This window comes from Pan paniscus, chromosome 3 (genome assembly GCF_029289425.2).
Source record: "Pan paniscus chromosome 3, NHGRI_mPanPan1-v2.0_pri, whole genome shotgun sequence".
In the NCBI taxonomy this organism is placed as follows: domain Eukaryota; kingdom Metazoa; phylum Chordata; class Mammalia; order Primates; family Hominidae; genus Pan; species Pan paniscus.
This window is the reverse complement of record NC_073252.2, coordinates 130546243-130618331: the sequence shown is the minus strand read 5'-3', so window position 1 is coordinate 130618331 and position 72089 is coordinate 130546243. Positions and strand designations below refer to the sequence as shown.

General features: G+C 33.3%; 1 long non-coding RNA gene across 1 annotated transcript; it reads left to right on the top strand.

Annotated features, from left to right (window-relative positions):
• Positions 1 to 36277: 36277 nt before the first annotated feature.
• On the top strand, positions 36278 to 68193 carry LOC129397630 (uncharacterized). Its single transcript, XR_008625227.1, has 3 exons — positions 36278 to 36343; positions 38728 to 38871; positions 67809 to 68193. It is a non-coding gene; the product is annotated as an uncharacterized LOC129397630 (long non-coding RNA).
• The last annotated feature ends 3896 nt before the right edge of the window (positions 68194 to 72089 follow it).

Below are 72089 nucleotides of genomic sequence, written 5' to 3'. Positions count from 1 at the left end.
TTGCAATGCAATAAGATATTTACATATGTATCATATCCAAGATATAAATTTTAACTTCAATATGGGCTGTTGAATATATTTGAACTCAAAAAATGTTTATATACTTCAAAATGTTTAGTTCAATGAGGAAAGATATTTTTAGACCTTTCTATTTACATAAAACCAAAATTATCTTAAAATATATATGTAAATAACTAAGAATATTAATAGATAACAATTTTAAGGCATTAAACATTGTTCTAAATGCTCATTTAATTCTGAAAGCCAATCTATGTGATGAGTTATTTTTCTTTGCTTAGTTACAAAAAGGTACTGAACCAGGCCCCACAGCTATCATGTGACAGAGTCAGGATTCATAACTAGAATTGAGGGTCCCAGAGCCCATTTGCTCAATCAATCTACACTGCTAGGCAACATGTTCTCATCTTCATGGTCTTTTATCATGGACTTTATTATCTGTTGAGATCTATAATGACCACAGTAGTAGGTTTCTAAATTATCGACTTCTATTTTATTTATAGTATTAAGGTAAACTATGATGACCATAGAGTGAAATCTCTGTTACTATATTTTCATAAAAGAATGGATGTCACAAATATTTAGATTTTCCTCTAATTCCTTCCATTTGCCTTAGAAATATTCACAAGAATTAATGAATATTTCTCTACCTTTCAAGCCTAATTGACAAAATGCAATTCTAAGCCATTATAGATTATGTAACATATTGCTAATAATTTATTTATTCCACCAGCATGAGTTTATTTTTTATATAATGACTCATAGCAGTTGTCACTGCTAATATTTGAGCAAGGTGTAGTTGGAAACAAAAATTAAAAGGTTGAGTTATAAAAGTTTATTTTAAAAGCAATGCACTAACTCATTTGAAATTTTTTGGAATAGAATGCTAAAAGTATTCTCTAACCACACAGATGATGTCACTGTGTTTTTGTAAAGATAGATTCTTTCCATATATTTTTTATAAATTTATGAGCTGTATTGTCTTTCCAATTAGATGTGTGTGCATATATTTAATAATGTTATTTAATAAATATTTTTAGAACTACATACATTTTATCTAATGTATATACACAAATGTTTTCTACCAGATCCTAAGGTTATAGATTTGGATTTTATATGATTAAAGTCAGAATGTGTATTTAAATCAAACTTTGATTAAGGTGTAAATATATCTCCTTTAAATTATTTTTGCTTCTAATTGGAAAGATACAATGCTAAGCAACTTAGACTTTGTTTTAAACGTTTCAAGGGATGTCACTTGTTTCATCGTCTAATGGCAGCAGAGCTTCACATAAATTAAGCATGATTATAATGTTGTGATTAAGAACACAGGATATTACTACAAACTATGTGAATGACAATAATGGTAATTTATGTAAAGTTATGCCTCAGTTTCTTCATGTCTAAAATGTTGATAATAATACCTACCTAATATGTTTGTTGTAACTATACATAAATTATTTATGCAAAGCACTTAAGGCAGAATCTAGCGTACAAAACTTTAGCTATTAAGATTCTGCCTGAGCTTTTAGATTCTTTGTACTATTGTGGCCTCATTAGGATTATACTTTCACCACATGAGTTGACGCATGAAAATTTGTGCATATTATCTACAATTTTTCATCTCTAGGCCTGGAGAGAATCAAACTGAATAATACAATACATAGGGCAATAATTTTGAAGTCTAAATCTTCATTTTATGAGAAAGAACAGACATTTATTAAAATTAAAAATGTATCTTATTACATAAAAGTATTGTGGAAGTCACATTTTAATTTCTGTTTGTGGTATTTGTAATTTCTAATTACTGAAAAATATTACATGGATATTTCTAGAAATTGCAGAATCAATTGCCTATATTTTCATAATGTGCCTGTGATTTCCCTTCATTAATTTTGTAGACAGGAACTCTGGGATCCTCTTACCATATTTCACCAAGTACATCGACTCTGTCACTTTTGAGATGACTGTGGTGATCCTCACGCCAGTTCAACTTAGGTCTCTCATATGCATCCTTTAGTGTAATGCATCAATGATAGAAAAAAATGATGCAAATTCTGAAAATTAATTTTTTAGCCCTCAAATAAAACAGGCATTAGAATGCCTTAAAGTCGGCTAAAATGGTAAAATTTTGACATATCAAAGTAATATTTATTGATATTGAATTCATAGCAAGAATGTACAGTGATTACATCCTGTTTAAAATTATTTACATTGTTTTAGTTTATGTAGTCATAATTGTTAATATGGTGAAACTTTGTGTTTTCATGTTTTAATTTTTATATTCTGGAATTTTTTTAAAAATTAAGAAAAACTCATTATTCATTATTTAGGTTAATTTATTATATACACTTATGAGTAAAAGTTTTTATCAAGAAATTTTAACAAGCAAGTGATAGGCAAATACATCTTCTGTAAAATTTTTTTTTATTTCTTACACACTTGAAAATATGGAATTGTACTAAACAGTTACCATTTTCAAGTTTAAAGTCAGGTTTTAAGACAAGTTAATTCTCTATATAGAGTGAATAGAAAAAATAACATTTGAAAAAAGCAAATATCAGAAACTGGATAAAAGGATTAAGAATAAATCAGGTTGTATATGAGTTGGAAAATATTATTTTTCTGAAATACATGATGCTATTTTATAATTAAGTCCTCAGGATTTTACTTTTATTGTGTGGTGGAAGTAGTTCTTTAAAAATAAATATACTCAAGGTAGTTTATTAGCTATCTAATTAAATATATTGACTGTCATTGACAGAAATACTCTGGGATTCTTAACCTGCCAGTAGGCATGTAATTTACTAGTATTTCACCATTAAAAAAAACAAAAAACAAAACAAAGAAAAGCCTCACATACCCTATAGTCCAGCTAATACTGTTTGTCTCAATAAAATATTGATAGTTTCTGTAATTTCATCATAGCTGAAGTATTTTTAATGAAAATACCAAATATGTTATGAAAAATAAAAACACTGAGTGACTAGCAATCACAGATAATAAATTCATTATTCATGTATCATTTATTTAACAAAATGCATTATACTATCACCATGAACTTTACTGATTTGGTCAGTGCTTGAAAATATAAAAATAAACCAAACATATCCTCATATCTATATTATGATCAAATAAGTCAGAGTTCTACAAATAATTACATTAAAATAGTAAAAGCTAGAACTTGTATATTGTAAGTGTCCTGGAAGCTCTATTTAACAAATATGAGCGCCAACTGAATGCCATGATATATAAATGGATGTTTATTAATTTATTAAATATCTCCCTGTCTGCTTCTCTAACTCTAGATGTAGGCACAGATATATTAGGTATTGAGTGATAGATTATATAAAATATGGCAGTTTAAAGATATTATGTTCTTTAACATTTTTTCATGTTTTTCTAATTTGATGATGTCCACATTCTTTATCTAGTTAGCTCTCACTTATGTAAATTGAAAAAGACTTATTTTATTCTTTTGTTGCGCTAACAGACTTGCAGCTACAACAACAAAAAAGGAAATGTGCATAAATAGAGATGAACAATAAATGTGTTGCTGGTGAAACTCTCAGAAACTGATATTATATTGGATTTTCTATTAACCTGTTGAAAAAAGGGAAGTAAGCAGGATTGGGCAGTAGAAGCAGCAGAAATAGAAACAGGTTTAAAAAGACATAGGTTTACTTTGAGATTATTAAGAAGAGAGATAGCCAAGAAGAGCCCTTTCATAATCAGAAACAACACTGGGGTTTGAAAAGACTATCTACCTATGTATTTACTCAAGAGCAATCTGAGCAGGATATGGATATACTTAAAAACAGTCCCTTAGCTGCCCACAGATCCATCAACAAAGGATAGAAGACCCACTAGCACTAGGGGTTTAAGCACAACATGACCAAATGGTGAACAGTAAGATACTCTGACCCAGGGGCAACTCCTAGGAAGCCTGACTTAAAAATCGCACACATCCCTGAAGCCTGGAAGCCTGTGTAAATGACGAAGGCTGAATCCTCCCCTGGGGAGTATCAGAGAGGAAATCAGAGAAGACAAATTCACTCTACTGGTCTTGTGATTATTAATTTTAGGTGTCAATTTGTCTGGATTAAGGGATATCTAAATAACATTATTTCTAGGTTTGTCTGTCAGGGTGTTTTCAGAGGAGATTGGCATATGAGAATCTGAGTCAGTGGACTGAGTGGGAAAGACCCACCATCAATGGGGTTAGGGGAGAACTATTTAATTGGTGGGAATAAAAAATAAAGGCAGAGAAAAGGTGAATTTGCACTCTCTCTTGGAACGGGGACATCCTTCTTCTGCCTTTGGCTATTAGAACTCCGAGGTCTCTGGCCTTGGATTCTGAAACTTGTACTAACAGATTGCCATGATTCTCAGGTGTTTGGCCCCATACTGATAATTACAGCATCAGCTTTCCTGGTTCTCAGGCTTTCGGGCTTGTACTGAACCATGCTACAGGCTTCCCTGGGCTTCCATTTTGCCAACAGCCTATCTTGGGATTTCACAATCTACATAATTTTATGAGCCAATTCTCTTAATAAATCTCTTCTAATCTATGTATCTATCGATCCATCCACGTATCTATCCTGTAGGTTTTGTGTCTCTGAAGAGCCTAGAAAAATAAAATTTGCTTGCTAAAAATAAAGAGAAAATAAAATACTTCCTGAACTGCATTGGCAGCCTCCAAACTATCACACATCCAATGGAAAAGGGTCAAAATCTAACTTTTTAAGGGAGCTAAAGCATGACAATCATTGACTAGTAGGTGGTTTATGCTGTTCTAGGGCTAAAACCCCAAAATATAGAAAAGAAATCTAAGAAAGAGCAATGGAGGGTTTATACTGTGGAAGAACTTGATTTTAGAGGGTTTCTTCCGCCAAGTCACTGAACAAATAAAAATGACCAGGCAGTAAAGCCAGCAATATCAACCCTGCAGAAAAGGGGATAAAGGGAATCATTCAGAGTTGTGAAATATGTAAAACATTCAATTTTCAAGAAGAAAATATCAGGCATGTTAACAAAAAAAAGTAAAGTAGGACCTACACATGGGAAAGATGAAGCCCATAGACACTGCTTATTAAGTGGGGCAGATATTGAATTTAGCAGATAAAAACTCCAAAGGCTTAAAGAAATAGAAAGTTGCCCCATGTTCAGGGATCAGAATAGTTAATAATTTTAAGATAGTAATAATCCTCAAATTAACCTATGCATTTAATAAAATCACCATCAAAATCCTGGATGACTTGTATTTTTTTTTTTTTTTACAGAAATGGACAAATTGATTCTAAAACTCTCACAGAAATACAGTTGTCCAGAATAGTCAGGGCAATCTTCCTAATTTCATACCTTAATACAAAGCTACCTTATTCTGTCAGTGTGGTACTGTTATAAGTAGAGGCATATAGACCAATGGAACAGAATCAAGAGGTCAGAAATAAACCCTTACATTTATGATCAATTTATTTTTGACAAAGATGCCAATAAAACTCAATGGGGAAAAATTGAATTTTCAACAAATGATGGTGGCACAACTGAAAAACCAAATGCTAAAGAATAAGGTTTAAACTATCTCACCAAAGTCACAAAATTTAATTTTTTAAAAAAACAATTTAATTCAAAATCTATCACAAAACTAGATGTAATATCTAAGAAACTATACAACTATTGGAAGATAACACGGGAGTAAACTTTTGTGACCTTGAGTTAAATAATGTTTTTTCAGATATGACACCTAAAGAACAGGTAACAAATTCCTTTTTAAAAAGGACTTCATCAAAATCAACAATGTTTTACTATAAATGGTACCAGACAACCCAATTGTCCTTAAGCTGATGACTGTATAAACACAATATATCATATACACACAATGGAATATTATTCCACAGTTAAAAAGGATGAAATACTGATACGTACTACATCATAGATGAATCTTGAAAACATTATGCTAAGGGAAAGAATTCAGTCAGAAAAGGCTGCATTCTTTATAATATAATTTGTGTGAAATTTCCAGAATTAACAAGTTTATAAAGACAGAAAGCAGATTAATAGTTGCCTAGAGCTGGGAGTGAAGAAGAGATAGAAAGCGATGTTATTGGGTTATGGGGCCTCTTTTTCAGGTGATGAAATGCTGTAAATTTAGACTGTGTCCATGGTTACAAAATTATGTGAATATTCTAAAACCATGAAATTGTGCACTTTAAAAAACTGAATTTGTGCTATAGTAATTATATTAATAAAGATATTAAAACAAAAGGAAAATGAGAATGTACTTTTGATTGTCTCCACTATTTGCTCTTCTATCCCTTGGCTAGTAAAACAAGCCCAAGAAGCTTTCTTCACCATATTTTACCTGAAAGGCCTGTACATTTCAGTGAGTTTATTCTTGAGGTCTCCCAGATTTTTAAGGATCTATAGCCTGCTAAAATATAACTTCCCTTAAGGTTCATGAAGCTGGGATTCTATAAGTTAGATATCAGGGCAGTCTCTCTGGGAAGATATTGTGAGCATTGGCTCCTCATATGAAATAAACTATTCTTAAAAGTGGATCATCAGAACTGAGCACATGTCAATCGTTCTAAAAAAAATGACTGACTACACAAATGATTTGTTCTATCATCCTGATAAAAAACGAGACCATTTTCTTATTGAACCTGAAACATAAGGAGACTCAATGATAGTATTTGTTTCTAAAATCTACTTGGTAAGCGAGAATCAGATACCACTTAAAATATTTTTATTTAGTTTACAGAACTAAAGATTGCCAAATTGAGGGTTAGGGATTGCTTAAGAAGAAAATGAAAGGGATTTCTCATATATCCATAAAGATAGAATGTTAAATAACAAGAATGATACTTCAAATGATATCTATGGCAAAAGTTGTAGCTCCTAATTTTTTTCTGTCATGTGTAATGAATACTTATTCTTCTCAATTTTTGTTTAACAGGAAGTGTAATAGTTCAACATCCTGCTTTAACACAGGCTGTCTGCTTCAGAACATGAGTTAATTTCTGGGAAACATGACTTAGTTCACTGGTAAATATGAAGCTTGTTTAAGCAATGTCAGCTTGGAACACAATTGAGATAATGGATAAAAGTACCCAGTATAATACTTTCCATGAAGCTCTGAGATTGTGCTTTTTGAAGACACACATGCTGGCCTGTTGCTTACAGTAGAGTCTTTAGGCAAACATCAGAATAAAATGGAAATTATCTGTAGATGATAAAGACTAAAATCTGTGCTTAATTTATTACAGTGTCCAATAATATCAGAAGGCAGAAGAGTAAAATTCTCTTTCTCTACTGGTACATGTACAGTAGATGACCATTTTCATAAGTTTTCTTTTTTTTTATTTTTGAGGCAGGGTCTCAGTCACTCAGGCTGGAGTACAGTGGTACAATCATGTCTCACTGCAGCCTCTGGAGAACGGTAATGCAATCATGGCTCACTGCAGCTTTGACTTCCCGGGCTCAGGTGACGGCTCCCACCTCATCCTCCAAGTAACTTGGACTACAAGGAGGTTGACCACCATGCCTGGCTAATTTTTTGTATTTTTTTGTGGAGACTGTGTTTCACCATGTTACCCAGGCTGGTCTCAAACTCCTGGGCTCGAGGGATCCGCCCACCTCAGCCTCCCAAAGTGCTGAGATTACAGGTAAGAGATGCTGTGCCAGGCCTTCATAAGGGTTCGATCAGTGTTTCTCTTGAAAATAAAAAAAATATATCATAGATAGCAAGGTCATTAACAAATCACCATATTCAAAATACAAAGTTAAGTTTCTGAAATATTTACATTATTAATATTTTAGTTATGAAAAGTTAATTTCGGGAAGGCCTGTCATCTATTATTGTTTAATGACTCCATGAAGCTTTTGCAATAGTTTTGACATAATTAGGAAACCCCTGAGTGTGTCACAATCACCTATTTCTGGCATCTGTTTTATAAGACAAAAGAACACATCTTTGTGATTTTCCATGGATTTTGGATAAACTTAAAGGTTGTTTTAGATGTAAGAAAAACTCTGATTTTTGTTTTGTTTTGTTTCTTCTGAATTTAGAATCCAATATTAAGAAAACAATATCAAAAAAATTAACAGAGAATGGGTTGCGTGATTAAAATACAACAGTGAGTAGATTTCACACTTGCATGTTTAGTAAAAGTAACAAGAAAATTCTTTAAAACAAATGTCAAAGAAGCTACTGTTAGTATTGTAAGGAACCTTATAGAAAGTAATTAAAAAATTGCTTTGTTTTTATTTTTTTACAGTCAAACGCATAATGAGGTTGTATCAATCAGGGTTCTCCAGAGAAACAGAACCAATAGGACTTATAGAAAAAGATTTATTATAAGGAATTGGCTAATGCAGTATGGAGGCTGAAAAGTCCCAAATTCTATAAGAGTCAATGGTGTACTTCCAGTTTGAGTCCTAAGGCCTGAGAACCAGGAGAGCTGATGCTGTAAATTCCAGTCTGAAAGTTCTTTTTGTGCATTTTGCACAAAAATAAATGATGTCCCACCTCATGCAGTCATCTAGGAAGAATTCCCTCTTAATCTTTTGGTTCTATTCAGGTTTTCAGTGGATTAGATGAGGCCCACCCTTTAGGAGCAATGTGCTTTCTCTCTTAATCCTTTGGTTCTATTCAGGTTTTCAATGGATTGGATGAAGCCCACCTTTAGGAGCAATGTGCTTTACTCAGTCTATCTATTTAAATGTTAATCTAATCCCGAAACACCCTCACAGACACATTCAGAGTATCCTTTGGCCAAGTGTCTGGGTATCTGTGGCCCAGTCAAGTTGACACAAAATGAATCATCACACTGGTCAACTTGAAGAAAACACAATTATTCTATTAAAACACTAGAGTTTACATGGATGGGAAAAAATAACCTTTTATTACTCTTTGTAAAGTGATAACTCTGAAACCAATTTATTATATTAACAGACAAAAAGCCAACTCCAAGTTTTTCATTAATATAATATTTGGCAGAATAACTTTGATGAATTAATTTCATTAAAATAAATAGCTTGTGAGTAAGAAAACTTTGCCAAAATTTTAATATATTAAAAATGTCTTTTAAAATTTAGGTGTTATATACAAAAGCGATAAAATTCCTTTCCCTTAAATGTTCTACAGTTTGCTACACTACCACAAAATTTGTTTTTCACTGTGTTCTTTTATATTCTGGATCTGATTAGCACTTTTTTTCAGGATGAAATTACTATCTTATTTATTTCACAAAAGAAAAACCAAAATAATATTTGTATTTCTCTGTAACTGCTGTTATTAATGTATTCTTAACCATTCATAATACTTAGCAGCAATTATATTCTACATTACTTAATATATATTATATTTTAGAAAAAACTGGAAGGTAGGTCATTCTGAAATGTCTCTCACACACAAACTTTTGTAATACTGGAAGCTTAGGAATACAACTAGTACATAGAGGTATATCATGATTCAACTTTTTAAACTGGCAAAAATGAATACATGTATTATTTAATGATATAGCAATGTGATAACTATAAAATAAAAAAACAAAACTTTATAAACAAATTTATGCAGAACTAAGTAATTTCATGTTTGACGATATTCAAAATTATATTATCTGTCAATTATCTCAATAGGTCTAAAGTTTAAATTGCCTAAAAGTATTGGAAATTACATTTAAGCTGACACGCTATAAAACTGTGTGTCATCTCAGTTTCTGTTGATATAAAAAGTCATAATAATGATTTAATTTAGTTTAACAAACTAACATCATATCAGAATAACATTACCTCATTTAATCAACAAGCCAACATAAAGAATTTAGGCTCTTTAATTTTTTACTGAGAAAACATATATAAATATTGTAAAAAATAAAATCTCTGTAGTGATTAGTAGACTTCTAAGATGGTTCCACTTATTAGTATTTTTTAATTTGTATATATTTATCTGTTACACTGCAATTTTGCTACATTGACATATTGTATTGTGGTGAAGTCAGGGCCTTTAGTGCATCCATCATTGAAGTGTCTTTGTACTCATCAGGAAACCTCCCATCATCCACCTTCCACTCTGCCATCTCTCAGAATCTCCATCATTCCATACTCTGCTTTCATGTGTAGACATTACTTAGCTCCCACTTATAAATGAGAACATGTGATATTTGTCTTTATGTGACTGAGTTGTTTCACTTAATGACCTCTAGTTTGATCCATGTTGCTGCAAAATACATTATTTCATTATTCTGTGGCTGAATAGTATTCTATTTTATACATATACCACATTTTCTCTTTATCCAATCCTCCATTGATAGACATTTGGGTTTATTACTTATCTTTGCTATTGTGAATAGTGCTGTGATAAACATATAGGTACAGATATATTTTGATATAATAATTTATTTTCCTTTGGGTAATGAGATTGCTGAATTTTAGGACAGCTCTATTTTTAGTTCTTTGAGAAATCTCCATTCTGTTTTCCATAGAGATTGTACTAGTTTGCCTTCCCACCAATAGCGTAAAAAGTTCCCTTTAGTCTGCAAACTTTGCAATATCTTATTTTTTGTCTTCTAATAATAGCCATTCTAATTGTTCTAAGATACCTCAATGCTTTTTGGCTATTTGTTTTTCTTCTTTTGCAAAATGTAATTTCATGTCCTTAGCTCAATTTGTAATGAGATTATTAGGGGTATATTTTTGAGTTGTTTGAGTTCTTTGTAAAACCGGGACATTAGTCCCATCAGGTATACAGTTTGCAAATATTTTATTGCATTCCACAGGTTGTCTGTTGATTCTTTTAATTATTTACTTCACTGTGCAAATTCTTATTAAGTTCTTTCGTCCCATTCCACAGGTTGTCTGTTCATTCTGTTAATTATTATTATTTTTTTGCTGTGCAAATGCTTATTATTGTTTTTGTTGCCTGTGTTTTTGGGTCTTATTCATGAGTTATTTGTGTAGATCAATGTTTAGAAGAGTTTTCCATGGGGTTTTCTTCTAGTATTTTTATAGTTCAGATCTTATATTTAAGTCTTGAATCCATCTTGAGTTAAGTTTTTGTGTATGGTGAGAGATCGGAGCCAGTTGCCACTTTCATTCTTCTGCATATGGCAATCCCATTTTCCCAGCACCATTTATTAAATAGGGTGCCCTTTCCTCAGTGTATTTTCTTATCAACTTTACCAAAGATCCATGGACTGTAAGTATGAGACTTAATTTTGGGGTTCTCTATTCTGTTCTAATTACATATTCGTCTATTTTTATATCAGTACCGTGCTGTTTTGTTTGTACAGACTTGTAGTATAATCTGAAGTCAGGCAATGTGGTACCTTCAGCTTTGTTCTTTTTGTTTACAATTGCTTTGGCTAATTGGGCTTGTTTTGGGGTCCATACAAATTTTAAGATTTTATTTCTAGTTCTGTGAAAAATGAGGTTGATATTTTGAGAGCAATGCATCAAATCTGTAGATTGCTTTGGGCAATAGGTTCATTTCAACAATATTAATTCTTCTGATCTATGATCATGGAATATTTTTCCACTTGTTTGTCATCTAAATTATTTTTCCTCAGTGTTTTGTAGTTTTTCTTGTAGAGATCTTTCACCTCTTTGGGTAAATATATTTCTAGTTTTTTTTTAATATAGCTATTGTAAATGGGATTCTCTTCTTGATTTGGTCATTGGCTAAACTATTATTGGTATATAGAAACACTACTGATTTCTGTGTGCTAATTTTATATCTTAATTTTTTACTGAATTCATTTATCTATGAAATCAGTAAATTCAGTAAGAGTTGTCTGTGGAGTCTTTAGCATTTTCTAGATATAAGAGCATATTATCAGCAAACAGGGGTAATTTTACTTCCTCTTTTCAAATCTGGATGCCTTTAATTTTTTTTCTTCCCTGATAATACTAAGTTGAATAAGAGTAGTGAAATTGGGCAACCTTGCCTTATTGTAGTTATTAGAGGGAATGCTTTCAACTTTTCCCTGTAAAATATGATGTTGGCAGTTGGTTTGTCATACATGGCCTTATTATGCTGAAGTATGTTCCTTGTATGCCTAGTTTGTTCAGGACTTTTTAACGAAGGGATGCTGAATTTTATTAAATACTTTTTCTTCATCTATTGGGATGATTATATGGTTTTTGTCCTTAATTCTGTGAATGTAATTTATCACAATTATTGATTTCTGTATGTTGAATATCCTTGCATCCTTGAAATAAATATCACTTGATCATAGTGCATTATCTTATTATCTTTCTTGTTTTTCTTTCTTTTTTTTTTTTTTCTTTGAGATGGAGTCTTGCTTTGTCACCACGCTGGAGTGCAGTGGTGTGATCTCGGCTCACTGCAACTTCTGCCTCCCGGTTTCAAGCAATTCTCCTGCCTCAGCCTCCTGAGTAGCTGGGACTACAGGCATGCACCACCACACCCAGCTAATTTTTGTATTATTAGTAGAGATGGGGTTTCACCATGTTGGCCCAGATGGTCTCGATTTCTTGACCTCGTGATCTGCCCGCCTCAGCCTCCCCAAGTGTTGGGATTACAGGAGTGAGCCACCACACCTGGCCAGTGTATTATCTTTTTGAGCTTCTCTTGGATTCTATTTGCTAACATTCTGTTGAGGATTTTAGCATCTACATTTGTCAGTGATATTGGTCTGTAGTTTCCTTTTTGTGTGTGTGTCCTTGTCTGGTTTTGGTAACAGAATAGTAGTGGCTTTGTAAAAGAAGTTAGGGAGAATTCTTTACTCTTTGATTTTTTTTGGAATAGTTTCAGAAAGAATGATATTAGTTATTCTTTGTATGTTTGGTAGAATTTGGGTGGAAATCCATCTGGTCCTGGGCTTTTTTGTTGTTGTTGGAAGATTCTTAAATTACTCATTCATTCTTGCTACTCCTTATGTTTGAAGTATTTTTGTCTCTGGATATCCGCACTTTTGTGCAATCCTCCACCTTGAGTAAAGTGTCTGTAAATAGTGACTTGTTTCTATCAACTAGAATATGACAAATGTGGTACTATGTCATTTATGAGATTTCATTTTAAAAGGCTGCTACTTCTGTCTTGTTCCCACACTCTTTTATTCTCCATCCCTCTTTCTTTTCGTAAAGAATTCAGCTAAAATGTTGTAAGCTACCTCATGCAGAGACCCAGGGGCAAGGATATGTGGGAAGCCTGTAGCCAATGTACAAGAGGAACTTAATCCTACAAACAGCCATGTGAATGAGCTTGGAAAATGATCCAACACCAGTTGAGCCTTGAGATGGTTTGCCAAGTTTTTCTTTCTTTTTCCTTTGAAATATAGTAAAATATATTTAAGATAATATTCATCATTATACCATTTATAATTGTAAAATTCAGTGGCAGTATATAATATTTTTGTGTAACCATCAACTCAATCTATACCCAACACTTTTTATCATTATGAACATAACACTATACCCATTAAACAATAATTTCCCTTACTCTGGCTCCTAGTAGCCTCTATTCTAGTTATGCTACCATGAGTTTGTCTATTTGAGGTACCTCATGTAAGTGGAATCACACAATATTTGTCCTTCTGTTTCTGGCTTATTTCACAAGGCATAGTATTTTCAATGTCTATCGATACCATAGCATATATCAAAATTTAATTTTTTATGGCTGAATAATGGTCAATTATATGTATGTATCACCTTTTGTTTATCCATTCATTTGTTGATAGACACTTTTGGACTATTTCAAATTATAGCTATTATTGTAAAATATCTGTTAGATTTTCTGTTTTCAATTATTTTGCATATTTATCCAGGAGTAATTCCTGGGTAGTATACTTAACATTTTGGAAAACTGTCCAACTGTTTTCTACCAGGGCTACACTATTTTATATACTACCGCCAGTGGACAGGAGCTCCAGTTTCTTCACACCCTTGCCAACAGTTTTTGTTTTCCATATTATTTTGAATATATTCATCCTAGCATGTGTAAAGTGGTATCTCATTGTGGTTTTGATTTATATTTCCCTAATGATTAGTGATGTTAATCATCTTTTCATGTGCTTATTGGCCATTTTGTATGTCTTTGGAGAAATGTCTATTTAAGTACATCACTCATTTTTTTGTTTGTTTGTTTTTGAAATGAGGTCTCATTGTGTCACCCAAGCTGGAATGCAGTGGTGCAATCATAAGTCACTGCGGTCTCAGATTCCTGGGCTCAAGTGATCCTTTCATATTAGCCTACAGAGTAGCTGGGATTACAGGTATAAGCCACTGCACCTGGCACTTGCCCAGTGTCTAATTGGATTGTTTGTTTTCTATTGTTGAGTTGTAGAGCTTTAAAAATATATACTCTGGATATTAACATCTTATCAAATATATGATGTGCAAATACATTCTCATTCTGAGGATTGGGTTTTTACTCTCTTAGTGTACTTTGGTTAAACAAGTTCTTAATTTTTTAATTTTTTAATTATTTTAAAACATTTTTGTGGATACATAGTGTATATATATATATATATTTACAGGGTACATGAGATGTTTTGATATAGGTGGGGAAAATATTTAAATAGACATTTCTCAAAAGAAGATATACAAATGGCAAAAAGGCATAAGAAAAGATGCTCAACATCGTTGATCATCAGAGAAATGCAAATCAAAACAACAATGAGATACAACTCACACAGGTTAAAATGGTTTATATTAAAAAAATAGGCGATAAAAAATACTGGTGAGGATGTGGAGAAAAAGAAACCCTTGCACACTGTTGGTGGTAATGGAAATTAGTACAATCACATGGAGAAGTTTGGAGGCTTCTCAAATAAACTAAAAATTGAGCTCCTATTTGACCCAGCAATCTCACTGCTTGGTATATACCGAAAAGAAAAGAAATTGCTATAGCAGAGATATCTCCACTCCTGTTTGTTGCAGCACTGTTTACAATAGATAAGATTTCGAAGCAACCTAAGTGGCTGTCAACAGATGAATGGATACAGAAAATGTGGTATATATACCCATTGGAGTACTACTCAGCCATAAAAAAAAATGAGATCCAGTCATTTGCAACAACATGGATGGAACTGGAGATCATTATGTTAAGTGAAAAAAGCCAGGAACAGAAAGACAAACATTGCATGTTCTCACTTATTTGTGGGATCTAAAAATAAAAACAGTTGAACTCATTGACATAGAGAGCAGAAGGAACGGCTGGGCATGGTGGCTCACGCTTGTAATCCCAGCACTTTGGGAGGCCGAGGCAGATGGATCACCTGAGGTCAGCAGTTCAAGACCTGCCTGGCCAACACGGTGAAACCCCATCTCTAGTAAAAATACAAAAAAAAAAAAAAAAAAAAATTAGCAGAGCATGGTACGGCATGCCTGTAACCAGCTACTTGAGAGGCTGAGGCAGGAGAATTGCTTGAACCCCAGAGACGGTGGTTGCAGTGAGCTGAGAAGCTGAGATCACGCCACTGCCCATTGTCTGGGCAACAAGAGCAAAGCTCTGTCTAAAAAAAAAAAAACAGTTACCAGAAGCTGGGAAACATAGTGTGGGGCTGGTGGGATAATGGAGATTGGTAAAGTGAACAGAAAAATAAAAATAAAAACCAGATTATATAAGAAGCTCAAATAATTCTATAGGAAAAAATAGAATAATCTGATTAAAAGTTCTTAATTTTGAAGTCCAATGTATTTATTTATTTTTTGTTGCCTGTTCTTTTCGTGTTATGTCCAAAAAGTCATTGCCAAATCCAATGTCATGAAGATGTTCCCCAATGTTTTTGTCTAAGAGTTTTATAGTTTAGCAATTATGTTTAGATTTTAATCCACTTTGAATTTATTTTTGTATATACTGTAAGTTAACAATCCAACTTCATTCTTTCACATATAGATATACAGTTTTCTTAGCATCATTTCTTGAAATACTGTCCTTTATCCATTTAATGATCTTGACACCTCAATTGAAAATCAGTTGACAATATATATGAGTTTATTGCTGGCCTCTCTTTCCTACTGCATTGGCTTATATGTCGTTCCTTATTTCAGTACCATCCTGTTTTAATTACTGTAACTTTAAAGTAAGGTTTGAAGCCAAGGACAATGAGTTTTCCAATTTTATTCTTTTTTTTTTCAGGATTACTTTAGCAATTAAAGTCCTTTCAGTTTCATATAAATTTGAGGATTGGCTTTTGCATTTCTGCAAAATAATGCTATTGATATTTTGATAGAGATTGTGCAGAATTTGTGTATCACTCAGGTTAGTATTAATATCTTCACAATGTTAGAGCTTCCTATCCATAAACATGAACAACATAGAATATTTTTATATTTATTTATGTCTTCTTTGATTTCATTCTGCAATGTTTTATAGCTTGTAGTTGGCTAGGCTTTCACCTCCCAGATTAGATATATCCTTATGCATTTAATTCTTTCAGAAGCTATTGTAAATGAATTGCTTTCTTAATTTAGTTTTGTATTTTTTATTGCTGATGTATGGAAACACAATTGAGTTTTACATGTTGACCATGTATCCTGCAACTTTACTGAATTTGTTTATTGGCTCTAGGAGTTTTCTTGTGGATTCTTGGGATTTTCCATGTGTGGGTTTATGCCATTACTTGATAGGAATAATTCTACCTCTTCCGTTCCAATTTAGATTTTTTTAAATTTCTTCCTCTTGTTCAATATCCCTGGCAAAAATGTCCATAACAATGTTGAATAGCAGCAGTGAAAACTGACTTCCTCATCTCTTTTTTATCTTAAGGAAGAAACTTTCATTCTTTTGTCATCGATTATAATATAAGCTGTGAGTTTTTTGCGAATACTCTATCATGTTGAACAATAGTCCCTCTATTCTTAGTTTTCTGTGAGGTTTTACCATGAAAAGTTACTCAGTTTTGTCTTCTGTGTCAATTGAAATTATCGCTTTTTCATTTTGTTTTATTAGTGCAATGTATTGGATTGATTGATATTCTTATGTTGAACTACCCTTGCATTCATGGAACAAGTTCCACTTGGTCATTGTGAATAATCCTTTTAATATGCTGTTGGTTTTTATTTGCTACTGCTTTGTTGAGAATTTTTAAATTTATATTCATAAGAGATATTGGTCAGTAATTTTCTTGTAATGTTTTCATCTGTCTTTGGTAACAAGGTAATGCTAATCTTACAGATGTATTAGTGATTGGTGTTCTTCATTTTGTTCATATATCATTTTCTAGTCTATGTCCATAGCTTCTTTTAGTTCTTTGAGTATCATTAAGACAGATGTTTAAACATCTTTGTCTAGTAAGTTTTATGTCATAGCTTCATTAGGGATGGTTTCTGTTGATTTATTTTGTTCTTTTAAATGGTGTGTATGTACTTTCCTGTTTTACAATATGCTTTGGATTTCCGGTTGAAAACTAGCATTTAATTTTATAATGTGGTAGTTCTGGAAACCGGTTTTCCTATTTTACAGAGGGTTTGCTTTTTCTTTAGTTACTTTTTATTATTGAACGTTGTCTTTATGCCTTGTATCATCTTGAGGTGAAAATATAAAAAATCTTAGTTTTTCTCTTGAGATTCTGTCTTCCTCTAGGCATGTGCCATTTGTTTTCTAAGTTCCACCATATATGTAGTTGCTTTTGAATTTCCTAATCCTTAAATATCTAGCTCCCTAAAGAAGAAAAAGAGAGAAAGAGGGAGAAAAAACAAACAAAACAGAAAACAGAGGATGCTCCTTTGTATTTCCTGGAAGCCACACTTTAACCAGTTAAGGATGGAAACAATGGTGGCCAGCCTCTGCACCTGCACTTAGTAATCAAAAGCAGCAGTCATCAGTCAGAACACATAACCCCGATATTTGGATGACAAAATTCTGATTGCCCAATATAGCTCCAGAAGGCCATATCAGGAATGCAGTCATGGCTGCTTGCATTGGACTAGGGGTATGGTGTTGGTAGCAGTTATGGAACTAAAGGCTAAAATTGACAGAAATTAACTGTAATTTGCCAGTCATGGCTTTCCCTGGGAAGCTGCCAGTGTTCTAAAGAATGTGGTGTTCCAAAATAGTTATTCTAGACAGTTTTTGTCAGTACAATTGTCAGTACAAATAGAGAGATGGAATCCTGGTGCTTCATACTGTGCCATCTTCTCTGACATCACTCTCCTTGCCAACATTTTGATTGCAGCCTTTTGTGAGATCTGGAGCCATAAGACCCAGCAAAGCTGTGTCTGGATTTCTGCCCAACAGAAATGATAAAATACTAAATAAAATAAACGTTTGCTGCTTCAAGCATCAAAGTTCTGCATCAATTTGTTACCAAGCAAATAAATAATTTAAACATATGATTCTATATTTGTGTACAATAGCATATAATATACTTCCATGTTTTATTGATATTATAATTTAATATTTACTTGTAACAAATATTATATATTATGGACATATTATAATATAATATTTTATATGTAATGGGTAAATCAGAGAAAATTAATTTAGTGCTTTTTATTTTCTAAAAGTAAAACAAAAATTATCAAACCAATCTGATATATCTAAAGATTCAACTTTAATATGTGAAAATGGATAATTATATTGTATTTAAGAAAACAATTAATGTAAAAAATGTATTTTAAAAGGTCTAGCACATTTAGAGTGTAAGAAATTCACTTTCTATATCTTCACGTTAGGGAATGTTTTATCTATATAGTGCTCATTTACCTCTACAAATCAGTCAGATAATATAATATTATTTATTAATATCCCCTACTGATAGAAAAATTCTTTATACTCACATAACCAGAGGTAAATTGCACACATTTTCTGAAGTACGCATATCAGATACATAGGCATAGGGAGAGCTAATAGCTCCAGTTGTGAAACTTTAGCCATAGTTCAAAAGGAAACACAAAATTTCTCCTGACAATATTTCAAAAAATTGTTGTTCTCAATGAGCATAAAATTCTTCATTAATTTTAATTCACAGGTACACAAATATACAAACAAACTAAAAGCTTAAAAACTGGATGCTCTTGTCATTCACATAGCAGATGCTCATTCTCCACTAGCCAATGAAGAAAACATTAAATTTCCATAAAATCAAATTTCCAATTATTATTAACATTAAAGGAAAATAGCTTAACACGGCCTGTAAGTGAACCAGAAACAGGTGTGCACCCTTGCACAAACACACAATTATTACAAAACAAACAATACAAAATGAGAGAACAGCAAAGCTACAGCTTCATTGCCGTTTGGGATTTGTTTTAAAAGCCAAAAAAATACATTCTTGGATCAAAGCAGCTATGAGCTGTATGTGTACAGTAATAAAAATATATAATAATCATATGTCAAATAAAAACTCCGTATGTAATGATGAAACCAGTAAATGATTAAAACTAGTACAGCATAATAATTGGACTTACACAGATTTATATTATTTACTGGACAAAATTTATATCTATGAACAGTAATCATCTGCATTGTTGTGAACAAAAAATTTTTCATTGCTCTTAGCTTACTAGGAATTAAATTTATAACCCTAGAGGACTGTAAAATAGCTTAGATAATAGTGAACCAACCAAATGTGCAGACCCCTGTGGAATCAGGTAATAGTTGAAGGATGCACCAGAAAATGCCAAGAATTATCCTGGAAAGACACCCAGCAATTCTTTTGCCCATCTCTACATGCTTTTATCAGGTTACACCACGTGATTTAAATAGGTAAAGCCTTGTTGGGGTGAATTTATATATTATTATGGAAACCCCAAGGTGAAGGAAGATAGATACCAAAAGCAAATTGAGCTTGCCAACCATTGATTAACTTTGTACCAGTTAGGAAGCAATTTATTTGTCGATATCAATTAAAAATACTGCCCACACTTTCTCCCTAACAACTTTTTCAAATACATGTTGTCCTATAGGGATGTGCAAGTGTTCTGGTAAGTTCAATTACAAAGGAATAATTTGCTGAGGGCTTACATTGGTGTGAATATATTAAATGTTTTTTGTCTGGGATGCACACTCCTATGGAAGATGAAGGGACTTAAAGCACTAGAGACCATCCTTTCTGGCAGTTCTCCACTACATTAAGCTGGGCATTGCCAGCCATAAGCTGGAATCTCAAAGGTGAAAACTATACCAAATGACTTAAATTTAGTGCAAAGGGGATAGATATAGATCTTGAATTCACTGTGGTTTGCTAAGGTCTTAATTTTTATATAATAACTTCAGTGTAAAAAAAGTTACACATTGGGTACAGTGTATACTGCTTGGGTGATGGTGCACCAAAATCTCAGAAATCACCACTAAAGAACTTATTCATGTAAGCAAACACTACTTATTCCCCAAAACCTATTGAATTGTTTTTAAAAGTAAATTAAAAGTAAATAAATAAAAGGAAAACAAAGTTAATGTCATAAAAATATTAATGAAATAACAGTACAGCAGGTAATAAGACATGATAAAAAATTATGTAAGGGAATTGTGATGCCCAAAACCAGCAAAATATCCTGTTAAATGAAGTTTCCCTCAGAGAGAAGTAGTGAATCCTATGAATCCATGTATGTGCAGACCAAAAAAAAAAACAGTTTCTAAATTGAATAACTTACATAGAAAAGGATATCTGTTAACTCTACTATTCTAATTAATATGAGAATATTAATAAATTAAAATATATTATATTCCTCTATGACTTAGAAAAGTTGACCACATAAATATGAATCCATATCTAGAATTATTTCTTTATTCTTTTTTCTTTTTTTTTGAGACAGAGTTTCATTCTTGTTGCCCAGGCTATAGTGCAATGGCACGATCTTGGCTCACTGCAAACTCTGCCTCCCAAGTTTAAGCGATTCTCCTGCCTCAGCCTATCAGGTAGCTGGGATTACAGGCATGCACCACCACTCCTGGCTAACTTTTTGTATTTAGTATAGACAGAGTTTCACCATCTTAGTCAGGCTGATCTCAAACTCCTGACCTCAGGTGATCCACCCACCTTGGCCTCCTAAAGTGCTGGGATTACAGGCGTGTGCCACTGCACCCAGCCTATTTCTTTATTGTTTAAGGTACTAGTTAAATACTTTATTTTAAACCTAATGACCCATGCTTATAAATAAATGCTTTATTTAATGTTTACATTAAATAATTAATATTTAAATGATTCTTTTCTGTATTTGAAGAATGATATATTCTGTAAACTGAATCAAAATAAATAATTTAATTCTGATGGTTTTTAATAGGGCCATCAATTTTCAAAAGTGGGATACTGCGATTAAATTTTCTGAAATGTAGCTTGAAAATATCTAGGAAACAAGAAACAAATTAGATGCAAATGCTGTCAGTAGAGGCTGCACAATGGTGGCAAGCAGTCTGAATTCAGCCCCTCAAAGAGATTTGGTTTGTACAGATTAATAATCTGTTGGTTTTTAGTTTTAATTATTTTAGATAATGGCACATATTTCAACATTCTAGTTTGAATCATGCTTTATTTTCTTAATTCTAATTCACCAATTCTAATAAGCTTCGCTCATTTGCATTTACTTCTTGAACCCTGTATTCATTTGCATTTGGTACTCCTGCCTGAAACCTCTCTTTTCTGGAAGTAAATAATTACTAGTAGATTTGCAAAAGCAGAGTGTCATAGAGAAAAAAATCCACCCTATCCGCTGCCCTGGGGGTTACATATATTTCTGAATTAGGAAAGCTGGTACGCCCTTTCACTTCCTTCCAGGTCAAAGAATAATAATAGCAATAATAACATCTAGTACATGCATATTCTCTACCAATCCTCATTAATGGCTTTATTATTAGGGTCAATTTATAAATAAGGAAACTGAGACACCAATTACTTTTTTAAGATACTAAGTGATAGAGCCATGATTCTAACATGGATGGCTGGACACCACAGACCATGCTCTCCACTGCTTCTCTATTTGACCACTGTTGATGCACTGATAAATCATCTAATGGCTCAAAGGCAACCTTAAAAATAATTGTACATATGTAGCATTTTACTCAGTAGTCTACAAATATTAATTCACTTAATTGTCTTCAGTATCTGTGAAATATGTACTTTTATTATTGCTGTTTTACTGATGAGAAAACTAAGACACAGAAAAGTCAATGGCTAGTTCAAGATCAAATAGCAGAACAGGGCCATAGTCAAAATTTAATTCACCCAGTCTAGCTCCAGAACCTGTTCTGAGAGTCTTCTTTATATTTATCTTAAGTTATTGCAAATAAGTTATGAAGCAGGAATATGCAATCACAGGAATATGTCCTACAGTTAATTACTTATTCTAATCTCTGAAGTTAATCACGTGCTAAAGTAACAAGTTTTCTTACCCAAATAATTCTCTATTAGTGGCATATTTTGGCCTCTGGTTTAAAGGGCTCTCCGTATTAGTATGGTTCCCATTGTGGTCATTCTTTTTATACAAATAGAAACTTGCTTAAAAAGATTCAGAGGCATTACTGAATTTATCATCCAAGTGGGGAATAGATATCGAATGGGGTAGAGAAACAACACAGTTCTGTCTTAATCATGCAATACAGTAAAGCTTCAATAGCTAGAGTCCCAGGGCAGTGTAGAGAAGAGAGAATATCAATAGAGACTATCAGTTTACCATTTGTGTGTCTGTTTTATTAATGACAATGACAGTCTCTACAAGAACAGGAAGGTGGTAATATGGATCAGCTGTATGTCCCCACCCAAATCTCATGTCAAATTTAATCCCCACCTCTTGAAGGAGGGGCCCGGTGGGAGGTGACTGGATCATGGGGGCGATTTCCCCCTTGCTGTTCTCATGATGAGTTTTCACAAGATCTGGTTGTTTAAAAATGTGTAGCACTTCCACCCTCACTCTCTCTCTCCTGCTCTGTCATGGTAAGATGTGCTGGCTTCCCCTTTGCCTTACACCATGATTGTAACTTTCCTGAGGCCTCCCAGCCATTTTTCCTGCAGAGCCTGCAGAACTGTGAGTTAACCAAACCTCTTTTCTTCATAAATTACCCAGTCTCAAGTAGTTAGTTCTTTATCGCAGCGTGAGAACAGACTAATACAGGTGGCCTCGCTCATGCTTTCATTATTTGTCTGGTGCAAGTGAATACAAATAAGCAAAAGGGGTACTGGGATAACCAGCTCATCCCAGTTTGCCAAAGATGTCATTTATTTTAATACTGTATGTTCCGAGTCCCTTTAGTCCTGAGCAAAATCAGGATGATTGTTCATCATAAATTGGACTTTTCTAAATGCAGATAAGAATAGCGGTGAAGTTTACCACTTTCCTGCCTAATGTCATGTTTTTTCTGAAGGACAGTGTTTATAACTATGAGCAAACACCTGTCAGAAATCAGGCAAATGTGTAATAACTATGTGGTTAGATGCAATGGAAATTAAAATAGGAATGTTCCTCTTCAGAGCACCTATCAACTTGCTTTATTATAGAATAGTCTCCATATGGTCTAATCAAATGTTCTAACATTTCAATGAGATTCCCTGGCCAGGATAATTTGCTCACTAAGATGATGAGTTAAGTAACTGCTGACTCCATTTTAAAATTGTTGCTACCTTTATTTTTATGTAATAGTCTTATTGTAAAGATATAGAGGAGAATTAAAACCATTAAAATGTCTCATAATTAGCACTCAAGGAAAGCATATATTATGCTTTGTACCCTTGGAAATGCAAGATTAACTGTTCTTAACATAGCATAGCATTATCATAACATTAACATTCTAGGCCCATATACAGTATTTTGCTCATTTGCTCTCTCAATTTGAATTCATTGTTAGTTCTCTTTAATGACTTTATGTCCCTAGTAAATAAGCACTTTTAATGGGGATGTTGCATAGGTCTCCATTTAACATACAGCTACCTAAAAGGACAGTTATTCACTGACTCATGACTGGCTGATTATTTTGCAGCTAATAACCTGCTCCTCTAAAGAATAAACCTGTACTTTGAACCATGATAACACTTAAATCAAAAGTAGCAAAACCTGTAAAAACTGACATTTACGGTTGAAAATATTGATTTATGTATACCAGAACTTTGTGTCAGGTGTTATTACATTTCACATGTATGAAATAAGAAAATGAGTTTCCATCAGTGGAACCTATTATTTGGAATGAATTGGACTTGTGGAATTAAAAGAAGATAGTCAACTTATCTTACACCTATGCTGTAAAATCCAATCTTAGGTTACCTTTTTAAAATGAACCTGTAAGAGGTAATTTTCTTCAAATAATGATATCACGCTCTATAAATAATATCTTCAAATGTAGCATTGAAAGCTATGCACTATTGATTATTTTATGTCATATTTTATTTAATGAATTTCAGCTATTCCACGTAAATATTGATAGCTGTCATTCAACACACCTGGTTCTTTATGAGTTTATTGTTTTGTTTTGTTTTTGGACTAGGCATGACTGAAACACCTAAACACATAGCTGCTAGGGGCCAAAGGGCCAAGACCTCTGCCTAAGGCATCACAAATTGGACACTGGCAACTCTAGAGGCACCATTCACACAACTGAACATGGGCCCTGTTCTAGGCACACTATCAACAAAGAAACTATCTCATTAGAGACAATTGAAATGTTTCAGGATATGAAGTCAACTATCAACTATATTTAAGATTAATCATTAATCTTAGTGAGGATGGCATGCAGAGTTAAAATAAATGAGAATTCTTCTTACAAAAAAGGGGTGTGATTTTGTGCAAGTTAGCTTAACTCATTCAGTATCAGTTACCTCACATGTAAAGGAACATTGATCTATTCTTCAAGAGTTTATTATGAGACTTAAGTAAGATAATTTATTACAGCACCAGTCCTATGGTTTAGCTCAGAATATTCCTGTCTTCTGATATAATTTCTATCAACTGATTTATCCCCACTTTTCATTAAAAGATACTAGCTATTTGAGGTTTTCAAGTCAGATATTAAGTATTTCAATGGTGCATAGTTGTAATTTTTAAAATATATTTTTATCATAATGTTCAAAATACATTTATAGTTATAACAATCTTATTAAAGATTTAAAAAGTTAATGTAATGAGGAATGCCAGCAAAATTGTTACTTCACTTTTATACAATATAAATGAGTAAAGATGTTGATAAATTTAAAATAAACTGTGAATTATAGTTTATAAATATTCTTATAATCTAAGAAGAAAATGAAGAAAGTAGACCTGCACCCATCTATCATGCTGTACTTTACTTGTAAGTTATCAAGTGTTGGTTTTTTAATTTGTTATAGATGCAAGACTGTAGTCTAACTGATATATCTGTAACTGAGAAGCTGTTTGAGAAAGCTTCTAATGCCACTGTCAGAATGGATCATGCTTCATCATCTTACATGAGGAAAGGTGGTCAATTCCCGCATATGGATATATCAGTTGCCATGCTTGTGGTCTTATCTGTATTCATTGACTTGACTAAGTTCTAAGAATCACAACTCCAGCATCTTCAATAAATCTTTAATTTTCAGTTTTTTATTTCTTTATCATTTCTCGTATTATTTTTATTATTTATTATTTATAAAATAAGTTTTATAAATAAAAATCCCCAAGGACCTAATTTATTTTTATAGCATCAACTGCTATTTGCACTTCATGATAATATGTGCTTAGATTATACTTTCTCTCATTTTTCATCTATACCTATCAAAATAATATATTGGTAGAAACATCCTCCAAGCAGAAAATTGAAATATAATGAATAACTTGATGCTATGTGGGTTTTTTTATTTAAAATCCATGTGTATCAGTAATTGTTCTATTATGTATGAAATAGATAATGAAAAAGGAAACTACAAATAAGACAAACTGAAGCGTGGAAAAGCAAAGAGCATATTTTACTACAATGTCTTTATGTGCAGGACAAAAGAAGTTATGTAAACTGAAAATACCTAAAAGTGTGCATTTATGAAAGTCATAAAGTATAAATACACATTATTTTCAGTGCATAGACTATGTAATATTTCAGGTAAATGGTGTCATTGCATGTAAAATAAATATTTCTGCCATATTAATTATATATTTATATTAATACATTAAGATTTTAAAATAATATTTTTTAAATAATCCTTTTATCTCTCATATATATGTATGCAATATGTATAACCTTAAATGTCTTGTAGAAGCACAGTAGCTTCAGAATTATTTATTGGTTTTGCTTTATCATCTATTCGAGGCTTTGTTATTAGATAATTAGATAAATTATTTCATTGGATATTGTTTATGAATAAGCACTTTATCATTATGAAGTGCCCCACTGGTAATATCTCTTGTTCTGAAGTCTAGTTTCTCTGATATTAATAAATTCATTTCAGGATTCTTGAGTTGGTATTTGCCTGCTATATTCTTCTCCATTTATCAGTTTTATTCTATCTAAAATTCTATATTTTTAATCACTTTTTGTAAATAGCTCACAGTTTTGTCTTTAAAAAAAATTAATATGACTATGTCTGCTTTTGGATTGGTGTGTTTAAAACTGTACTATTCCACATGATAGCCACTAGCCACATGTGGCTGTTGAGCTTTTTAAAGTGTTGCTAGCCTACATTGGTATCTTAGATAGGTGCTATAAGTATAAAATATACTCCAGCTTTCAATAATTTATAAAAAACGTAATACATGTTATTAATAATTTTTATTTTGATTATATTTTGAAATCTTTAAAATATTTGTTTAGAATATAATAGTGACATCAAATAATCTTTTTTTTCCTAATGCAGGTAATAGAAAATTTAAAATTATATTTGTGACTCAAATAATTTTCATATTGAGAAGTCCTGGTTTAGACAATTTACATCAAGGAAATTGTTGTTTTTTGTTTTTTATTTTTATTTTTTGTGAGACAGGGTCTCAGTCTGTCACCCAGGTTGGAGTGCAGTGGGACAATCACGGTTCACTGTAGCCTTGACCTTCCAGGCTCAGGCGATGCTCCAGCTAAGCCTCCTGAATAGCTGAGACTACAAGCACAGGCTACCATGCTTGACTAATTTCTTGGTATTTTTGTAGAGACTGAGTTTTGCCATGCTGCCCAGTTGGTTTTGAACTCCTGGACTGAAGTGATCTGCCCACCTCGGCCTCCCAAAGTGTTGGGATTACAGGAATGAGCCATTGTGTCTGGCCTTCATTTATTATTTTCTTTTTCTAGAAGAACTTTCGCAAACTTCCTTATAGTACTAGTCAAATGACAAAAAAGTCTCTCCGATCTCCAAAACATCTTTATGTTCACTTTTTAAAAATACTTTTACAGGATACAGAATTCTGGGTATTTTAATTCTTGCCATTCCTCCTCTATCTGTGTTTGTTTTTATTATTATTTTCTGGCTGTTTTAATAGGTTTTCTGTATCAATTATTTTCAGCAATTTGATGCACTTGGTGTGCTTTATTTTATGTTTATTCTCTCTTGTGGCTTATTTTATGTTTATTCTACTTAAACTGACTTTTTACCTTCTTACATCTGGGATTTTTATAATTTACATCATATTTTAAAAAGTTATAGTCATCATTAAAATTTCTTTTTCTTTTTTTCCCCATCTTCATTGTAGAATTTCAACAGTATGCATGTATTCCACAGGTCACTGTAGGTCTATTCCTTTTTTTAAAAAAATTATTCTCAGTCTTGCTTTTTCATTTTGAAAAATGTCTGTTGGTATGTCTTCAGGCTCACTGACATTTTATTCTGCAATATCATATTTTTTGTAATAACCAAACTCCGTTCATTTTTTAAATCTCAAATATTTTATATTTAATATATAGAAATTTCATTCATGCTTTTATATATCTTTCTCATGTTCAAGTTTTCTTTTATGTCATTGAGCATAGTAATAATATTTATGATAGGTATTTTAAAGTTTGCATCTGATTATTCATTTTCTCTATGATTTCTATTAATTTACTTTTTTTCTGTTTTCTCTTCACATTTTCCTGCTTCACATACCTAATATTTGTTTGGATGCTGTAAATCACGGAATTATGTTTTGACTGCTACAATTCAAAGAGTATTGTACTTTGTTTTACATAATTGTACATAAATTACTGCAGATTAGTTTTATCTTTTAGAGATATCTTTTAAGCTTGCTTAAGTGTGTCTATAATACTCTTTACCTTTATGCTAATCTGTCACCAATGATAGGGCATGACCCTTTAGAGGTCTTTCCTTAGTGCCCTGTGTATTATGAGGCGTATTGACTTCCCAGGCATAGGAACTCTGGGAATAATTTCACCGGCTGTTTACTGGTGGTTCTTTCCTGGATATTGGGGATTTCAAGCCCTTATTTCACGCACAGGACAGCATATTCTAGCAAAATACGATTTATCAAAATATGATCCCTCTCTTCATTCAGAGAGACTAAAGCACTGCTTGGGTATCAAGTCCTCTGGCCATTGCCTATGGGTAGTTTCACTTTTCAGAGATCACCGTCCTCGCTTATGTGTGGACCATCATTCTTTTTTTTTTTCTTTTTTCTTTTTTTTTTTTTTTTTTGAGATGGAGTCTGGCTCTGTCGCCCAGGCTGGAGTGCAGCGGCGAGATCTCGGCTTACTGCAAGCTCCGCCTCCCGGGTTCACGCCATTCTCCTGCCTCCGCCTCCCGAGTAGCTGGGACTACAGGTGCCCGCCACCGCGCCCGGCTATTTTTTTTATTTTATTTTTGGTAGAGACGGGTTTTCACCATGTTAGTCAGGATGATCTCGATCTCCTGACCTCGTGATCCACCCGCCTCGGCCTCCCAAAGTGCTGGGATTACAGGCATGAGCCACCGCGCCTGCCCACATGTTGACCATTCTAAAAACACTTGTTTTATATGCTTTTTAGTATTCTATATATTTAAGATAGGAGGAAAATTCCTATTGTAGTTAATCCTTGATTAAAGGGATAGATTTTTAAAACAATTTTCAATCATGAGGATTTTACTGACTATATTGTGAGATAACATCTGAATTTAAAAGAATGTTATGTGTATTTACCATTTTAAGTTTCTTACTAGTAGGACGGTTTTGAAGGTATCTAAGTCAGCACATTTTCAGAGTATACCAAGCGTCTCAAGTTAAATGAGGTTAATATTAATATGTTATAAATTCAGATAGTAATTACATGGTAGTAACATGAATCAGAGCAACAATTATTAAGAAATCTTTTATATTTTTGTTTTACATTAAAAACATCTTTGAATTTTGCATCACATCCATGAGGTATTCTTTCAAATATACTGATAAAAGGTGAGTTTTTTTTTTTATTTTTTTTGAGACGGAGTCTCGCTCTGTTGCCCAGGCTGGAGTGCAGCAGCGAGATCTCGGCTCACTGCAAGCTCCGCCTCCCGGGTTCACGCCTTCCTCCTGCCTCAGCCTCCCGAATAGCTGGGACTACAGGTGCCCACCACCACGCCCAGCTGATTTCTTGTATTTTTAGTACAAACGGGGTTTCACTGTGTTAGCCAGGATGGTCTTGATCTCCTGACTTCGTGATCCGCCTGCCTCGGCCTCCCAAAGTGCTGGGATTACAAGCGTGAGCCACCGCACCTGGCCAAAGGTGAGTATTTTTTGGCAGTCAACTTATTTAATATAATACCTTAGAGGTTCAAGTAAGATTGGCATTCTACCAAGATGTACCATGTTCATTTGTAACTTTGTGAATTGCCTGACACAATTTCCGTCGGGTCCTTCTACATCTACCTAATAGTCTCATTTTTTTTTTCATGTTTCTCAGGTCAGGTAATTTTATTTTATTTTCCAGGGAAAAATATCCTACCAATATTTGCTTTCAAATTTTGTTGTTTTGTTATAAACTCTACATTTCTCTTGTCCTAGCCCTTCCATTTTCGTTTTCAAAAAAACGATTTCGCAAGTCAAATAATCTAACATTGACAAATTCTCTGTATTATCAGTTGATCACTCTACCTCTCTAGATAATACAGATGCCTTTGACTAAATGAAAAATGTAACTTAAATAAATATGAACCCCAAGAAACAAAGATTAATATATTAGAATATGATCTTTCTACAATAAAACCCCATCAGGCATAATTGCTACCATAACTTTTATATTTCTAACAAAATTCAGTTTGTTCAAAATCAAGTGGACAAAATACCCAGAAGAAATAAGTAAATCTATAATTATAGAAAACCACACACACACACACACACACACACACATAATCTCTCTCTTTCCTCCAAAAACTGATAAAGCAAACCCTCCAAAAAATTTACAAATGTACTGAAGACTTGAACAATAAAATCAATATAATTAACACTGTTGATTTAATAATATATTAAGATCTTCCCTATTGAAGACATAGCTATTTGCCTGTATACATCTATTTTATTGTCCATTTCTTATTGTTTTAAGTCACATTTTATTCCAAGTGTCATTGCCTTATTTCTTCCATGTGTTCAGGAAGGGTGTCCATGAGCTAGAAAAAGGAGATAGTGATTCATGTAAGCCAATTGCAATAGAGTGAATATTTGTGACCACCAAATTCATATTTTGAAACCCTAATCTCAATGTAATGATTTTTGGAGGAGGGAGACCTTTAGGAGGCAATTAGGTTACCTTCATAAGGGTAGAGCCCTCATGAAAGGAATTAGTGCTCTTAAAAGAAGAGGCCAGAGAGTTAGCTAGTTCCCTTTGTATCATATGAGCACACAAGACTATGATTGTCTGTAAACTAGGAAGAGGGCCTTCACTAAGAGTCAACCATACTGGCAACTTGTTCTAGACTTTCAGTCTCCAGGACTGTAAGATATATTCACTTGTTGTTTAAAGCACCAGTCTATGGTATTCTGTTATAACATCTAGAACTAAGACATAAATGAGTACCAAAAGGGAAGTGCTGCTGTAACAATTATCTAAAGCCGTGAAAGCAGTTTTGGAACTGGATAATGAGTATTGGAGAAGAATTTTGAAGTACATGCTAGAAGAAACTGAGATTGTCATAAAGGGATTTTTAAAAGCAATACTGGTGAGGGCTCAGAAAGAAAAGGGAGCTTAGAGAAAACTTGCATCTTCTTACAGAATAGATAAATAATCATGTACCCAATGTTGATATAATTATGGGCAGTAAAGGCAATTCTGATGAAGTCTCAGATGAGAATGAGTAACATATTATTGGATAATGAAAAAAAGATTATCCTTGTTACAAAGTAGCAAAGAAATTGCCTGAATTGCATTTGTGTTTTAATGTTTTGTGGACAGTAGAACTTGTAAGTGATGAAACTGGATATTTAGTTGAGGACGTTTCTAAGCCAAGTGTTAAAGGAGTAGCTTGGTTCTTCTTGACTGCTTGCAGTAAAATGCAAGAAGAGAAATAACTTGAAACGAGTATTTTTAAGCAAAAGGGAACTTAAACTTAAAGATTTAAAATATTCTCAGTTAATCCCTATTGCAAATAATAAGTATGGCCAAGGAACAGTTTGATAAGGAGATTAACATGGGTGTAAATCACTAACTTAATCAGCCAATTCAGCAGAAAACATACAAGTCTGAACTGAAGGGGAAGGAGATAGAAGAAATAGAGAAAGACTCTCTGACTTCCTCTATTTCACAGGATGGGAGATAGAGCTATTTGGCTGCAAATGCACATTTCATAATAATGCTATATAATAGGCTATACAATATGTTTTACATAACATACATTATAAATAATATATACATAATATGTATAATATATTTGATGTAATAAAGTTGATTTTTTCTTTCTTGAGTTTTGTAATCTTCGCAATTAACTGTTTCTATCTAAAGAGATGTTCCATTCTTTTCTCATAGTGACTCCCTTAAATGCTCTATGATCTGTGTATTAAAATGCATTATATAACCAGTAACCAATTCTATATTAAGTGAGAAAAACAAAAATATCAGTTCTTAGTACCCGGACAGAAGAATATGAAAATGGTCTTTGAATACAAAATTAATTAAAAACTGTTAGCCCAACAAGCAATAATTTCAAAGACTTTAGATTTCTAATATTAGAAAATGCTCTAGAGAATAGTCTCTACGAAGGAGTAGGGAAGCAGGAGGAGTTGGGAAGCAGGAAGAGTTGGGTGGCCTCAACACAGGCCTTGTCGATCTCATGGACAGTTAGGAACCTGGGAAGACGTTAACATATTTCTCAAATTAAAGCAAGGAGATGAGCTTTTGTATCCCTTCATCTATCATTTACAAGATACAGGCATACCTCAGGTATCAATCTTAGCCTTGGGAAAAGAAATGAGTACCTTGGGACTAGAGGAGGAATGGTGTGGTAAACCTCAGCACCCGCTGGCTTCATGTAATGTTTATCTCATCTCGGAATAGCTATACCAGGATTCTGACTGGTTCCTTTTTCTAGGAAAACCTCACTGAAGCTGGTCTGAGTTGCAACTAGCATGCAAATCTTTTATCTCTACTGTCTAATCTCAATTTATTTGCCCTTACCTGGTAATGTTTTGGGGGTCTACGTGCCTTACTATGTTTGTTCACCCAGACTTTTATTCCTGAGGGTTTTTTGACCCTGGTCATATCTTTCCCAGTCAGTGGCTGCTTTATTGGTCCATTTTCCATGAAGCCTGAGCAGAATCTTTCGAAAGATCATCCAAAGAATCAATCAAGGTGCCAAGCACATTCTTTTCTGATGGCATTTTTAGCCTCAGTCCTTCCTTCTATTGATAATGAAGGTCAGTTTTCCTGAGCAAAATGGTGTCTACCTTCCTTGCCTCCTGGTCTCTTGGATCAGTTAGTAGTCTTAACTAAAAGTTTAAACTCCTAATATTCAGCTGTGTACAAATTTCCATCTCTGACAACATAGAGTAAATAGTGAATAATTTACAAATTTAGTGTCTGTAGATTTTAAAAGTACCCAGTTAATAGCACCTATCTTCTCTCTCTGAGTTTTAAAGCAGTAAGAAACAGACACAGGAGTCGGGCAGATCGAGATCAAAATATTGTTTTTCTTTTTAACTGATAGAGGCAAGGTTATAACTTAAGCCTGTGGCAACATTGGGCTTCCTCATTCAGGACCACAATTGAGCAGGCTCACTTAGTCAGAAGTTTGTTAGATAACTGCAGGCCTCTTTTTATAGGGTAGTCTTTAATAATTTAAATTTATGAGATGTAAGAACAGAGCAGAACATTTGCTCTTTGAAAGCAAAAGCACCCCAAGAAGAAAAGGAAGGTCTGAGAAAGCAGAACTCGTCCCAATACTTACTTTTATCCAATTTTATAATTCATTTCTCATCTTCTTAGAAAACACGGGTATCTTTAGCATATTTTTATGGAAGAAAAAGCTTAAGTTGAGATGTAAGATAAATAATACAATTATATTGACACTTTCAGGTTAGGCAGGATCTGTGAATATGAGTGTTGACTCTCATTGATAAAATATATATGTATATATATAATTTATAAATCATTTATTAACCTACTTTTTGGAGCATAAAATATTCCCATGTGCATCTAGGGGTTATTCTTAATCTTCCATCTCAATATGCATAGCTATATAGTTTTGTTTTCTGAAATAAATTTGACCAAAGATCATCACAAGAGGATACTCTGACCTCAGCCTACATCTTAGTTTCTCTCCACAATCAGACATAGTAATGAAGTTTCAATGCCTTTTTGTTCCTCACCTAAACTTCTTTTATTATTACCCAGGCATTGTAAAAACAAACAAATCAGTTACACTAAGGGCACTAACTCATCAACTCTACCTTTGCTTTATCTTTGAAATGTTTAGGTCTTTTGGATTTGGCTCAGATCTGAGATTTCCACAGCAATATTTCAGTTCATAATAATCTCTCAATTTCTTGAGGAAATCAACATTTATTTTCAGTACTATTCAATATTTTTTCACAATGAGTACTACCATAAATCTTGTTGCCTCCTTTATATATTAATGAAGTTTGAATAGTGTCTCATTGCTGAATAACTGAATGATGGCTGAATGTGTGACACTTCTTCTGACCTTGAGTTGTTAATTTCAAAGTATATGCTGTGTTTAGGGACATTATTTCTGTAATGAAGAAGGTGAAGGGATTTCTATGTGAATGGTATATTGGAAGGAGCCAAAGGGTTACTGCCTATATTTGAGTATGTAAAAAAAAAAAAGGTAAACAAGAAAATATATTTCATATAGTATGTTTTGATAAGTCCTAGTTCGTCTCAACTGTGGAAACTTGACAAGTTACTTAAACTCTTTGATACACATACTCTCTATTTTCAAAATGGTACAGGTAATAGTAATTAATTCAAAATGCCATTATAAGAATTAGATGTAATTATTTGAGTAAAATATCTGGCAGAATTTACTCATTCAATTCAGTCTCAACTAAATTGTATTATATCCTAAATTATTGTTCTATAAATTATAGAAAATATCTTGATTGCAACCCTTTTTAATTTTGATTCCCCTCCAGAAGTTTTACTCAAAATTTCTGAAGCCCTTTTAATTTTAATTTTGTCTTAAAAAACAATACTCTGAATGGTCAACGTTTTAGCAGTGGTTTTTGAAGTAAAACAATGCTATCATTAATATGAAGAGTGTAAGAAATAGGTAAATTTTCTAAAATGCAACAGAATTTGTGATGATCTTGTTTGAGTTATATTATGCAGAGCTCTTCAACATTAAACAAAAATTATCAATTTGAGACAGTGAATCCCTGTCTCAAATTAATTGGAAATCAAATTTGTAATTAAGACTTAGTTAATTTCTCTGTGGCTGTTGTAAATTTATTTTCACATTTTGAAAGATGTTAATATTTCTGTATTTTCAGATGAGTGAGTTGGCTGAAGCTCACACTCACTTAAGCCTTTGTTTCCTTTTTCTCAATGTTGTTTAGAGATGGCATACATCTTTCATTTCTTCCAAATAACAATGTGCTGCCTTACCATTTAGATTACTATTATTTTGTTCTTGTGAGAGAAAGATATAAATATATGTATAAATGATATGTGATATATATAACAGGCTTATATGTACAAAATTAAAATTTCCAAATTTAACCCAATATCAGAACAATATATTTTTCATTTAATATTATTTTTATTGAATATTGTATTGTTTTTAATATCTTTGATAGGTTTCTTTCTTTTCTGTGTTATGTATTTTCTTCTTAATCTTAGCAGTTAGTAGCTTACAAAAAGTTGTCTCAATTTATAAATGGTCTATATTCACAATCTTTGCAATGTTACTTTGTAGCTGCAACTAATAAAGGGGTGGTGTCTATTCTCTACACTATAAATTGGAGCTGGCTGTGACTTGATTTGAAAAATATAATAGGAGAGAATGGTTGTTCTGCCATTTTTAGCCCAGGTTCAAAAGGTCTTTTTAGTTTCCACTGACTCTGAGAATCCTGCTGTCATGTGTTAACCTGCTTAAAGAAGCCAGCGCTAGCCTGCTGCATTATGAGGCAATGTTGATATGATAGCTATACTAACTGACACCAGCCAAAGAGACAACCAGCTACTACACATGTGATGTAGCTATCTTACAGTAGATATGCCCAGTTGACACATTATATGCATGAGTGACCCCAGCCAAGATGATCTGAGCCTGAAAAAGCTGAACAGAACAACTCAGTTGACCAATAGATTCCCAAGTAATAGTAAATTCTGATTTTTATAACTCTATAAGATTTGTGACTGTTTGTTACAATTGTTATGATTTATCTAGCTACTTTTAGATCAAAATAAACCTTTTTAACAAATTTTGGTTAAATAGGTAATAATATATGATAGAACTGGTACCTTATTTGGTACTCATTTTTTCAAGGCTGCTGTAGGAAATTATTTGTTTCACAAAAAACATTAATTTTATTAATTTTTAAAAAAATTTTACTTTAGAATTGTATTTGGCTCAGGTTCTCAGAGGGAATCTATAATAAACTAAGTTTGTTGGAAACTAAAGATGAAATCCTTCATTCCAATGTGTTCAAAGACTTTGAGTTTTATTCTGTGAAGAATGGAGAGGAGGGATGTATAGAGGCCACAGGAAATATAATAACTGATGTAGGGATAGATACTATGGCAAATATCCTAGTGTTACTTAATTATATTTCAGTCATGCCTGCATTTCTTTCTGTAGGTTATATCTTCACCAGAAAAACATCATAATCAAAGTTCTTATGCTATTACTATGATTAGTGTAAATATTAAAGTATATCCAGTAATATAATTAATACAATTATCAAATTTTAGAAATGGAAAAAGCATATAACTCATCTCCTTTATTTTGCAGATGGTGAATTTTTCTTCAAATGTGAAGTGATTTGTGTTAAGTCCAAGTAGCTATTTGGAGGCAAAGTTATAACTAAGACTAAAGATGCATACTCTTCACCCAATGTTCTCTCTATATACATATAACATGTGTTGAAAGAGTGACTCTAGGTAAAGTAAATCCATGACCAAAAAGTTAAAAATGTATCTTTGGTTAGTTAATTAAACCAAATTCAAATCTGCAAGTAAAGCCTTAATAAAATAAAGCCTCTTTTAATTTTTAAATTTCTCTTATTGGAATGGAATTTACAGTAAGAAAAGGATTCACATTATCCACAATAATTCTGAGATGTGAGAAAAATGTGCTCAGAATTCTTTTATTAAATAGCATACATTACTCTATTTAGACTATTTATATTAGTTGTATGAATTTCCTTTCCTAATAGTTTATTTCTTATCACTCCAATCTTCTTTGCCTGTGCAAACATTGACTTTGATATGCCACAATCTTTCTCAAATTGTCAGGGTTTTTTTTATTTTTGTGATTTATCTGAATTTTCTATATAGTACCCTTATTATAATGTCTACTTATTTATTGGTTTCTCTTTTCCAATAAATTTTTATATCTAAAGAGTTCACTACCTCATTATCTAGCAGAGTCTATAACAGCTGATGTTTGATCAGTATTCACAGATTTAGTAAAGCAATGAATATTGACTGCATACATTGTTTTCACCAGTGATCCAGATTAAATAATGCAATAGTGGTTTCTGTCAATTGAGAACAACCAAAAGATTTTTGCACTTAAATTATCTTTTGTTAAGTACCATGCTAAAGTTGTAAAGCTCCTCTTTGTGGAATGAGACGTCGTATCATAGTTTACGTTGCTTTAATCAGTTCAGCATGCTCACAATATAAACCTCAGTGACCTAAGAATTTGATTAGAGGAGGTAGAAGGAGAACGTAAAGATGAAAAATGAACGTGGAAAGAGGAAATTGGCATTTTGGAACTGATGAAAGTTGAAACTTACGAGAGTAATCCAGTCAGTGTTCAGATGCACAGAAGTCCACCCTTATCCACAAGTGATATATTCTAACACCCCAGTGGATGCCTGAAGCCACAGACAGCACTAAACTCAATGTAGTCCAGGATTTTTTTTCGTCTATATACATACATATGATAAAGTTTATTTTATAAATTTGGTACAATAAAACATTAACAATAACTAATAACAAAATACAACAATTGTACTCAGAATGACATGCAATTTAAAACTTATAAATTGTTTATTTCTGGAATTTTTTATTTAATATATTTTAACTGCAGTTGACTGCAGGTTACTGAAATTACAAAAGCAAAACTTTAGATAATATATTTGTATATTTAGAATATACAAATAGGGTACTCCAGGAGTTTGGAAATTGTGCACCAACTCAAAATTCCCTTCAAGAAATGAAGAGATTTTTTTTTGGAGGTGGCTACATGAGTAAAGGTTTGAAAGGAAAGTAGGAGTTAACCTGAAATGGTATGAGGGATGAAGTGAGATAATATTCCAGGCAGCGTTGCTGTAACAAACTAGGAATTCCATGAGACACCACCAAAAACTCATATTAGGAAATCACTTAACAATTAACCGAGACTCAGTTAAAACACACAGCAACTACCAAGAATGTTTTCAAAAATTCTACATAATGAAACAATGTAGAAGTCCTTTTGTACTATCTAACAAAGGATCTGTGTGTTTGTGTGTTAAATATTGTTCTAAAAGTTTTTATTATTTTACTTCTACCTGCACAAATAAATAACTAAAGAAAATCTACAATATCTTGACAGAACATATCTGTAGAAATTATTTACATTGTTGCTTTCAATTTTGAAGTAGTTTATGAATTTGAAGTTAACAAAATTGATTTTATTACTATCTTTAATGTCTCATGGTATCCTTTATTTCTAAGTATTCCTGAAGCTTAGAGCAATTGCAATTTTTCACATACTTCACATAAGAAGACATGAATTTATTCTCATGGGAACTTGTCTAATGCTTCTACTCATGTCAGTAGAATTGCCTTTAGGCTATGATAAGTACATTTATTTATGGCTTTTGACACTGACAATAGTTATATTAGCCTCCTTCAGTTTTAACAAGGAGTTATTGTGCAGAATTTTGAAAGCAACTGAAATTGCAGAAGTCCATAATTAATTACTGAGACAAATAGATCTTTACTGTTCGAGTAAATTTGTAATTTTAGAATTACAGAAATAAAAACTCCTCAAGCTATACAGCAAAACCACTGCTGTAGTCAGGAGGCAGTAATATCAGTAACAGCAACAGGTAGAAGGTCATCAGTGTGGTAAAGGATCCCTGCTAATATGGTTTGGCTCTGCATCCCTACCCAAATCTCATGTACTGTGGTAATTCCGTGTTGTTGGAGGAGAGGGTGAGGTGATTGAATCATGGGAGAGGACTTCCCCTTGCTGTTGTGATGAGAGCTCTCAGATCTGATTGTTTGAAAATATGTAGCACCTCCCACTTTCCTCTCTCTCTTTCCTGCAGGCCATGTGAAGATTTACCATCTTCCCTTTCACCTTCTGTCGTGATTTTAAGATTCCTGAGGCCTCCCCAGAAGCCAAAGCCTATACAGCCCACAGAACCATGAGCCCATTAAATCTCTTTTCTTTATAAATAACCCAGTCTCAGGTATGCCTTTTTAGTAGTGTTAGAATGAACTAATACACCTGCCATAAAAATGTTGCTTTTTCTCTACCTCTTTTCAATTTATGTTAATATGAAATAAATTTTGAAAATGTATCTGACTGGAAGAGTATGAATAATGTCTGAAATTCTAGCTATAAGGAGCTATGGGAAAATGTTGCTTATAAACACTTCATCTTCTAAATTATTGGAAGGTGTTCTAAGAGGGCTGTAATATCAGTATCAATGAGCCCATATGTCATCTCTCTGGGACTAACTTTATTTATTCAATTTCCATATATATGCCTTCCCTCCATATTTAAGCTTCTTGATGAAAACAGTAACAAAAATAAGCACATCAATACCGTGTTGTTATAGCATCTATAAATGAAAACAGGGCCTCAGATGTTTTATAAGTCATTGTATCCCTTTAAGTGATTTTTCTTATGGTTCAGTCATAATCTTGTTTAGATAATCTATAATCTCACCAGTAAATTCTAATTTTAACAACACCAGCAAATATGATTGAAAAATATCTTAGTGGGGCTGGTTAGATCAAATAATTGAAAATCTTAGTCAATATAAATACATACATAAAAAAGCAAGGAAGAAATTGTTGATACTTATGTCAGTCTTCGATTCTTTCCTTCATCTGCATGTTACTTCCCCCTCAACCAGCATTTTAAGCTTATTATTCAACCCTTGGAGCAAGACAAATCTTTTCTTTTTCAGTATTTGGTGGTCCTGCATGTATTGCATTACCGTTATTCTCTATTAACATCTATCAGGGGACATTGATAACTGAAGTAATTGTAGTCAGTTTCAGGATTGAGTTCCAGGGCTATATTTCCATTTCCATGTTAGCAACTATACCATTCTAATCCCTTGATAATCATGATTAATTTTACAAGCAAACCCCCTTTTTGCCTGTTTCATTATGATCATGTGGTGTCTAAATGGCTACATGACCATATCAACAGCTCCTTTAATGTAACCATTGTTGTATACCCAGTGTGATTGTCTCTCCCTTGGGGGCCAAGTCCTCCAAACAAGCAAGGTCCAAAACAATGGAGATGGAAAACTGAAAAAGTATTCAAATAGCTCATTAGATGTAATAGTGTTAGATATCATCCTCATTTCCTTGGCTTATTATTTGTCCTTGAATTTCCATTTTTAACAAACTATTTTTATTAATAGTCAATCAAAATAAGCTGCAATAGATTCATCAAACTCCACTTTGTGCTTTAAATTTGGCCATGTTCTGAGTTAGGGTGGTATGAAACGTGTGCAGTGAATAGAGTTATCAGTTTACAACATGGCTCAGTCAGTAAGACACCAACAGTAACTCATCCCTCTTTTCCTGATGTTTTAAAAACATAATATATCTAAAGTCCCTCTTTCAAGGACAGCATGCATAATGCGCACAGATAAAATAATGTATACTTGAATATTCAGGGCCAGGGACAGACAACTCCATTTGGTCATGGGTAGCTTTGAGACAATCGGATGTTTTTGCCCCTAATGGTCAAGTAGTATACCAGATATTTGTGATATGATTCATGCCATAACCTGATGGATAAATTAAGACACAAGACAGGTGACCAGTAAGAAAGATGAGAAATCATTAGATGCAAATATGATGCAAAAATGTTTGTGCAACACCACAAAATGTTAGAATAGATGCAAAAATGCTTGTGTGAAATAGAGCCTGAATAGTCCTGCTATCCAACATACAGAGGGTAGTCAATATTTTTATGACATTGGTGTTGCCTTAAATTCTTGTGTGTGTGTGTGTGTGTGTGTGTGTGTGTGTGTGTGTACATATGTTTTCTTTTTTCTTTGGCAAATGCTAGAAGTAGAATGAATCATGTAGTCATCTGTCACCTGTATATCATATTTTCACATGTTGATTTGTCATCCATATATCAGCTATCAATGTAGTTTCTGTTTAAATATTTTCTCCACTTTGCATTGGATTTTTTTGTTTGGGTTTTCCTTTTTATATTGAGTTGTGAGAGTTCCTTTTATATTCTCAATACAAGTTCTTTATTAAATATGTGATTTGCAAATATATTGACTTACATGTGGTGTATTCATTCACACCATAGGGAATGAAAAGGCATTTAAAAGTTTGTGGATGATGACTATTTATTAATGATTTATTTTGTTGATTTTGCTTTTGGTGTCATATCTAAGAAAACGTTGCCTAAATCAAGAGTACAGATATTTTCTCCTCTGGTTACTTCAAGAAGATAATTTTGTAGAAAATTCACATTTCATTAATATTGTGTGTTTCAGCTTTAGGGTAGGGGCTGGTTTGCTAGTTTCTTTTTCTCAATGTTTCTACTCTACTCTTAGCTTTAAGTTTTTTCATGAAAGTTAGTGCCTCAGAGAGTGTCTTTTTCATACTCTTGTTACTTCCTTAGTAAACTGTTCTTGCTTGCACTTGCTGGCTAGCCTGTTGGTGGGTGCAGCACGTTTAGTTAGCTAGTTAGTTTGCATGTTTGTTTTTGAGACAGGGTCTCACTTGTCACCCAGGCTGGAGTGCAGTGGGTCGATCACAGCTCACTGCAGTCTTGACTTCCTGGGATCAAGCCATCCTCCCACCTCAGCCTCCCGAGTAGCTGGAACTACAGGCACATACCACCCTGCTAGCTAATTTTTCTGTTTTTGTTAGAGACAGAGTTTCATGATGTTGCTCAGGCTGGTCTTGAACAGCTGGGCTAAAGTGATTAGCCAACCCAGGCCTCCCAAAGTGCTGGGATTACAGGCATGAGCTACCAGGCCAGTCCAGGAGTTCTTGACTGTCTTGAACAAAGACAGTCAAGATACATGCCTGTTGCCTTTAGACTCTCTCAGTGGATTTTTACCTCCCTAGTTGTTGGGTATCACTTATGATCGGGACTCAGGACTTTTTTTGTATTTCCTCTTAGGCTTTTTTCCCCTTTCCTTTCCTCTGCAGCAACCAGTTTTCACTTGTGTCCTGGAAGCAACAGAGTTTGTTAACTTTCCTCAGAAACTTAATGCCTTAGACACCTGTAATCCCAGCACTTTGGGAAGCCATTGCTGGAGGATCACTTGAGGGCAGAAGTTTGAGACCAGCCTGGTCAACAAGGGGAAACTCTGTCTCTACTAAAAATACAAAAATTAGCTGGGTGTGCTGGCGGGCGCCTGTAATCTCAGCTACTCAGGAAGCTGAGGCAGGAGGATTGCTGGAACCAGGGAGGTGGAGGTTGCAGTGAGCCAAGATCGTGCCATTGCACTCCCAGCCCAGGCAACAACAGTGAGACTCGGTCTCAAAAAAAATAAATAAAAATAAAAAATTAGCTGGGCGTGGTGGCATGCATCTGTAGTCCCAGATACTTGGGAGGCTGAGGCACAAGAATGGCTTAAATCTGGGAGGTGGAGGTTGCAGTCAGCCGAGATCATTGCCACTGCACTCCAGCCTGGGTGACAGAGTGAGACTCGTCTCATGAATAAATAAATAGAAACTTAACACCTGTAAGGTACATGGATGTGCTTTGGTCAAGGAATAGGCTGAGGTGGACATCTGGGCCAGAGTGACTCAGCAGGTTTAGGGCCCAGGTACATACTCTCATTGTTATATAACCTGTTTGTGTAAGCTCATACTTAGCTCCAAGCCACTATTGTTTGAAAAAGGTATAACTGCCCTGCTGACACTGTACAGGCTTGTGGTCTCATGCCCAGGAAGAGAAAGAGACAGAGAGAGAGAGAATAATGCTATTGACCCCTACAATGGAGAGCCTGTCGCCTTGAAGGCAGGCAGAGGGGCACCAGGAACTGGTTTGTGCCCAGAGGGAAAGAGTTAAGCTGCTAATTCTCTAAGGGAGAGTTAGCCTTGTAGGCCAGTCATACAGCTGTGTCTGGGAGGTGGGAGCGGCAGGAGCCACAGAGTTAGAGCCAGAGCAGGCTGCTGAGACAGAGGAGAACAGTGTGAGAGAGCTGCTGATGAGAGAGCTGCTGATGAGAGAGCTGCTGATGAAGAGAGCTGCTACAGCCCCTGTGTGTTCTTTCAAATCCTCACTGCCAATTCACCCACTCTCCTTGGACCATAGCATGGGCTGGAACTTGACACTGGGTCTGACAACACCTTAGTTCTGTAGGGAAGAATCACCATCAAAGTTTCTGCTTTTTTCCACAATGGCAACTGCTCTCTCCTTCCTTGCCTGCTCTAGCTGGGAAAATTTTATAATCTCCTGCCTTGTTCTTAGTCTTTCTCCTGAGTCCCAGTGAAGATGTTTGAAGAGTGTTGAGCTGATTCATCCATCCCCTGGTATTTGTGGGTTTCTGTACTCTAAAGCTAACCAATACCCAAACTTTAGCAATTTGTTAAAAATTTCACTTATTGCTTCTTAATCACTTGCATGGTGGTTCTGGCAAATGGGAGCCGGTGCTTGCAACCTTATTCTTCTTGGAAAGCCTTCCTTTTTTAGATTTCAGAATAACAACTTGCCTTGCAAATCAACTCTCTGTTGGCTTCAAAGAGAGTTATGATTTTGTAGATCTTGTTTATTCTTTTTGTTAAATGCAGTGCTGCTCTTTACAGCTTTCTATATTCTAATTGTTGGCTCCTTCAACAGAACTTAGCAAATAGTTAAATAACACAAATTTTATATCGATTTCTTCAAATAATTCAGGTAAAAAAATCAGTTAATTCCAATAACAGTTTAAATTTTTCATCCAACTTATGGACTCAGAAAAAAGCCCTTGACATGTAATTTTGTCCCACGTGAAATATATGATATTATTGCTGTTGGAAATAGTGTTAAAAGGCTTTACATTAAACATAATGTATTTGGAGTTTTTTGGTTGTAACTTTACAAAAATTGATAAAGTACATTATATGATTATAAAATATGTTGTTTCTAAAGAAGGAACTTACAGACTAAAGAAGCACGTATTAACTTTGGTGAACTTAGAAGTCAATTGCATCAAAAATCATTGAAATTTTTACTTAATCAAAATTGACTTTTAAAGTAACCAAATATTGTAAAATTATGTTTATGTCACACAGATTAATTTAACTGTCATTTTTTAAATGAAGGTGATATTAGGAGCAAAAAGAAATGTTAACATTACAGCATGTTATTTATTTATCTGTTAGCCTTATCAGTTGAATACTGTGAATGCCTGAGATATTGAAGAACTAAATCAGATATCAACAAATGCATCATAAAATTGCGTTACAATTTTAACTAAATAAGTATTTCATTTTTCAAAGGTAGTTGAAAAATCTCTATAAAATTCAATCAAATGAGCACTAAAATGTTAACATCTGAAGTTTTTATCAAATTGCAGTATTTTTTAAAAACTGAAAACAGAAATACGTTGAAACATATTGCTAAAAAAAAAAAAACAAGAGAGTAAACTGAATGAATTAAACCATGAGAGCTGAAAAAGTATAAAAGTTTCTATTTTGAAATTATATAACTACATTTTGAAATATTTAGACTTGTGGAAAGAAAATGTTATGGAACCCCGATTTAGAACTAAATTAATTTATAATTAGCTCCAGAATTTATTGACATTCAATATGCTTATGATTTTGCAGCACCTTGATTTGGTGAATGATTCAAAGAAATCATAGAAACAAATTACTTGTTGAGTTTTGTCCTCTAAAATATTTTTACAAGAAGAAGCAAGTATTTGCTAAAATATCGAAATATAAATTTTTCACATTTTTATGTTAAAAATAATAAAAGTTAGATTATTCTCCACTCTGCAGAATTACTATGAATTTACTTGGTATTTCAGCATGTGTAGACAGAGCATAATGCCAATTAAAAATATTTTGTTGTTTTAAATAATATTAAAATAGAAAAGTCAATAGAGGTTTCAATATTTTGAAATTAACAAAAATTACAATGTTTAAGTCTATTTCAGGCTATTTCCTTAAAATAGTAAACATAGACTATATAAAGGCATTTTCAAATACACAGCAGTAGCAAAATGTCAGAAAAAAACACAATATAAGAATTTCATTTTAACGTGTGAATATGTACTGAGTAATTATTCTTATTTTTAAAGTGTTCAGTTAAATTAGAAAGCTCTGTCTTGTTTTGTTCATAGTATTTTTAATTTTTTTTATTTTAGAAAGCATTTTAATTCTGGAAGTGGTTTTTAGTAGAACAATTCCATATGTTTGCCAAAATAATAAAACCACTTTTGCAGAGTAAATAAAGATTATAGAAATTATGTAACTTAAATTATTTTTAGCTTCTCATTTCCCTCTCAAAATTTCTAGGTTTGAAAAATTAACTTTACAGTGAATCTACTTATAGTATTACTGGATAGAAAGAATTTATTTTATTATATAACGAGGCAAAACTGTTACAGAAGATATGGGAGAACAGGGTAGCTAAGGATGTGAATGGAATAGAAGGCAGATATGTCTCAATTTTCAGTATCTCTAAAATTACAAAGAATGTGACATAGCCATGGAACCTGTCATGTAGCCCAGCAGGAAGTTTTTTTTTGACCAAAAAATGTAGTTAAAAAAATTCACATGGTCACTAGTGAGTGATTTGGGGGTTTATAATTTTCATAATCATAATCTAGATGTCAAATGTATAATATTTTATTTTAGATAGCTATTAAAATTTAATGGACTAGAAAATATTTTGTATATAGCAGATATAGTTTTAAATCAAATTATCCAGTTAGTAGACATGTAATTCTCATATTTTTATATTTTTATTCATCTTTTTTAAAGGTAAGGAAACAAAGGGTCATGATAGTCAAGTAATTTACCGAATTTTAATAGGCTGTGGAACAAAGTTCATATCTCAGCACTCATGACCTCCTGGGTCTTTACCATAGTCTCACACCATCTTTCCATTCATGTGTTTGTTTTCACTCAGGGATTTCAAGGCAAATAATTTTCTAGGACAGAGTTATTTATATAATTTACCTTGGAGAACATTCCATTTATTTATTATATGTTTATGTGTATTTGCACATGTGTAATTTGAAGATTTAGAGGCAACCTATTCTGAATAAACAACAAAACCTGTTCTGATATAATCTAGACCATGATAAAAGGATAAAAATGAGCCAGATTAGGGAAAAGAAATGGCTTTAAAAAAAAAGCCAAAAGAAAGAATTAATTTAAAAGAAATGTCATAAGAATAATTTTGCTAAAATAAGCACTCATTTGTCAGTTGAAAATTAATTTAATTAAAAGTCATCTATAATGTATAAGCAGAGTTAACATAATCAGTGCTTTAAGTATCTTTATGGATGAAAAAGGGAGTAAGAATATAAGGAAAATATAAATTGAATATTGTCTAATGTGTGTAAATTTTTTTGAAAATAACTTTTTTATCAAAAAGCTTTATTCATAACGCACTATTAGGTTGTGATTAAACAGATAATCTGAGAGAGGGTTTATAATCTTAGTAAACAGTATGTAATATGCCTGCATGATTATTAAATTAAAAATCTTTGAAAAAAATAATGAATTATCATATGGATATTTTGTAAGACTATTTAACTGCCCTTTAAATTTAAAATTATTGGTAACGAAAGGAGTGTTATGTTCTTCTTTGATAAGTAACCACTAAAGCAATAAGTAAGGACTTTAATATGTAGGCTATATTCCCAATGACTTTATTGAAAATGAATCATTTTATTTACAAATTCAAACTTGGATCTTAAAAGGCAGATAATCAGATTCAGTGTTGGGCAGACCTATGTGCACCTGTTTTCTACAAAACCACACTATAAAATTTCAACAGTATATTATATCATGGAGTACATTTATTTTTCTCCAAAAATAATCTGCAAAACATCATCTGAAGAATGCAAAATATAACTCTTGCCAAATGAGCCATGCAGCATATACTGTAGGGTTTGTAAAACATAAAACATTAACTGAAAAGCTTTATAATGAGAGATGACTGCATTTATAGCAAACATCAGTCAACAAAAGAGATTTAAGAAATGTGTAGACAGGTGTGATGGCTGACTTGATAAACAGCAGCTGTGATCTGTGTGCAGTTTCTAAGTAGAAGATTAAAGAAAGAATTTTCAGTTGTCACATTTCTAGTTTTTAGTCTATACACTAATTTAAATATAGTGATGATTTAACAATATTGTTGAGTCAGCTATTTCTTGATTAGCCATGATAATTGGCTGTAGAAATCACACTAATAAAAGTCACAGAGAATATCCAAAATAAGCCAAAAGTTTCAACCACCTCCCTTAAGAAAGGTTTGCATTTTGCTATAAGAACCAAGTAAAATAATATGTTAATTATTTGAAACAAAATGCTAATTAATAACAAAGTATACCCAAAAATGAGATCAATAGGGAAAACAAATCTAAAATGTATCAGTCAATAGCTAGCATTTGGGGTGTGTTTATCATATACCAGACACTGAACTAAATGCTTTTGATGGATTACCTCATTTAACTCACAAAACAATACCATGAGGTAAATATTATTACAAACACCAGCAAAGAGACTGAAGCTTAGAATACATGAAAATATACTCAAGGCCATATAAATAATGGCCAAGGTTAATATCTAGGCAGAGTATGATTTCACAATGCTACACTCTTAACCCCTGCTTTCTGTTGTTCTCTTGGGTTTTTAATATGGGAGAGGAGGGGGGACCACACAAATCAGAGATGCAATGATAACTGTGTTTAATAAGAATGCCAGGCTGGGCCCGGTGCGGTGGCTTATGCCTGTAATCCCATCACTTTGGGAGGCTGAGGCGGGTGGATCACAAGGTTAGGAGTTCAAGACTAGCCTGGCCAATATGGTGAAACCCCATCTCTACTAAAAATACAAAAATTAGCCGGGCATGGTAGCAGGTGCCTGTAGTCCCAGCTACTTGGGAGGCTGAGGCAGGAGAATCGATCTCTTGAACCCAGGAGGTGGAGGTTGCACTGAGCCGAGATTGCACTACTGCCCTCCAGCCTGGGCGACAGAGCAAGACTCCATCTCAAAGGAAAAAAAAAAAAAAGAATTCCAGGCTGTACCCATGTCTCATTTAGTTATATTGAGGCCAAATTTATTATTTGATCTCATCACATTCTAGACACAGGGTCTTTCAGAAAAACTCTTCCTCCAAAATGTCTGTCCTATGAAATAAAGAATATGTGCTTACATGACTCTGGAATACATACACATATAATTCAATTAGTAAAAATACTCCTCCAAAGGTGAGGTAAAATTCGATAGTAATGGTGTGGATAGGGTTTGCAGGCAGGAGGAGAAAACTTTTGCTATGAAAATTAAGGTTCACTTTATAAAATGAGGATAATAATAGACTAATTTAGAATTTAAAGAATAAAATGAGCTATTATATATAAACATTACTTATAAATGAGATGATTTTATAATTTTAGACATTTTTAAGTATTGAAGGTTTTTTTTCTACCTCTCAAATATTTCTTTAAAACCTTGACCAAATGAAGCCTTTTTATATTTTATTTTATTTCAGGAAAAATGCAATCATGGTGATCATTTTAACAAGGACTATCTACAAATAAAAGTTGTTCTTAGAAAAGAATGATACACTGCCTTTTAATTTTCACTGAAGTATTATAAGGATAAATAGAATCATAGAAATAATTTCTATAAAAATAATACTTATGCATTCAATGAGATATATTTATTATTATATTTTAATTTACTGTGATATTTAAGACAGTATTTTGGTCTTAAAGTCTTAGAGTTAAGGTCAGTACTATATGCACACTTGTGCTCATAAAGATGATCCCTGAATTGGACTGTCATGATGTATCAGTTCAAAAGCTATACTATACAGATAAAAATCAAGACAGTAGAAGTGACATTCATCTTATTATTAATTTTATGTTTTAAAAGTACATGTGACTACATCTCAAAAAGTCCATTTATATATATCCACTTAATTAAGAAAATTTTATTCTATCATTGAAGCATTGTGACAATCCAAGTTTGGGTAAATTAAAATATTTAAATGTAAAGACACCTTTGTCAATATATTTAAATATGTTTTCTTCAAATGTTTAGAGGTGACATTTAGCTAATACAATCTTAATTGTCAAGAATTCAGTCAAACAAATCAACCAAATCAGAATGAGTTTCTATCTAGAAAGTCACACTTCATTTTTCAATTTAGAAAAACATGCTAATGCGTGCTTATGTGGTAATTCTGTTTTCTGATTTCTAATTCTGATAGAAAGGCGAGGCTAGGACCTTGCCATGGGTTGTTGCCTGAATGTAGTAAAGTGCTGGTGCCATCAGTATTTCTTTCTGTTCTCTTTGCATTCTCTCTTGGGACTGTGATGACACCTGAAAGGTGTAATCATCAGGGGATAGAAGAGATGAGGTTATTAAATAAAAGCTGTTTTGACTTTCACCATGCTTTAAAACATATCTGCGTATAGGAAAAAAATATGCCATTTCATTGCCCTTAATAGTGGTATCTATGAAAGAGAGAGATTAAGGGATATTCCACAATTATGTATGTTTAAAATTATTTAGCAGTTTAGTACATGCACACCCCAGGAATCTATACCATAAAAAATTCCAAATGAGAGACGTGCCTTTTTCTTTCTTTCTTTCTTTTTTTCTAAAGTTGGAATAGTTGAGAAGGCATAGAATGGGAAGGAGATGCTTAGTGAACCTTGTCAACAGTTACAGACAGCCTCAGGAAAGTCAGTTTTAGGAAAAGTCTATATGGAAGTCAAAAGACCTGGAAAGTTATTTCTATGAAACTCTCTGTGCCTTTGTACCACCCTGAAATTTGTCTATTTCTCAGGAGTGTGTGTATCATAATTTAAAGTAGTTTGCATGATCCTGAGGTAGGAAGCAGAACACTAATCTGGAGGTGGGGCTTGGATGCTGGACCAAATTGAGGACTAGTCAAAAACGGTCTAAGGCAGAATCATCTCCCCATAAGACACTCCCATCAGTGTGCTATGTCAATTTACCATTGCCATGGCATCACCCAGAAGTTACTGCTTCTTCCATGGCAATAACTGGACAACCTGGAAGTTAACACCCTCCTTCTAGAAATTTATGCATAAACTGTCCCTTAATTTGCATATAATTAAAAGTGGATATAAAAATGAGTGCAGAACTGCCTCAGAGTTGCTCCTCTGAGCACACTGCCTGCAGGGTAGCCATGTTCTTCATGAAATTGTACTGCTGCTGTACACCAGCTCGCCCTTGAATGTTTTCCTAGGTGAAGACAAGAAGCCTCCTGGGCTGGGCCTCAATTTGGGTGCTTGCCTGCCCTGCATCAATCCTATACTGACCTCTGAATAATGCAAAGTGAAGAATGAAAGTATAAATATACAACTAAGCTCAGTTGATTCACTAGAAGTTTTGTTCTTCAATTCTCTTCAATGTAACTTAGTGCAATGCTGTTCATAATTCAAAAATGGATTATAATGTTGGGCCAAAAAATCAAGTTTTTAAAAACACTCTTCAATATTAACTTAGTGTTTATTTTATTGCTTTCTGAGAATTGTTAATTTGTTTCAAAATAATTAGATTCAAATGGAATATAAGCTGCAGTTTTAATATGAATTCAAATTATACTTGGTTTCAAGAAGCCAAGCTACATCAATGATAATAGAAGTTTTTCTGGAAAAAATGTGCTGTGTCAATATATGAATCTTTGTTTTTTATGAAATCAAAGAAATGAATGTAACTATTTATGTAGAGCTACAAAGAGAGATGTGTCATAATTTATAATTGAAGTAGTGTTCACATATGTATTAAATACCTAGCAAGTAAAAAGTATAAAAAAGTGTTTGAGTGAATAAAAAGGCCTTTGCCTAGTTTATTTTGTGTGTTTTATCTTATTACACCAAGACAAATTTAAGAGCACACATATTGTAGTAACCACCATCTTTTTTTTGGAGCAAATTTTGAATTGTCAAGAAAAATATAACATGTTTGACATCATAACACCAAGGAAAAATGTAAAAGGTATATTCATTATAATTTTCATTTCAACAGAAATCTAGTACAAGCTAACAAAACAATAACAACTACAATAACAGTGAAAACATAAACCCCAAGTGTTTGTTTCTAAATGTAGTGTAGTTTATGTTTACCTGGTTTTAATTTATTTTGATGTTATTTTTCTGGTCACTCATGAAAATATTATGGTAATAACAACATCTAATTTAAAACTGAAATCACATTTAAATTATTCATAAAGCATAATTTTACGTTCTTTTGAAAGATAATCAAGTTTTAATGCCACTTGAAATGGCTTTCTGTCCCTTAAGTAATCTCAGTATCTATTGCAACTGTTTCTGACCAACAATAGAAACAGCAAAATGAATGGTGTAGTGCTGGTTTGATGAAGATGTAGCAGAAAAAAATGGAGATTCTTTCCAACAAGAAAAATATTCATAAACACTATCATGGCTATAGGTATTTAATAGCTCCAATCTGTGAAATTTTTGAAGATTTTTCTCATAAATAGATTCAAATTATTTTTGCCTATGTGAAATCTGTTGTTTATGTTGAAAGCATCATTTTTTTTTTTCAGTGCAGACAGTTTTCCCACAGAGAGGTGCACAAGATGACCTCTGAATTATGTAAAATATTGTTTTCTCTTAATTGATTCTATTTAAAATGTGGTTTTTGTTGGGAATTATTTGAAGACTTTTTAAATAAAATTAGTTCATCTGAGAATTTTGCATGGAAATTGTTAGGACAATGAAAACTATACAATATATAATACAATAAAGCTAATACTGATTATTTGGTAATCCATTTGTCCAAAGAAAGAATATATTATTTTCTCTAACTTTATAATGGATTAAATCCATTTTTATGCTTTCTTACTTTGCAGACATGAGCTAGTGTGTGAAGGTTTATTTTAATTTCAAAAGCAAAATAATATAAATATTTCATAGATTATTTTGATTTTAAACATACTTTACATGGGAAAAAGCTATATCATTTATAGATTCTTTTCAGTTATATTGATTATTATAGTTTTCATTAGCTCCTCTTTCTTGATTTGCTGTCTTCAAATTTTTCAGATAGTTAAGTGACTTTGGTGAATTAAGTTAAGTGAATTTGGCTTCTACTGTAACATAGAAATCTTGCCTGACTTTCTAGCCTGCCTTCCCACTTTCCAAATTTCAGACTCAAGACTAAATCAACTCTTGCCTGGTCAGGGCCCTTCCAAATATCTGACTTGCCAGTACATGTAATCAGGTGAACTAATTCCATAAAATAATATATTTTAAAATAAATTAATATATACTCATATATTATAATATCTGTTTTTCTCAAGACTCCTGATTGATGAAGCTATAAATATGTATATTGGCTATTAAAATTTAATGTTTAATGTATGAATTAGTATGCATTATAATATTTTTTGTTATTAATGTTATTTATAAATTACTATAAATCACAGGGGAAATGTGATGTAGATTCTGTTTTTATACAAAATAGATTCTCCACATTTAAGTCATTCATTACTTTGCACTGCCCCCACTCGCAGCCTGTTCTATTAGTTTAATTAGCTGCTGGTAGAGAGCAGTCAACACAAACAATTTTCTGCTAATAGGATTAAAGTCTCTATGAGCACCTGTTACCTGTCAGGTATGGCTTTCATCTCATTCTTCAGTGCGAGGTGGGAGCCATTGCAAGAAGACATCGTTTACTATTTTTCTGGAATGTAAATTAACACAAATGTAGGTACAGTTTTTTAAACTTGTCCTAAAAACTCTAAATAATCACACACACACACACACACACACACACACACACACACACACACATTTTATTTATAGCTGTAGGAGATCCTGGACTTCTGTTGTTCTAGCTTAAATTCTGAGTTTGTAAATTTTAACAGTTCATACAAATTAGAGTTAATTTGTGAGTTAATCATATAACATTAGATTGAGATCTTATTTTATTTAAGATATTCACATATGCCAAAAAATCTGTAGAAGAGGCATAATTTTTTTTCATTTCTGCTATAATGTAAAGCGTGTACTACACTTGAGAAAAATATCATAAAAAGCATACTTTTACTGTACTGACTAAATCAATGGTAGTGAAATATATTCTTAGACTACTTAGAAGAAGCAAAATCCCAGTGTTATTCTTTAACTATACATGAAGGTAAATTGAATATAAATTGCTTTTGCAATGGATTTGAAAGCTTTTCTGCAACTATCTTGTCAATTTTATTGGCAGAGAAATGTAGTTAAGGCATTTTGTTCAAAATTTCTCTGTGAGAAAACCACTATTAATGGCAAGAATATTGAAACACTATGTTAGGAGATCTCAGTTTATCTTGTTCCCTTGTTCCCCAGTGCTGTGAATCTTTCTTTCTTTGTTGTTTGTTTACTGCTATCAAAGCTTTATCTTTCTATGGTTTAAAATGATTGTGATGTTCTTCTTTTTATAAGCTTTCAGTTTCTTTATATTATAACAATGCTTTCCTGGGTTTCTTCTAGTTATTTCTAATAAAAATCTAGAATTCTTTTAATTTATATAGGCCAGAAGAAAACCAGTGAGTTTGATAAAATATGTACAAGCATTTTAGCCTTTTTCACAATTATTAGAATGAGAAAAAAAGCTGGTTTTTACAAGACTGATTTAAATTGAGACATGTAACAAAAAATGTTAATGGTATATACAAGAAAGAAATGGCAAATCACAACTGCTGTAAAAATATTGGATTAACTTATTTAATCATGAATAATTTCCATAAAATTAAAAGAACATGAGCAGACATTTCACAGAAAAATTAATATAGCCAATAGAAATTTTAAAAATTGAAATATCTTGATTTTAAATAAAATATTTAATAATAAATATTAAATTATACACTCTTTCAGAATGGTAGAACTATATATATATATATGTTAGACCCACAGAGGTTCTTTAAGTAGGGAAAAAGACTCTTAAACATTTCTAATGACAGTGTAAATTGGTTCTATATTCTGATACACTGACAGTAACACAAAGAGATTTGTGCTACTATCAGTAACCTCAATTTTTTTTCTATATAGATTTATTTCAAAATATAATTAAAAATTGACATAAAGATTTAGGTATAAGCATGTGTGATACAGAGTTTATTATCTTTAATTCAGTATATACTGAACATGGGATAAGTACCCATCACTTTGTTAGATGCTATGGACACTGTTACCAAACAAACTAGCATTTTCTCATCCTTGGAGACTAGAGTCAGGGGCGGAAAACTTGCCCCATAAAAAACAATTCTGCTTGGCCACTTTCTTATTGTCTGCTTATCTCCTGAGAAACTTTGGGCAGGTTTTATACCCTCTACATATCCTTCAGCATATAAAATATAGATATAATTGCTCCAAGGGTTTGTGGAATAAAATAAGCTAGTGTGGATAAAGTCCTGGAACAATGACTGGAGTACAGAAAATATTTATAAATATTGTTTGTTATTACTGTGAGTAGTAGTAGTGAGACTCATTGGATGTGTAGAGAAGTAGTAGTGGTAACACTGTGTTCTACTCTCTGTTCATTCATGTTTGAATCACATAGACACTACTAGAAACATGAGGTATGGAGACTCTTTTACCTTAGTTGCCAATGTCAGACCTTTTTCAAAAATAAAAGAAAATGTGGTGTATATACACAATGGAATACTATCTAGTCTCAAAAACAAAGAAAATTCTGTCACTTGGCATTTCTTTCTTGTATATAACATTAACAGTTTTAGTTATATGTCTTCAAATTGGTCTTGTTAAAATCAACTTTTTAATCATTCTAATAATTTTGAAAAACTACAGAAAGACCAATACTGCTTGATCTCACTTATATGTGGAATCTAAAATAGACAAACTCATAGAAGCAGAGGTAGAATGATGGTTACCAGAGCCTGGAGAAATGTTGGTCAAAATGTACAAAGATTCAGTTGGACAGAAAGGATAAGGTTATAAGTTTCTGAGATCTATTGCACAGCATGGTGACTACAGTTAATAATCATATTTTATATATTTCAGAATTTCTAAGAATACATTTCAAAAATAATAAGTATATAAGGTGATAGATATGTTAATTAGCTGATTTAATCATTCCACAATAGGCATACATCAAAATATCATATTGTATCCCATGAACATATGATTGTAAATTAAATATTTAAATAAATAATCAAATTGCCTGCTTGAAAATTCGTCTTTTTTTTCTATTGTCAGTTAAATACTTTCAAAATCCTTGAAATATTATCCCATCATTGGTTCCTGTCTTAAATATAAACACCATCTTCCATGTATCTACGTTGTTGAAACAAAATTTTTACACCTTTATTTTCTTTTTTCATGCTTTTCTCTGTTGTGCATTCATTTGCTAACTCAGTGCCTTACACAGTTGTTGGGGAATACAAAGTGGTTAGAACAATCTTGTCACATACTGAGCACTGTAAGCATATTTTCAGTTATTAGTATATAAAAAACTCGCCACTAGCAGTAATGTGCCATCTGCACTAATTAAAATATAAACTCTAATCCACACTTTTGGTTTTCAGACTGGCATGTAAGGAGCACTTATTAACTGTGGTGAACTCAGAAGTCAATTGCATCCACAATAATTCAAATGTTTACTTAATCAGAATAGACTTTTTAAGTTACCAAATATTTTAAAATTATATAAAATTATGTAAGGAGTTTGGCAGTCTTCACTGCAATCTAACAGTAAGAGAAATTCCCAAAACACTGAAAAACCAACTACTCTTCTAAGAGCCATCAGAGAACGGAGATCAGAGGATGAACTACTGCCTTTAAAATTTGAGAGACAGGCCGGGCGCAGTGGCTCACGCCTGTAATCCCAGCACTTTGTGAGGCCGAGGCGGGAGGATCACGATGTCAGGAGATCAATACCATCCTGGCTAACACGGTGAAATCCCGTCTCTACTAAAAACAATACAAAAAATTAGCCGGGCGTGGTGGCGGGCACCTGTAGTCCCAGCTACTGGGGAGGCTGAGGCAGGAGAATGGCGTGAACCCGGGAGGCGGAGCTTGCAGTGAGCCAAGATCATGTCACTACTCTCCAGCCTGGGAGACAGAGCAAGACTCGGTCTCGGAAAAAAAAAAAAAAAATTATTCAGAGAAAAGATACAATGCACTGAAATGTGTCACCCTAGAATTTATATATTGAAGTCCTATTTCCTGATGTGACTGTGTTTGGAGATGGAGTCCTTAGAAAGTAAATAATTAAGGTTAAATGAGGTCATAAGAATGCTATTCTAATCTAAAGAAGAAGTCTCTCTCTGCAGTGTTCACTCAAAGGAAAGATCATATGAGGACAAAGCAGACATACGCAAGTTAGAAAGAGAGAATTCACCAGGAACTGAAACCATCCAGAATCATAACATTGGATTTTTTAGCCTCAAAAACTGTAAGAAAGTAAATTTTACGTCTGAATTATTTTTTAATGGCAGCTCAAGCCGACTAATTCATAATTTGTTATTGAGAAATCGGATGCTTCTATAAGAAGTCCCTAAGATGTGGAAGTGGCTTTGGAATTGGTTGATGAGTAGAAGCTGGAAGGGTTTTAAGGTGCGTGCTAGACAAAGCCTAAAGACTGTTGGTGGAAAAAATGGATATTAAGGGCAATTCTAGTGGGAGTTCAGGAAGAAAATAGAGAACTATACAGAAAGCCTTGATAGTCTTAGAGAATACATACATCATTAAAAAGAATGTTGATAGAAATATAAATGTTAAAGGCAATTCTAGCGAGGTCTCAAATGATAATGAGGAACACATTGTTAGAAACTGGATTAAAGGCTAGTCTTGTTATAAAGTGGCAAATAACCTGACTGAATTGTGCTCTAGCATTTTGTGGAAGGTGGAACCTGTGCACAATTAAACTGGACATTTAGCTGCAGGGATTTCTAAGCAGATTGTTGAATGTGTGACCTTGCTTCTCCTTTCTGCTTATAGTAAAATGCAAGAGGATAGAGATAAATTGAAAAAATTGTTAAGCAAAAAGGAACCAGAGCTTGAAGATTTGGAAAATTCTTAGCCTATTTATACTGCAAAGAAAAATATGATAAAGCATGTTCTGAAGATAATGCTAAAGGTGTGGCTGAACAACCATTTGATAAGGAGATTAGTACAGGTATGAACCACGGATCTAATCAACCATCTAAGCAGAGGCCACAAATGGACATGCAATTATAGCAGCAGAGATATAGCCAGTTTGTTTCAAAGGATACAAAGACAAGATGAGACAAGGTAAAGAAAGGCTTTGGGGATGAAATTAAGGAAGGCTTAATATACTTCTAATATTACACAGAAAAGGAAAATAGAGTTATTTGGCTCTAATGGGGCACCATTATTCAAGAGAAGAGGAGAATAATCCTAAAGGTGATTCAGAAATCATTATGGCTGCCCCCCGAATTTAAAAGAAAGAGGCCATCACCTCTGTTTCAATAGGCAAGACTGCCTCCACTGGAGCCTTAGGAGTAGGAAGAACCCACTGGCACATTTGTGGGGGTAAGGCTTTTAATAGGGCCATAGAGGTGACACTTCTGTAGCAGTGGGCCTGGAAGGCAGACCCTTAGACCAAAGAACATTATTTTCTGGCCTCAAGATGTAATAGAATTTGCTTTACTGGGCTTTGGACTTGCTTAGACCCTGTCACCCCTTCCTTCTTTTCTGTTTCTCTCTTTTCGAATCAGAATGTCAACCTATGCCTGTCCCGCCATTATTTTGATTGTTCGTTTTTTTGAGTCAGGGTCTTGCTCTATTGCCCAGGCTGGAGAGAAGTGGTACAATCACAGCTCACTGCAGCCTCAACCTCCCATTGCCAGATACAAGAGATCCTACCGACTCAGTTCCCCAAGTAGCTGGGACTGCAGACATGAGCCACCATGTCTAGCCTGTATTTTAGAAGCATATAGCTTGTTTCATATCATAGGTTCACAGCTGGAGATAAATTTTGCATCAGGAAGAATCATAAGTTGAGCCTCATCCATACTAATTTAGATGATATTTGGATGAGAATTTCGACTTCAGAAACTAGAGTTGATGCTGAAATGAATTAAGACTTTTAAGGATGTTGGAATGGAATGGATGTATTTTGCAAGCGATAAAAACATGCATTTTGGCCGGGTGCGGTGGCTCACGCCTGTAATCCCAGCACTTTGGGAGGCCGAGGTGGGCGGATCATGAGGTCAGGAGATCGAGACCATCCTGGCTAACATGGTGAAACCCTGTCTCTACTAAAAATACAAAAAAAAATTAGCCGGGCGTGGTGGCAGGCGCCTGTAGTCCCAGCTACTCGGGAAGCTGAGGCAGGAGAATGGCGTGAACCCGGGAGGCAGAGCTTGCAGTGAGCCGAGATCGCGCCACTGCACTCCAGCCTAGGCGACAGAGCGAGACTCTGTCTCAAAAAACAAAAAACAAACAAAAACAAAAACAAGAACAAAAAACATGCATTTTGTAAGGTTATGGGAAGCATGCTATGGGTTGAATCGTTTCTCCTCAAATTCATAGATAAAGCCCTTTATCTAAATGTGACTTAATTGGGAGATAGGGTCTGCTATGGTTTGAATATTTGTTTCCCTCCCAATACTTATATTGAAATTTAGTCCCTAATGTAGCATTATTGAGAGGTGGAGTCTATAAGAGGTAATTGGATCATCAGGCTCTGTCCTCATAAAATGAATTAATATGTTCTTAGATTAATGAGTTAATAAGTGAATGGATTATCACAAGAGTGGGACTTGATGGCTTTATAAGAAGAGTAAAAGAGACCTGAGCTAACAAGTTCAGCTGCCTGGCCATGTGATGTCCTGTGTCACCACAGGACTCTGCACAGAGTACCCACCACCAAGAAGACTGTCACCAGATGCGGCCCCTTCACTTTGAACTTCTCACCCTCTATAATTATAAGAAATGGGTTGCTTTAAAAAAAATTACCCAGTTTAATATATTCTGTGATTAGCAACAGAAAACAGACTAAAACAGTGTATTCAGGAAGTTATTAAGGTTAAATAAGTTCACCAATATGGGATACTGATCCAATATGTCTATCTGTATGTGCTCAGAGGAAAGGCCCTGTGAGCAGAAACCTACCCTACAAGCCAGGAAAATAATGTTTACTAGAAACCAAGCCCTATTGTGGCTTTGATTTTGGACTTTCCAGCTTCCAGAGCAGTGGAAAAATAAATTTCTGTTGTTTAAGCCACACAGTCTGTGGTATTTTGTCATGACAGCCTGAGCAGACTAATACAGAAGGAAAATAATGTAGGTAAGAAACTCAGATCTACATAAAGAAAGAAAGAGCACTGGAGAAAGAATACATAGCAGTAAAATAAAACTTGTATTTTTTTATTCTTAATGTACCACATAACTGTTTTTTTTTTCAAAATAATAATGCCAACAATATATTTGATTATGTATGCTTGTATGTGTGTACACACTTATGTATAAGTGAAATTCATGACAGCAATGATACAAAGGATAGAAGGAAAGAATTGGGATTATGGTGTTATTACAATTACTTGCAGCATTTGTGAAGCAGGATAGTGTTATTTGAAAGTGGGCTTGGATTAGGTGTAAATGTATATCGCAAAAGCTAGGGCAAGTGCTAAGAAGTTTTAGTAAAAAGTGTAACTGGAATACTAAGAAAGGAGAAAATAGAATCCAAAAAGCAGAAACAAATATAGTAGATATTAATTCAATTACATCAATAACTACATTACATGTCAGTGATCTTAATACACCAATTAAAAGTCAAAGATGATCAGAGTGGATCAATAAAAAGACCAAACTATATGTTGTCCACAAGAAATTTACATTAAATATAAAGGCACATGGCATAGAAATATTAACTCTAGAGTGAGCAGACTTCAAACCAAGGAAAATTATCAGGGACAATGGGCATTGCATAATGACAAAAGGATCAAATATCTAGGAAAAAATGGAAATCTTTAATATGTATGTGGCCAAAAGAGTCAAATAAGTGAGGCAAAAACTGATAAAACTGCAACGAGAAATAGATGAATCCCCAGGATTTGAAAATTGGCAAAGACCTTGATGAACACCTCGTCAAAGAAGACCAATGACAAACAAGCAAATGAAATGATGCTCCACATCATATGTTATCAGAGAACTGGAAATTAAAACAACAATAAAATATTACTACATACCTATTAGAATGGGAAAAAATTGAGAACACTAACAACACCAAATGCTGCCAAGGATGTCCAGCAACAGGAATTCTCATTCATTGCTGGGGAAATGCTAAATCGTATAGCCACTTTGAAAGACAGTTTGGCAGTTTCTTACAAAAGTAATCATCCTTATACCATATAATCCAGCAATCACTCGCTTTAATATTTATAGGAGTTGATAACTTAGGTCCACACAAATATTTGCATGTGGATGTTTATAACAGTTTCATTTGTGGTTGCCAAAAAATTAAAGCAACTAACTAAATCAATAAATGGTGGTTTAACCAGACAATGGAATATTATTCAGTGCTAAAAAGAAATGAGCTATCAAGCATGAAATGATATGGAGGAACTTTATGTTACCAAGTGAAAGGAGTCAATCTGAAAAAGCTACATACTTATTGATGCCAACTCTGACATTCTGAAGAAGGCAAAACTATGGTAACAGTAAAAGAATCAGTGGTTTCTGAGGTAGAGTGGAAAGCATAGACAAATAGGCAGTTCACAGAGAAATTTTAGAGCAGTGAAACTACTTTATATGATACTATCACAGTGACTACATTTTATTATACATTTTTCAAAATCCATAGGATGTACAATACTGAGAGTGAGCCTTAATATGAACTGTGAACTTTAGGTGATAGTGATGCTTCCATGTAGGCTTATTGATTATGGTAAATCTCTACTCTGGTGTGGGATGTTGACAGTGGGGGAAGCTATGCCTAATATAGAGCAGGGAGTATATGAAAAACCTCTGCAGCTTCTGCTCAATTTTTAATGTGTGAACCTAAAACTACTCTAAAAACAAATATTTTTAAAAATCTATTCTCTAACTCTATTAATAAATTAGATTTTACCGATGATAATTTTTTTTCTGATTTTCTTTTCCCAGGTACATGTGGACTTACTCCTTTTGTTTCTTGCTTATATATCTAACTTGCTTTGTTTTGTTTATAAAGTGAGGCTAGTTATCTAAGAGTCCATCCTGGAGATCTGTATGTAGATCCTAAATGCTACATATTTGTAGGGCTCTAGCCACAAGAAAAAGCTTATTTTTGAAGATACGGGGCTTAGTGTGGTGTAAAGTACAGGAATATTATATAGGCTTGTAGGAGTAAAGAAAGCCATAATTCTTCAAGTAGGCAGCTAGGTAAGCATTTGGTCTGAGATATTTTTGTCTTCACAGATGGATCTTAATTAAGGTCCACCACTGAAAGGGAGACTAAAAATTATCTGCAGTTTTATCAAATTCAATAATATCTCTATAAAGGTCATATTTTATCTCCATTTATTTATAAGTGAAAATTCCTCAAATCCCTACTAGTTCTTGATTTATTAGAGTCATTAAACCATTGACTAATCTATATATCTTTTATAATCAGATGATTTTATTCAAATTATACATAGAGTGATTTTTGCTGAACAATTGTTAGATCTGTTTAGGTAATCAAATATATATAGTTTATGATTTCCATTTTCTGTACCATTTTTAGCCAGTCCTTCCTCATTTCTTAATATATACGGTGATTTCTCAAATTATTTTACTTTTTTTACTTACATTTATATTTCAGTTTTTACACCTTAAATGTTGATTCATTTGTAAATAATTCAGGGGCAAGGCAGTTTCTCTTAATTGATAACTACCTCATACATATGTACTAAGGCCTTCTCAGAGCTGTTAAAACAAATTCTAATTGGGAGACTCTTAGATTGGAGTAGCTCGGGCACTTCATTCCTTTATGAACAAACTAAAAATCAATGTAAACAGTAAATTGAAACTAGTAACCGAACCAATCAGAAACCACCAACTGACCTCTAAATAGGAACTTTTCACTTAAACCAATCAAAATTATTTTCTTTGTTTTGTTTCTGCAAATATTTTAGAAAAGTTTTTCCTCTTGCCCCTTTAAATGGAGTGTTAGCCATTTGCCCTGGTTAATCAATCAAGATGTTGCCCCAATTCATGAATCACTGAATACTCAGATAAACTCCTCAAAATTTAAGTGTGCTTAAGTTTTTTTTTTAATCAGGACTGTACTATCAAATTATTTTTCAATTTGTAACGTTCTTCTTTTTTAAAACTAAGAAAATTTACCTACATGACAATGTTTTCAATGTAAAGTGCCAAGCTTAGAATGTTTCATGATATTCTGTAGAGCAGGATTCAATTAGTTTTGAATAATAGATAAAGTATTTCAACAAACTAGGATTCAAAAAAGAGTGTATGCATATTTTAATGTGCAGAAATGCTATTTAATGAATACAAAACAGAGTGCAGTCAGGGTAGGAGGTAGTTCTATTTCATTGGGAAAGCAGTTTTAATGGATGACCATGTCAATAATGTTCTTATTAAGTAGACCTTTATAGGCTCTGAAAATTTATGGTGCTCTACTGGATCATTTTATAATTAGTATAGACTCTGCTGTTGTTTCAGTTTTGTTTTTCTTCATGTATTAGAGAATTTATTAAATATTGGAAAATTGAGTTTAACTTTCAGGATAATAGTGTTAGCTCAATGGATCTGTTCGCAAGTAAAATGAACAAAGCTGTCAAAAACTATTAAAAACAAATACAAAAAAGCAAACAAAAAACAACCATTTTAAGTCTCTGGAAATTGCCCTAAGTGCATAGCAAATTATCTAATGTCGGTAATAACAGTGAGAGTCTGTGAGTTTCCAGCCACCACCCACTCTATCCCTGCTTCCTGCCCCACCTGTAACTCAGCTTGATGGGAGTTTTACTCAGAATGGGAATGTTTGAAGAGATTAAAACAACAACAACAACAAAAAAAACAGTCCATGCTTTTTGATCATGCTCCAATCAAGTCTTACTGTATATCTCCAAAGGAGGAGGCAACCAGCATTTCCCACATCCCTACAACCAAAAGTTGAAGAAGTTAAATTTTTGGTAAGTGCAGCTAAGAGGCATGAGCTCCCTCCCTCCACTCTTACCCAGTTGAGAGAGGCTGTACTCCAAATGTGGCAGGCCCAGAATACTGGAGCCTTGACTTCCTTCATCCTCCATCACTCATAGGGTAGGGATAGCATACGTGGAGAGGAAGAGAAAGGAAATCTAAGATGAACAGAGGCTACCTCCAGGCCCAGATCCCAAAACAGTGGTTAAGACAGTTTGCCAGGTGAAAAGCAATTCGTAAAATAAGAAAGCTCTGAAGGTCTCCTTCAAAGGACTGATTTTATTTAATCAATATAAAAAAGTACAAGCCTAAGGACGCTCTTGAAAACAATAAGTCCTTTTAATTACAAGCAATGCATTAAACCATAGGCCAAGTATTTCACCAGAAAAACCAGGGAAAGAGAGAGCTTAGAAGAGTCCTTCTGGAGTCAGACTGGCCTTTAAAAACTGCCCTTGTTGGACAAGACTACTGATCTATTTATGACACAGGATATTGTTAAGAAAAATTAAATAGTCCTCAGTAATTAGTGAAGTGCAAAGACGTGTAAAACCAAGGAAAACAGACAACTTACCAGAAAAATAAGAGGAAAAGAAATGCAAAGATTGCCATGCTAAAGTGACTGGCATCACAGAGTGGCCATATGAGCCCTCAACACTGCACTGTCAAAGAAGGAACATCAAAGTCTTTATACTGAGAGGGAAATAGACTTCACTGAAATAGCCCATTTAGTGACAAAACAAATAAACAAGCAAACAACAAAACAAATAAGCCCCAGAGAGTGGGAGAGGAAAATTAGTATGTAGGGTTGCTACAATATGTTACCTAAAATATTCCATTTTCAACAAATTAAAAGACATGTTAAGAATCATCAACAAGTGACCCACTGCAGGGAAAAAATAATAATAATACAGGCAACAGAAATTGTCACGTTAGAGGAATCAGTTATTAGATTAACAAAGACTTCTAAGTAGCCATTACAAATATGTTCAGATTGGAACATAATCAAATGGAAATTCTGGAGTGAAAAGTACAATAACTGACATAAGAAAATTATGAGTTAGGCTTAACAATAGATTGAAACTGAGAGAAGAAAAAATAGGAGAATTAGGAGGTAGATCAACAGAAATGACATAATCAGAAGAGTAGAGAGAAAATAGAATAAAGAAAAATAAACAAAGCCTCAGGTCAATGTAGAACATCTTCAAGTGTACCAACAGTGTATAGTGGGAGTACCAGAGGAGAGAAAATAAAGAAAAGATTAAAAGTAAATATTAGAATAAATAATGGCTAGTAAGAAACATTAATTTACATAACCAACAATAACATATATCCACATCATTAATTTACATATCTACCCAATTACATACATACAATTAGTGGGAGTACCAGAAGAGAGAAAATAAAGATTAAAAGTAAATAGTAGAATAAATAATGGCTAGTGAGAAACATTAATTTGCATAGCCAACATTAACTTAAATATCCACATCATTAATTTACATATCTACCCAATTACATACAATTGAAGGTGTAACATTAATTTGTATACACAATTATTGAGGTGGCTCTGGCAATTTCTTAAAGTAAGACAACAATAAAGTTTGTCATATCAATTGACTTTTCCTTTCATGAAAGATTTCTCTGTAGCATTTGATGCTGTTTGATAGCATTTTACCCACATTAGAACTTCTTTCAAAATTAGAGTTCATTCTCTCAAACTCTGGCACTGCTTTATCCACTAAGCTTATGCAATATTTAAATCCTTTGTTGTGATTTCAACAATGTTTACAGCATGTTCACTAGGAATAGATTTCATCTGAGGAAACCTCTTTCTTTGCTCATCCCTAGGAAGCAACTGCTCATCTGTTAAAGTTTTATCACAAGATTGCAGCAATTTAGTCACATCTTCAAGCTACTCTTGTAATTCTAGTTCTCTTGCCTTTTCTGCCACATCTGCAGTTACTTCCTGCACTGATGTCTTGAACCTCTTAAAATCATCCATGAGGATTGCAATCAACTTCTAAACTCTTGTTTCTTTTGATATTTTGACTTCTTCCCATGAATCAAAATGTTCTTAATGGCATTGAGACTGGTGAATTCTTTCCAGAATGCTTTCAATTTACTTTGTCCAGATCCATCAGAGAACTCACCATTTAGGGCAACCGTAGCTTTACAAAATACATTTTTTAAATAATAAAACTTGGGTCAAAATTACTCCTTGATCCATGGACTGCCGACTGGATGTTGTGTTAGCAGGCATGAAAACAGCATTAATCTCCTGTATATCTGTATTAGAACTTTTGGGTGACCAGGTACATTGTCAAAGAGCAGTAATATTTTGAAGGGAGTCTTTTCTTTCTGAGCAGTCTCAACAGGAGGCTCAAAATATTCAGTAAACGGGCTGTAAATAGGTGTGCTGTCATCATGCTTTGTTGTTCCATCTCTAGAACACAGCAGAATAGATTTAGCATAAGTTTTATGAACCCTAGGATTTTCACACTGTTAGATGAGCATCGACTTCAATTTAAGGTCATCAGCTGCATTAGCTCCCTAAAAGGAGAGCCTACTCTTTGAAGCTTTGAAACCAGGCACTATTTTCTCCTCTCTAGCTATGAAAATTTTAGATAACATCTTCCACCAATAAAAAGGCTGTTTTGTCTGCATGAATATCTGTTGTTTAGTGTAGCCACTTTCATCAATGATCTTAGCTGTATCTTCTGGATGACTTGCTGCAGCTTCTCCCAACACTTTCTGCTTCATCTTGCACTTTTATGTTATGGAGATAGTTTCTTTAAATCTCACAAACCAATCTCTGCTAGCATCAAATGTTTCTTCTGCAGCTTCATCACCTTTCTCAGGCTTCAGGGAATGTTGTAGCTGGTTTGATCTTCTATCCAGACCACTAAAGCTTTTTCCATACCAGAAATAAAGCTCTTTTAATTTCTTATCATTTGCATGTTCACCAGAGTAGCACTGTTAATTTCCTCCAAGGATTTTTCCTTTGCATTTACAACTTGTTAAGTGTTTGCTACAAGAGACCCAGCGTTCAGCCTATCTCAGCTTTTGACATGCATTCCTCATTAAGCTTAATTCTTTCTAGCTTTTGATTTAAAGTGATAGACATGTGGCTCTTTCTTCTACTTGAACATTTAAAGATCATTGTAGGGTTATTAATTAGCCTAACTTCAATATTGTTTTGCCTCAGAAAATAGGGATGGCCAAGGAGAGGGAAAGAGATCGAGGAAATGACTAGTCAGTGTAGCTGTCAGAAAACACACATTTATTAAGTTTGCTGTCTTATATGGGCATGATGTTTGGTTCCCCAAAGATATTACAGTAGTTACCTCAAAGATCACTGATCAGAGATAACCGTAACAGATATAATAATAATGAAAAAGTTTGAAATATTGCAAGGGTTACCAAAATGTGCCGCCAAGACTTGAAGTGAGCACATGCTGTTGGAAAAAATGGCATCAATAGATTGCTCAGTACGCAGCTGCTGCAAATCTTTAATTTAAAAAAATTACAATATCTGTGAAGCACAATAAATTGTAACAACCTTTCAATAAATACCCTTTGCATTCTTCTATTGTATCCTTATTTTGTTTGATGTGTGTTTTGTTTGATGTATGTTTATATTTTACGTTTATATTTGTTTGATGTATGTTTTTATATTTCACTACATATACAGTAGTGAAATTACTAATTTGTATACACTAAGTTTTCTTTTTGGTCTCCAATTTTATGTAAGTAAAAGATAAGCACTGTTTTGTTTTTCCTCCTTTTTTTAACATAATATTCTTCTTCAAAGTAGATCATTCTTCCTTTAAGTCTTGGGTTCAATAACTTTACTGATTCCATGTTTTTGTATTTTTATCATAATCTTTTTGAAACCTGGTAAGCCCTTTTTGAGTACTTTTTAAATATTTTCTTTAATTTCAGAATAAAAGGTTTATTACATTTTTACATTTGAATATCTTTTATTTTTTGTATTCTATTTTCTCATTCAGAAATATAGAAACTCAATATTTTGTGTACGTTTTATTTGGCCTCAATAACTATGATCATACTACCTACTGCATTTGTCTTTGTCAAGTTTGTTTACATACGGGTAATATTTTCACACTTATGTTTCATGAAGTATTTCATTTGCTTGTATTTCATCGTGTTAATTCTGATTTTTGCCTAAGTTTTATTTTTCCGAATTGAGGTAAACTTTGCATACAATTAAATGAAAAGATAACTCATTTATAACTTATTGAGCTTTAACAAACAAATGCTTTGGTGTAACCAAACATTATAAAAAGTATAGATATTTGCCACTATCCCAGGAACTTCCCTCAACCTCTTGCCATCTCCGTAAAATCAGAAACCACTGTCCTGATTTTATCCATAAAAATTTCTTTTGCCTTTCTTTGGACCTCATATAAATGGACTCATATCATAGTTCCTTGATTGCCTGAATTGCTTCTTGCAATGCAACATCTTTTTAAAGATTCATTGATGTTGTTGCATAAATCAGAAGTTTTATATTTTTACAATTTTGGATTAGTATCCAATGATTTCTGTATACTATGATTTGTTTATCAGTTCTCCAGCTGCTGGACATTTGTTTCCATTTATTCACTATTATTAATAATTTTGCTAAAAAATTATTTTACATGTTTTTGTGTGACTGTATTTCTTTTTTATTTCTTGAGTGTACACATAGGAGTGAAATGACTGATTCATAGGGTAGATGTATGTTTTGTTCTAATAGAAATTTCAAGTTTTCAGTGGAGAGGGCTTGTATATCTTTCATTAAATTTATTCATAAGCATTTTATATTCTGTGATGCTATGAACTTTTCTTTTTTTTTGAGACAGGGTCTCACGCTGTCACCCAGACTAGAATGCAGTGGCGCAATCTCAGCTCACCGCAACCTCCGCCTCTCAGGATCAAGTGATTCTCCTGCCTCAGCCTCCTGAGTAGCTGGGATTACAGGTATGTGCCACCATGCAGGGCTAATTTTTGTATTTTTACTAGAGATGGGTTTTGCCATGTTGGCCAGGCTGGTCTCAAACTCCTGACCTCAAATGAGCCACCCACCTTGGCCTCCCAAAGTGGCTATGAAAGTTTTTACTTCATTTTCAAATGCTTTATTTTTGGTTGTAGATTATAATTGATTTTTCTGTATTCACCACATAGCCTGTGTAAATACACAATGTTCTTATTACTTATTGTATAACTGTAGATGTTTTAGGATTTTCTACATACACCATTATAAAAAGACACTAGAAATAGTTTTTAGAAATGTATATTTAAACTTCTAAATACTCAGAGATTTTAAAATGTTTGTTACTAGTTTCTAGTTTACTTTTGATGTGGTCATAGACTGTATTCTCTATGATTTTCATGCATTAGATTTTATTAAAATTTACTTTATTGACAGGCATAAGGTCCATTACATAAACACTCCATTTGCACTTTAAAATAATTTGCATTTTATAATTCGGGGGTATGTATGTTGTTATATGAATGTCAAGTTATATGAACATCAAGTTGTCTGCCATTTTAAGTAGAGTAGCTGTGAACTGAATCGTGTTTCCTAAAATTCATACAATTAGGGAAGGGTCGGTATATGGAAAATTGGTGAAGGATGAGGATCAATCAGAGGAAAGTGTGCAAAACTGGAAGAGAGGTACTCAGTCCAGTCCATTTCCTAACAATTAAGTTGAGTTATTGAAATATCCAGTATTGCTGTCTTTTATGTCCTTATGATGCAGGATTCTTCTTAGTCCTTCTGCCAGTCAGGGACCTCTGCGGCTGGCGATGTCTCCCCACTCAGGCCTTGCTCAGTTCCAGGCCTGCTGCAGGAGGTGCTCCCTCCACTTGGCCTGATGGGCCATGTCTGGCTTGTGCACTAGCCTGGATCTTGCACTTGCTGCAGGATCCACACTCAGCCAGTAGATGGGCCTGGCATTCCCCAGCCTGCCTTTGTTACAGCTGTACCTGCATTCAGCAGTTCCTCAGTTCTTGTTCAGCGTCTAAGAAGAGTGAGGTTACACTGACAATCAAGGGGTGAGGAGGGCAGAGAAGAATGTTATTGAGTGATGGAATAACTCTCAGCAGAGAGGGTACATGAGAGTGGTTCTGTACCTGAAATCAGGTGGTTTCCCTCCCAGTGTGGCTGGGTCCAGAGCTTTTTATGGGCTCAGAATTAGGTAGTGTGTGCTGATTGGTTTGTGAGTATGCAAAAAAAAAAAAAAAAAAAAAGGCTAAAACCAAGGCATCACTCAAAATTGGGCACAGCAGTGTAAAAAACAATTAGGAAAGGGTAGGTATATGGAAAATTGGTCAAGGGTGCGGATCAATCAGATGAAAGTGCACAAAACTGTAAGAGAGGTACTCAATACAGTCCATTTCCTAACAATTAATTTGAGTTACTGAAATACCCATCTATGACTATGAATTTATCTATTACTCCTTTAGTTTTGAAAGGTTTTGCTTTAAATGATTGAAGCTCTCTTTTTAGGTAAATGCACTTTGAAGATTATAGCTCTTCCTGATGAATTAATCTTTTATCAATCACTATGAAATATATTTATGTCTGACAACTTTGTTCTTGTCTTGAAGTCAACTTTATCTGATTGACATAGTAAGAAAACTTTATGCTTGTTATATTCATGATATATATTCCTTCATCATTTTAATTTCAATTAATTGGTTCATTGTATTTAAAGTATCTTATGTAGAAAATATAGAGTTAGTTCTTATTTCTTTATTCAATTTGATCATCTCTGACATTTTAAATAGAGTAGCTGTGAACTGAATCGTGTTTCCTAAAACTCATACTTTGAAGGCCTAGCCACTTACGTGATTGTATTTGGAGATGAGGCGTTTGAGAGGGAATTAGTGTTAAATGAGGTTTTGAGGCCCTAGTTGTGAAACTAGTGGCTTTATAACAAGAGGCAGAGAGAGATTGTGTTCTCTTTGTCATGTGAGGACATAACTGGAAGGCATCTGTCTGCAAACCAGGATGAGGTCATTCAACTAGGAACTGAACTTATCAGCACCTTGAACTTGGACTTCCTTGCCTCCAAAACTGTGAGAAATAAATGTTTTTTAAGCTACCTAAATTTCATTGTTTTGTTGTAGCCTGAGCTGACTAATGGTATATTAATGAGTCATTTGGTATGTTTGGGTGTACAAATTATGTCATTATTTCTATTCTATTATACTCATTTTCTTGTTTGTTTTTTCCTTTATTTCTTCTTTCCCACCTTCTTTTGGTTTAATAGAATTTTAAAATTATTATTCTATTTTATTTCTTCATTGGCTTTTAAACTACATTTCATTTTATTATATACCAATTTTCTTTAAGAATTATAACATACTTATCAAATGTAATCAGAATTAATACTCGTTTTTCCTCATAATATACAATACAGTAACAACAGTATACTTCTCTTTCCTTTCCTTTTTATGCTCTTAATTTTAGTCATATAATTTACTTTTAAATAAGTTTTAAATCTCACAATACAATGTTATAATTTTGGCTTTAAATAATAATCTGGTTGTCTTTTACTGAAATAAAGAAGAAAATATATATATACATATTTAAATTTCTCATATATATATATATAACTTGGTATAATTTTCCATTAGTCTAAATATTTCCCATTTAAATCACTTGCAGTGAAATTCATCTGGCAACAAATTCACTTATATTTTGTGTATTTAAAAATGCTTCCTTTTTAAATAATATTTTCTCTAGCTATAAAATATTGGATTTGATTTTTTTCTTTTTCACCACTTTGAAAACATAATTTATTGCCTTATAGTATGCTCTATTTCTAAATAGAAGGCAGTCATCCCTTTTATCAGATAATTTTGTTTGTTTCTGGAATCATTAATTGCTCTCAGTTTGAGACAATGGAACATGGTTTATGATATCTGGAGTATAATATTTTTCTCCTCCTTTGTTTCACTTTATCCTAGATCCGTCTGGTTGGAGTTTGTATGAGGGAGAGCAGTGTTTTCAAATTGTAGTTTGCCTCCCAGCTGTTATTTGTGCAGTCTACACTGGTGAGAGTTTAATTAAGAATCTATGAATGTCCAGTGTTGTAGCTTGAAATTGACTTTTTGCCCCTCAAAATTGATTCTTAGTTAAACCTGGTCTTCAGACTGCAATCTGTCATTAAGAAATCAGAGTCAGAAACAAATAAGGCAATCTCTAGTCCTATCATTCTCTCTTAGTTCTGCGTCTACAGCTTCATTCTGTTGAGGAATAAAATAGATCTGAAGTGTTTTCCATGATTATAACATTCAAACCAAACCACTAGCTCCCTCAATTTCAATACTATTGAAGAGACTACTAGAAACTTCTCTAGTATGTAAAAGATTAATTTAAAATATTGTTTAAATATTATCAGTAGCAAAGTTGAAATCAATTTTTAACAGAGAATATGCATTTTTTTCCATTTAAATTTTTGGAGACACATCTTATAATTGGTTTTATAAATTTTTAATTCAACTTCTTACTTGAGATAATTTTAGATATATTGAAAATTGAAATAAATAATTCAGAGGGACACCATTACATTTTCCCCAGTGGTAGCATCTTGCAAAAGAATCATACAATATCACAACCAGAATAATGGCATTGATGGGATACAAAATGATTCTATCACTACAATGATCTCTCATTTTCTTCTTCCCTTCCATTCTCATTTCACCTTCATCCCTGGAAACTACTAATCACTTTTCTACAACTACAATTTCACCATTTTCAGACTTTTATATAAATAAACTGTTACATATAATTAGTCTTGAAATGTAATCTCTTACACATTTTTTTCACCCAACATAATTTTCTGATGATTTATTCAGATTCTTGTATATTGCAATAGTTTGGGTTTCGTGGTTACTGAGCACACTATTTCATGATATATAGACACCATTGTCATTATCCACTCGTTCATTGATAGACATCTTGATTTTTGCCAGTTTTGACTATTATAAAAAATATCTGCTGTAAATTTTACATACAGATTTTTTGTCTTTAATTTCTCTAGAATAAGTGCCTAGAATTTTATGGTAGTTGCGTGGTTAGTACAATATTTTAAGAAACTACTGAATTGTTTTCAGAGTGCCTATAACTATTG